Source organism: Delphinapterus leucas, unplaced genomic scaffold, assembly GCF_059928025.1.
Source record: "Delphinapterus leucas isolate spDelLeu-1000000601 "Yukka" unplaced genomic scaffold, BTC_Dleu_Yukka2 spDelLeu_asBTCV2_sq31, whole genome shotgun sequence".
Taxonomy (NCBI): Eukaryota; Metazoa; Chordata; class Mammalia; order Artiodactyla; family Monodontidae; genus Delphinapterus; species Delphinapterus leucas.
The window spans coordinates 6753096-6825184 of record NW_028322240.1 but is presented as its reverse complement, the minus strand read 5'-3'; positions in this window follow the sequence as shown (position 1 = coordinate 6825184).

Sequence of the window (72089 nt, the reverse complement as noted above, 5' to 3'; positions counted from 1 at the left end):
TATGCCACGACGGGCCAGATGACATAGATTTCATTGGTGAGTGATATTCCATTGTTCGTACGTACCACAACTTCTTTATCCATTTTTCGCTTTCTGGGATATTTAACTTGTACCGTAGACGAGGTTCTTGTAAACAGAGCCGTCTGAAACTTTGGGGTGGCTGTGTGTTTTTGATTTTAATTTCCCTAAGCTATAGGACCAGAAGTGGAAGTGCCGTAGGCTCCGTTGCTTTGTTTTTTAGGTGTTTCAGGAAGCACCATACACTTCTCCAGAGTGGCTCTTGGCAATTTACATCCCACCCATCAGCATAACAAGGCTCCCTGTTCTCCATGGCCTGTGCTGCCTTTCTGGATTTTACACTTTTTTCAGATGGCCCTTTTGACCGGGGGGCAGTGAGACTTCATTGTAGTGCAGATTTCTTTAACATGCTTGCTTGGTTGGCCAAAAAGGGCGTATGCGTTTTTTCCTGAATATATTCAGGAAATAACGCATACGCCCTTTTTGGCCAAGTACATCATTGTCGACGTTCTGCCTCTTTTCCTATGCTTTAAATGCAATTCCAGTCTACCCCCTGAAATCGTGTTCCTGCAATTCTGCCCCTCTTTCAAGTGCTCTTCGCAGCCTTCCTTCAATATATTTTTGGACGATAGCTGTCATTTATAACTCTGCAGGTTTGTGAATTAGAGTGCCCCTGAGCTCCTTTCTTCAAATCGCTTTCTTGTGAGCTGGCCGCAAACCCGCAGGATTGCTTCAGGCCCTAATCTGGTTCCGGCACGGCATGCTGAGCGTTTGGTTAATTCCTCTTCCTGGTTGGAAATGAGCGTTAAATTTGCCCGTGCAGACACCTACAGCTAGTCTCTCATTGGTTCTCGCTATTCCTGTTCATCTTGCACAGAAATTGCCAACTGTGCCAAACAGGAGGTTAAAGGCACTGACTCTCCAAGTGGGGAGAGTGATAGTAAAGGGTCTGGAATTGTGAACCCGAGTAAAAGGGAACAAAAACTGAGATGCATTTGAAAATGTTTCCCGGTCACACGGTGCACCATACTGTGGGTTTCCCATGCATGCTTTAGCTGAAGGAAGAATCGCTTAAACCTGGAGATTTGGGACCCATGGAATGGGTACCATGTAGTATGACTTCAAATGGTCTGCATTTGCTCATCGAACCTCACCAATGCTATCAGCCCGAAGTGTCCAACCTTATGTCTCACTCAGCTCTGGGTTTAGATGAGGTAAATCCAGGTTGCATCACAAGCCCTGAATGAATTATTGAAGAATTGCTCTCTATTTCACTGTCATTGTGTTTTGTTTTTGTAATTCATTTTGATAATAGGATTTATCGGATTTTCTCTGCTGCCTTCATGCAGCTGTACACACGCTTGATTCTCTTATGGAGACATATAAATCCATGGGTTTGAAGATTCTTACTAGTCAGGTGTATTCCTAGGCCTTGAATATAGGGTGTTTAGCCCATTTCGTTGAGCAAGTGGTAGGTCTTGACTATTACATATTTGACGTATGGAATGGTATCTGTGCTAATTTCTATCTCTGGTTTTATGCAGCACCCCAACTCACCTTTCCCCTTAAGCAAACATAAGTTGGTTTTCTAAATTTGAGACCCTGTTCTGTTTTGTAATTCAGTTCATGTGTAGCCAAGATTACATTCGGTGTATTAGTGATATCTTATGATGTTTCATTTTCTGTGTGACTTATTTCACTTAGAATCATCGTACCTGAATCCACTCATTATGCCACGACGGGCCAGATGACATAGATTTCATTGGTGAGTGATATTCCATTGTTCGTACGTACCACAACTTCTTTATCCATTTTTCGCTTTCTGGGATATTTAACTTGTACCGTAGACGAGGATCTTGTAAACAGAGCCGTCTGAAACTTTGGGGTGGCTGTGTGTTTTTGATTTTAATTTCCCTAAGCTATAGGACCATAAGTGGAAGTGCCGTAGGCTCCGTTGCTTTGTTTTTTAGGTGTTTCAGGAAACACCATACACTTCTCCAGAGTGGCTCTTGGCAATTTACATCCCACCCATCAGCATAACAAGGCTCCCTGTTCTCCATGGCCTGTGCTGCATTTCTGGATTTTACACTTTTTTCAGATGGCCCTTTTGACCCGGGGGCAGTGAGACTTCATTGTAGTGCAGATTTCTTTAACATGCTTGCTTGGTTGGCCAAAAAGGGCGTATGCGTTTTTTCCTGAATATATTCAGGTAAAAACGCATACGCCCTTTTTGGCCAAGTGCATCATTGTCGATGTTCTTCCTCTTTTATTATGCTTTAAATGCAATTCCAGTCTACCCCCTGAAATCGTTTTCCTGCCATACTGCCCCGCTTTCAAGTCCTCTTCGCAGCCTTCCTTCAATATATTTTTGGACGATAGCTGTCATTTATAACTCTGCAGGCTTGTGAATTACAGTGCCCCTGAGCTCCTCTCTTCAAATCGCTTTCTTGTGAGCTGGCCGCAAACCCGCAGGATTGTTTCAGGCCCTAATCTGGTTCCGGCCCGGCATGCTGAGCCTTTGGTTAATTCCTCTTTCTCGTGGGAAATGAGCATTAAATTTGCCCATGCAGACAGCTACAGCTAGTCTCTCATTGGTTCTCCCTATTCCTGTTCATCTTGCGCAGAAATTGCAAACTGTGCCAAACAGGAAGTTAAAGGCACTGACTCTCCAAATGGAGAGAATGTTAGTAAAGGGTCTGGAATTGTGAACCCGAGTAAAAGGGGACGAAAACTGAGATGCCTTTGAAAACGTTTCCCGGTCACACGGTGCACCATACTGTGGGTTTCCCATGCATGCTTTAGCTGAAGGAAGAATCGCTTAAACCTGGAGAGTTGGGACCCATGGAATGGGTACCATGCAGTATGACTTCAAATGGTCTGCATTTGCTCATCGAACCTCACCAATGCTATCAGCCCGAAGTGTCCAACCTTATGTCTCACTCAGCTCTGGGTGTAGATGAGGTAAATCCAGGTTGCATCACAAGCCCTGAATGAATTATTTAAGAATTGCTCTCTATTTCACTGTCATTGTGTTTTGTTTTTGTAATTCATTTTGGTAATAGGATTTATCGGATTTTCTCTGCTGCCTTCATGCAGCTGTACACACGCTTGATTCTCTTATGGAGACATATAAATCCATGGGTTTGAAGACTCTTACTAATCAGCTGTATTCCTAGGCGTTGAATATAGGGTGTTTAGCCCATTTCGTTGAGCAAGGGGTAGGTCTTGACTGTTACATATTTTACGTATGGAATGGTATCTGTGCTAATTTCTATCTCTGGTTTTATGCAGCACCCCAACTCACCTTTCCCCATAAGCAAACATAAGTTGGTTTTCTAAATTTGAGACCCTGTTCTGTTTTGTATTTCAGTTCATGTGTAGCCAAGATTACATTCCGTGTATTAGTGATATCTTATGATGTTTCATTTTCTGTGTGACTTATTTCACTTAGAATCATCGTACCTGAATCCACTCATTATGCCACGACGGGCCAGATGACATAGATTTCATTGGTGAGTGATATTCCATTGTACGTACATACCACAACTTCTTTATCCATTTTTCGCTTTCTGGGATATTTAACTTGTACCGTAGACGAGGTTCTCGTAAACAGAGCCGTCTGAAACTTTGGGGTGGCTGTGTGTTTTTGATTTTAATTTCCCTAAGCTATAGGACCATAAGTGGAAGTGCCGTAGGCTCCGTTGCTTTGTTTTTTAGGTGTTTCAGGAAACACCATACACTTCTCCAGAGTGGCTCTTGGCAATTTACATCCCGCCCATCAGCATGACAAGGCTCCCTGTTCTCCATGACCTGTCCTGCCTTCTGGATTTTACACTTTTTTCAGATGGCCCTTTTGACCGGGGGGGCAGTGAGACTTCATTGTAGTGCAGATTTCCTTTACACGCTTGCTTGGTTGGCCAAAAAGGGCGTATGCGTTTTTTCCTGAATATATTCAGGAAAAAACGCATACGCCCTTTTTGGCCAAGTGCATCGTTGTCGACATTCTGCCTCTTTTCCTATGCTTTTAGTACAATTCCAGTCTACCCCCTGAAATCGTTTTCCTGAAATTCTGCCCCGCTTACAAGTCCTCTTGGAAGTATTACTTCAATACATTTTTGGACGATAGCTGTCATTCATAACTCTGCAGGTTTGTGAATTACAGTGCCCTGAGCTCATGTCTTCAACTCGCTTTCTTGTGGGCTGGCCGCAAAACCGCAGGATTGCTTCAGGCCAAAGTCTCTTTCCGGTAGGGCATGCTGAGCCTTTGTTTAATTCCTCTTCCTGGTCGGAAATGAGCATTCCTTTTGCCCGTGCAGGCACCTACAGCCACTCTCTCATTGGTTCCCCCTATTCCTGTACATCTTGCGCAGAAATTGCAAACTGTGCCAAACAGGAGGTTAATGGCACTGACTCTCCAAGTGGGGAGAGTGTTATTAAAGCGTCGGGAATGGTGAACCCGAGTACCAGGGGACGAAAACTGAGATGCATTTGAAAACATTTACCGGTCACACAGTGCACTGTACTGTGGGTTTCCCATGCATGTTTTAGCTGAAGGAAGAATCCCTTAAACCTGGAGAGTTGGGACCCATGGAATGGGTACCATGCAGTATGACTTCAAAGGGTCTGCGTTTGCTCACCGAACCTCACCAATGCTATCAGCCCGAAGTGTCCAGCCTTATGTCTCACCCAGCTCTGGGTGTAGATGTGGGAAATCCAGGTTGCATCACAAGCCCTGAATGAATTATTTAAGAATTGCTCTCTATTTCACTGTCATTGTGTTTTGTTTTTGAAATTTATTTTGATAATGGGATTTATCGGATTTTCACTGCTGCGTTTAGGCCGCTGTACACACACTTGATTTCCTTATGGAGACATATAAATCCATGGGTTTTAAGATTCTTACTTGTCAGGTATCTTGCCAGGCGTTGAATATGGGGTGTTGAGTCCATTTCGTTGAGCAAGGAGTAGGTCTTGTCTATTATATATTTGGCTTATGGAACGGTATCTGTGCTAATTTCAATCTCTGGTTTTATGCAGCACCCCAACTCACCTTTCCCCATAAGCAAGCATAAGTTGGTTTTCTAAATTTGAGACCCTGTTCTGTTTTGTAATTCAGTTTATGTGTAGCCAAGTTTACATTCCGTGTATTACTGATATATTATGATGTTTCTTTTTCTGTGTGACTTATTTCTCGTAGAACCATCGTACCTGAATCCACTCATTATGCCGCTATGGGCCTGAAGACGTAGATTTCATTGCTGAGTGATATTCCATTGTACGTGCGTACCAGAACTTCTTTATCCATTTTTTCCTTTCTCGGATATTTAACTTGTACAGTAGACAAGGTTCTTGTAAACAGAGCCATCCCAAACTTTGGGGTGGCTGTGTGTTTTTGATTTTAATTTCCCTAAGCTATAGGACCATAAGTGGAAGTGCCATAGGCTGTGTTGCTTTGTTTCCTACGTGTTTCTGGAAACACCATACACTTCTCCAGAGTGGTTGTTGGCAATTTACATCCCGCCCATCAGCATGACAAGGCTCCCTGTTCTTCATGACCTGTCTTGACTTTCTGGATTTTACATTTTTTTCAGATGGCCCTTTTGACCGGGGGGCAGTGAGACTTCATTGTAGTGCAGATTTCCATTACACGCTTGCTTGGTTGGCCAAAAAGGGCGTATGGGTTTTTTCCTGAATATATTCAGGAAAAAACGCATACGCCCTTTTTGGCCAAGTGCATCATTGTCGACATTCTGCCTCTTTTCCTATGCTGTTAGTACAATTCCAGTCTACCCCCTGAAATCCTTTTCCTGAAATTCTGCCCCGCTTTCAAGTCCTCTTCGAAGACTTACTTCAATACATTTTTGGACGATAGCTGTCATTCATAACTCTGCAGGTTTGTGAATTACAGTGCCGCTGAGCTCATTTCTTCAACTCGCTTTTTTGTGAGCTGGCCGCCAAACCGCAGGATTGCTTCAGGCCCTAATCTGTTTCCGGCAGGGCACGCTGAGCCTTTGGTTAATTCCTCTCCCTGGTGGGAAATGAGCGTTCCATTTGCCCGTGCAGACACCTACAGCTAGTCTCTCATTGCTTCTCCCTATTCCTGTTCATCTTGCGCAGAAATTGCAAACTGTGCCAAACAGGAGGTTAATGGCACTGACTCTCCAAGTGGGGAGAGTGTTAGTAAAGCGTTCAAATTTTGAACCCGAGTACCAGGGGACGAAAACTGAGATGCATTTGAAAACGTTTCCGAATCACATGGTGGACCATACTCTGGGTTTCCCATGCATGTTTTAGCTGAAGGAAGAATCCCTTAAACCTAGAGAGTTGGGATCCATGGAATGGGTACCATGCAGTATGACTTCAAAGGGTCTGCGTTTGTTCACCGAACCTCACCAATGCTTTCAGCCCGAAGTGTCCAGCCTTATGTCTCATCCAGCTCTGGGTGTAGAGGTGGTAAATCCAGGTTGCATCACAAGCCCTGAATGAATTATTTAAGAATTGCTCTCTATTTCACTGTCATTGTGTTTTGTTTTTGAAATTCATTTTGATAATGGGATTTATCGGATTTTCACTGCTGCTTTTAGGCCTCTGTACACACGTTTGATTTCCTTATAGAGACATATAAATCCATGGGTTTTAAGATTCTTACTTGTCAGGTATCTTCCCAGGCGTTGAATATAGGGTGTTGAGTCCATTTCGTTGAGCAAGGAGTAGGTTTTTTCTATTATATATTTGGCTTATGGAACGGTATCTGTGCTAATTTCAATCTCTGGTTTTATGCAGCATCCCAACTGACCTTTCCCCATAAGCAAGCATAAGTTGGTTTGCTAAATTTGAGACCCTGTTCTGTTTTGTAATTCAGTTCATGGGTAGCCAAGTTTACATTCCGTGTATTAGTGATAACTTATGATGTTTCTTTTTCTGTCTGACTTATTTCTCATAGAATCATCGTACCTGAATCCACTCATTATGCCGCTACGGTCCTGATGACGTAGATTTCATTGCTGAGTGATATTCCATTGTACGTGCGTACCACAACTTCTTTATCCATTTTATGCTTTCTCGGATATTTAACTTCTACCGTAGATGAGGTTCTTGTAAACAGAGCCATCCCAAACTTTGGGGTGGCTGTGTGTTTTTGATTTTAATTTCCCTAAGCTATACGACCATAAGTGGAATTGCCATAGGCTGTGTTGCTTTGTTTCCTACGTGTTTCTGGAAACACCATACACATCTCCAGAGCGGTTGTTGGCCATTTACATCCCGCCCATCAGCATAACAAGGCTCCCTGTTCTCCATGACCTGTCCTGCCTTTCTGGATTTTACACTTTTTTCAGATGGCCCTTTTGACCGGGGGGCAGTGAGACTTCATTGTAGTGCAGATTTCCTTTACACGCTTGCTTGGTTGGCCAAAAAGGGCGTATGCGTTTTTTCCTGAATATATTCAGGAAAAAATGCATACGCCCTTTTTGGCCAACTGCATCATTGTCGACATTCTGCCTCTTTTCCTATGCTTTAAGTGCAATTCCAGTCTATCCCCTGAAATCGTATTCCTGAAATTCTGCCCCGCTTTCAAGTCCTCTTCGAAGAATTACTTCAATACATTTTTGGACGATAGCTGTCATTCATAACTCTGCAGGTTTCTGAATTACACTGCCCCTGAGCTATTTTCTTTAACTCGCTTTCTTGTGAGCTGGCCGCAAAACCGCAGGATTGCTTCACGCCATAATCTCTTTCTGGCAGGGCATGCTGAGCCTTTGGTTAATTCCTCTTAATGGTGGGAAATGAGCGTTCCATTTGCCTGTGCAGACACCTACAGCTAGTCTCTCATTGGTTCTCCCCATTCCTGTTCATCTTGCGCAGAAATTGCAAACTGTGCCAAACAGGAGGTTAAAGGCACTGACTCTCCAAGTGGGGATAGTGTTTGTAAAGCGCCTGGAATGGTGAACCCGAGCACCAGGGGCGAAAACTGAGATGCATTTGAAAACGTTTCCCAATCACACGGTGTACCATACTCTGGGTTTCCCATGCATGTTTTAGCTGAAGGAAGAATCCCTTAAACCTAGAGAGTTGGGACCCATGGAATGGGTACCATGCAGTATGACTTCAAAGGGTCTGCGTTTGCTCACCGAACCTCACCAATGCTATCACCCCGAAGAGTCCAGCCTTATGTCTCACCCAGATCTGGGTGTAGATGTGGGAAATCCAGGTTGCATCACAAGCCCTGAATGAATGATTTAAGAATTGCTCTCTATTTCACTGTCATTGTGTTTTGTTTTTGATATTTATTTTGATAATGGGATTTATCGGATTTTCACTGCTGCGTTTAGGCCGCTGTACACATGCTTGATTTCCTTATGGAGACATATAAATCCATGGGTTTTAAGATTCTTACTTGTCAGGTGTCGTCCCAGGCGTTGAATATGGGGTGTTGAGTCCATTTCGTTGAGCAAGGAGTAGGTCTTGTCTATTATATATTTGGCTTATGGAACGGTATCTGTGCTAATTTCAATCTCTGGTTTTATGCAGCACCCCAACTCACCTTTCCCCATAAGCAAGCATAAGTTGGTTTTCTAAATTTGAGACCCTGTTCTGTTTTGTAATTCAGTTCATGTGTGGCCAAGTTTACATTCCGTGTATTAGTGATATCTTATGATGTTTCTTTTTCTGTGTGACTTATTTCTCGTAGAATCATCGTACCTGAATCCACTCATTATGCCGCTACGGGCCTGATGACGTAGGTTTCATTGCTGAGTGATATTCCATTGTACGTGCGTACCACAACTTCTTTATCCATTTTTTGCTTTCTCGGATATTTAACTTGTACCATAGACGAGGTTCTTGTAAACAGAGCCATCCAAAATTTTGGGGTGGCTGTGTGTTTTTGATTTTAATTTCTCTATGCTATAGGACCATAAGTGGAAGTGCCATAGGCTGTGTTGCTTTGTTTCCTACGTGTTTCAGGAAACACCATACACTTCTCCAGAGTGGTTGTTGGCAATTTACATCCCGCCCATCAGCAAAACAAGGCTCCCTGTTCTCCATGACCTGTCGTGCCTTTCTGGAATTTACACATTTTTCAGATGGCCCTTTTGCCCGGGGGGCAATGAGACTTCATTGTAGTGCACATTTCCTTTAAACGGTTGCTTGGTTGGCCAAAAAGGGCCTATGCGTTTTTTCCTGAATATATTCAGGAAAAAACGCATACGCCCTTTTTGGCCAAGTGCATCATTGTCGACTTTCTGCCTCTAATCTTATTCTTTAAGTGCAATTCCAGTCTACCCCCTGAAATCGTTTTCCTGAAATTCTGCCCCGATTTCAAGTACTCTTCGAAGACTTACTTCAAAACATTTTTTGACGATAGCTGTCATTCATTACTCTGCAGGTTTGTGAATTACAGTGCCCCTGAGCTCCTTTCTTCAACTCGCTTTCTTGTGAGCTGGCCGCAAACCCGCAGGATTGCTTCAGGCCCTAATATGGTTCCGGCATGGCATGCTGAGCCTTTGGTTAATTCCTCTTCCTGGTGGGAAATGAGCGTTAAATTTGCACGTGCAGACACCTTCACATGAGTCGTCATGGTGCCCCTTTGCCCCGGTTATCTCTATGGAGGTTGGAGTTGGAGGGCCTCCTCGCTCAAGGTCAGTGTGCCCACGGAGCCAACCCTGCAACTTCAGGGCATGGTTGGGTGTTAGGATCACCACGTGGGGTCCTTTTCCCTTAGGAGGGAGGTGGCCTTTTGGGCTGCTGATTTCCAGGTTTTCAGATACTGCCAGTATCATGGCCAGATGTGGTGGTGGGCCAAGCCCCTTGGTGACCGTAGTTTATCCTACCTGGATCGCATTCTTGCATTGTTCCATTTCAAGTGGTCCCAGATTTTGCACTAATACTCCAATGGCGATTCACCGTTCACCAGGAATGTAAAGGTCAAAGGGTTTAGCTAAATTAGGGAGTTCCAGGGCAAGGGTCTGAATTGACTGCTCTTTCCATTCTTGAAAGGCCACTTCTGCATTCTATTCAAAAGGATCATCATCTTTTCCTTTCAGTGTTTCATATACAGGCCCAGCTAGTAGACTGTAGTTAGGGATCCAGAAGCAGCAAACCCTGGCCTCCCCAGGAACCCCTAAGCTGTCTTCTAGTTTCAGAAATGGGTAAGGCTGTAAATTGTTTCTTCCCTTTCCTGGGATGGGCTTCTCCGACCTTCTGTGAGAATGAAGCCCAGGCAGGTCACCGTAGTCTGTGATATTTGAGCTTTGTCTTGGACAACTTGTATCCTTTATTGGCTTGGTAGTTCAGAGGTCTCCTTAGTAGGGCTGGCGATCAGAATGTCGTCTGCATATTGAAGGAGTGTTTCCTTTTCCAGAGGTAGAACTTTTAGTTGTTTAGCTGAGCTTTCCCCAAAGATGGTGTGGGAATTTTTGAACCCTTGGGGCAACACGGCCCGGAAGTATTGTTTTAGTTGTATGTTGAGTCCTGCCACTCACAAGCCAAAATTTCTTGTGACTCTGGGACTAATAGAATACAAAAGAAGGCATCATTGAAGACTAATACAGAATACCATGTCCTGGTGGTTGGTAGAATGACCAGCAGGGTGTAGGATTTAGGAACTACTGGAGGTATATCCTCGGTGGCTTCACTGACTGTCCTGACATCCTTTACCAGGACTCCAGCAGCCCATGGGGCTCTCGAGGTCAGGCCAATCCCAGGATATGGAGCTCACCTGGGCAGGTACCCCACCCCAGCCCACGGGGCTCTCGTGGTCAGGCCCCTCCCAGGATACAGAGCTACCCTTGCAGGTACCATGGCAGGGCTGGGAACACAGGAACCGTGCATATCGCCCTCATTGCAGAGCACTCCCAGCTCACCTGTCACTCAGATCTGACACAGAGCACCTCAGAGCAGGACTTGAACTAACAAACAGCAGCTCCGACAGGTCTGTGACCCTGGGCATCACTCTGTGTGGCCTCCCTCCACCTGGTCTTCCAGAGACTTCCACTGCACCCGGGGCACCAGGCCTCTGTCTCTACCCACCAGCCACCCCTCCTCTCCCTGACTCCTGGGTTCCTCTCATTAGGAGAGGGTTTTCTTGAAGTTTTCTCCCACTCATGGGCCAGATAATATAATTAGAAAACAAGCCAGAGCTGCAGCCCCTTGTCTATCCTGACTCTCAGGAGCCCACACCTGTTCCTTGGACCTGGCCGATTCAGCAAGTTCCAGTTTCTGCAACTGTGAGCCCCTGAGGGGTGATCATTGGCTGGCCTGGGAAGCCTGACTGTGCCGGCCAGCCCTCCCCAGGTGTGCCTGGGTTCAGATCAATATAAACACCGCTCCAGGCAGCAAGAGCCCCTGCAGCTGTGCCTGACGCCATTTTCTCTGCCCTGTCAGCAGTCTTGGGGCTGGACTGGTGGGAGGGAGTGAGAGGCCACGGCTTTGTGGGTGGCCCAGTGTGAGTGGGGCTCTGCTGGACTTTCTGCAGCAGTTGCCAAGATGCCACCTGCTAAAGAAGAGGATGTGTCACCCATACCTGCCGCTGGAATTTCTCCCTGGGCAGAGGTGAGTGAGGAAGAAAGCAGTGGGGGCCGGGACAGCAGGGGTATCTCAGGCAGGGAAATGGAAAGCTTCCAGAAGAGCACCCAGGACCAGGATCATCCTGGCTGGCCTGCAGGCACCAAGTCGGCTGGCATGCTGTCGCTCATGTGGCTCCATTGCCCTTCCTCTAGGCTTTCAAGTCCTTGTACATATTCAGGTGTTTTACCTGGGAAGGGTGGGAACATTTCAGCAGCAGCTGGCCTGGGGCTCAGCCCACGTTTACTCACAGATGCCTCGGCACGGTCCCCCAGCTTTGCAATGAGGACGCTTGTTGCGTGGGGCCTGCTGGCTGAATGGGAGATGATTCCCCACCACCGACCAACTTCAGAATTGTTTACAATTGGAGCAAGTGCCCTGATACGGTTTTCCTCTGTGTAGCTGGTGGGTTCTGTTTTTTTTTCTTTTTTGGTTCAAGGTAGATTTTATTCCTCTTTTTTGTATTTACAGATATAAGCATGGAAATAATTTATTCATATAAATACATGTATGTGAAGGGAAGAATATTTTTTCTGTTTTACTTTTTGTAATTTGAATTTTATTTTATTTTTTTATACAGCAGGTTCTTTTTGGTTATCTATTTTATACATAAAAATGTATACATGCCAATCCCAATCTCTCAACTCCTCCCACCACCACCCCCCAACAGCTTTCCCCCCTTGCTGTCCATACGTTTGTTGTCTACATCTGTTGCTCTATTTCTGCCTTGCAAAACGGTTCATCTGTACAATTTGTCTAGGTTCCACATATAGCCATTAATAGACAAGATTTCTTTTTCTCTTTCTGACTTACTTCACTCTGTATGACAGTCTCTAGATCCATCAACGTCTCTACAAATGACCCAATTTCATTCCTTTTTATGGCTTAGTAATATTCCATTTTATATATGTACCACGTCTTTATGCATTCGTCTGTCTGTGGGCATTTAGGTTGCTTCCATTACCTGGATATTGTAAATAGTGATGCAATGAACATTGCGGTGAATGTCTCTTTTTGATTTATGGTTTTGTCTGGGTATATGCCCAGTAGTGGGACTGCTGTATCATATGGTAATTCTATTCTTAGTTTTATAAGAAACTCCATAACTTTCTCCACAGTGACTGTATCAATTTCATTCCCAACAATAGCGGAAGAGGGTTCCTTATCTCCACACCCTTTCCAGCATTTGTTGTTTGTAGATTTTCTGATGATGCCCATTCTAACAGGTGTGAGGTGATACACCATGGATGAGTCTATTTCGTTGAGCAAAGAGTAGGTCTTGTCTATTACATATTTGGCTTATGGAATGGTATGTGTGCTAATTTCAATCTCTGGTTTTATACAGCACCGCAACTCAACTTTCCCCTTAAGCAAGCATAAGTTTTTATCTAAATGTGAGACTCTGTTCGGTTTTGGAATTCAGTTTATGTGTAGCCAAGTTTACACTCTCTCTATTAGTGATATCTTATGATAATTACCTTTCTCTGTGTGACATATTTCTCTTAGAATCATCATACTTAAATCCACTCAATTTGCTGCTACAGGCCTGATGACATTGATTTCATTGCTGAGTGATATTCCATTGTACGTAAGTAGCACAACTCCTTTATCCATATTTTTCTTTCTGGGATATTTAATTTGTACTGGACTCAAGGTTCTTGTAAACACAGCAGCCCTAAATTTGGTGTTGGCTGTGTCTTGTTGATTTTAATTTTCCGAAGCTATAGGGCCAAAAGTGGAAGTGCCCTAGGGTCTGTAGCTTTGTTTTTCAGATGTTTCAGGATACACCATAAACATCTCCAGAGTGTCTGTTGGCAATTTACATCCCGCCCATCAGCATAACAAGGCTCCCTGTTCTCCATGGCCTGTCCTGTGTTTCTGGTTTTTACACTTTTTTCAGATGGCCCTTTTGACGAATGGGAAATGAGACTTCATTGTAGTGCGGATTTCCATTGCTCGAGTGCTTGGTTGGCCAAAAAGGGCATATGTGTTTTTTCCTGAATATATTCAGGAAAAAATGTTTACGCACTTTTGTCCAAGTGCATCACTGTCAAAGATCTGCCGCTTTTCACATGCTTTAAACGCAATTCCAATCTACCTCCTGAAATATGATTCCTGCAATTCTGCCTCGTTTTGAAGTCCTCTTTGCAGACTTACTTCAGTATATTTTTGCCAATAGCTGTCATTTATAACTCTGCAGGTTTGTGAATTACAGTGCCTGTGATTTCCTTTCTTAACTCGTTTCCTTGAAAGCTGGCCACAGAACCGCAGGTTTGCTTTAGGCCATAATCAGGGTCTGGCACGGCACTCTGAGCCTTTGGTTAATTCCTCTTCCTGGTGGGAAATTAGAGTTAAATGTGCCCCTCCGGACACCTGCCTCACTCCCAGCCCCTTGGTGATGTGTGTCCTGTGGTTTGAGGCCACATGTGCTGGGTTCCTCACCTTTGGCTGATGTGGCCCCACTGGTGTGAGGACACTCCTGCCTGGCTCCCATCCCCTTGGTGATGTGGGCCATCCGGTGAGAGTCTGATCCTGGTTGGGTTCCTCACACTTCTGTGAGGTGGGCCCTCTTCTCTGACGTCACTCCTGCCTGGCTGGCACACCCCGCCTTGGCGAAGTCGGCCCTCTGGTGGGATTTGGTGCCTGCTGGGTGTCTCCTGCCCTCGGTAATGAGGGCCCTCTGGCGTCAGGCCCTAATTCCTGGGCTCCCAATATTTTCTGATATGCGCCCTGTGGTTCGAGTACACTCGTGCCAGGTTCCCAACCCCATGGGAATGTGGGCCTTCTGCTCTGAGGTCCCAACCGTGGGTTGCTCAGTTTCATGATGAGGGCCCTCTGCTGTGAGTTCTCTCCGGCCTGGATCCCATAGCCTCGCTGCTCCTGGCCACCTGCTGGGAGGTTCCAACTGCGGGATTCCTCACCTTTTTTCTTCTATGGACCCTCTGTTTTGAGACTCCTCCTGCCTGCCTCACTCCCAGTCCCTTGGTGATGTGTGTCCTCTGGTGTGAGGCCACGTGTGCTGGGTCCCTCGCCTTTGGATGATGTGGCCACACTGGTGTGAGGACACTCCTGCCTGCTTCCTATCCCCTTGATGATGTGGACCCTCTGGTGAGAGTCTGATCCTGGCTGGGTTCCTCACCCTTCTGTGAGGTGGGCCCTCTGCTGTGAGGTCACTCCTGCCTGGCTGGCACACCCCACCTGGGCAACATCGGCCCTCTTGTGGCACTTGGAGCCTGCTGGGAGCCTCCTCCCCTCGGTGATGGGGGCCCTCTAGCGTCAGGCCCTAACTGCTGGGTACCCACATTTTCTGATACGTGCTAAGTGGTGCGAGGACACTCCTGCGAGGTTCCCATCCCCATGGGCATGTGGGCCTTCTGCTCTAAGGTCCCAACACCTGTGTTGTTCACCGTTTCATGATGTTGTCTCTCTGGTGTTAGTTCACTCAGGCCTAGATCCCATAGACTCTGTGCTCTGAGCCGACTGCTGGGAGGTTCCTACTGCTGGATTCCTTACCTTTTTTATTCTTTGGGTCCTGTGTTTTTATGCTCCTACTTCCTGACTCACTCCCAGCCCCTTTGTGATGTAGGTCCTCTGGTTTAAGGCCACATGTACCGGTTTCCTCACCTTTATTGATGTGGCCCCACTGGTGTGAGGACACTCCTGCCTGGTTCCCATCCCCTTGGTGATTGGGGCCCTCTTGTGAGAGTCTGATCCTGTCTGGATTCCTCACACTTATGGGAGGTGGGCCCTCTGCTGTGAGGTCACTCCTGCCTGGCTGGCACACGTCACGTTGGCGATGTGGGCCCTCAGTTGGGAGTTGGTGCCTGCTGGGAGTCTCCTCCCCTCGGTAATGAGGGCCCTCTGGCGTCAGGCCCTAACTCATGGGCTCCCAAAATTTTCTGATGTGCGCCCTGTCGTGTGAGTACACTCCAGCCAGGGTCCCTTCCCTAGGGGATGTGGGCTTTCTGCTCTGTGGTCCCAACGGCTGGGTTGCTCACAGTGTCAGAATGTGGGCCCTCTGTTTTGAGTTCAGTCAGGCCTGGATCCCATAGCCTCGCTGCTCCTGGCCGCCTGCTGGGAGGTTCCAACTGCGGGATTCCTCACCTTTTTTACGCAATGGGCCCTCTGTTTTGAGGCTCCTCCTGCCTGCCTCACTCCCAGCCCCTTGGTGATGTGTGTCCTGTAGTTTGAGGCCACGTGTGCTGGGTCCGTCACATTTCGGGGATGTGGCCCCACTGGTGTGAGGACACTCCTGCCTGGTTTCCATTCCCTTGGTGATGTGGGCCCTCTGGTGAGAGTCTGATCCTCTTTGCGTTCCTCACACTTTTGTGTGGTTGGCCCTCTGCTCTGAGGTCACTCCTGCCTGGCTGGCACACCCCGCATTGGCGACGTCGGCCCTCTGGTAGCATTTGGAGCTTGCTGGGAGCCTCCTCTCCTCAGTGATGAGGGCCCTCTGGCGTCCGGCCCTTACTGCTGGGCTCCCCACATTTTCTGTTGTGTGCCCACTGGTGCGATGACACTCCTGCTTGGTTCCCTTCCCCATGGGGATGTGGGCCTTGTGCTCTGAGGTCACAACGGCTGGGTTGCTTACAGTATCACGATGAGGGCCCTCTGTTGTGAGTTCATCACTGCCTGGATCCCATAGCCTCGGTGCTCTGGGCCGCCTGCTGGGATGTTCCAACTGCTGGATTCCTCACCTTTTTATACAATGGGCCATGTGTTTTGAGGTTAATCCTGCCTGCCTCGCTCTGAGACCCATGGTGATGTGGGTCTTCTGGTTTGAGGCCACATGTGCTGGGTACCTCAACTTTCGATGATGTGGCCCCACGGGTGTGAGGACACTCGTGCCTGATTCCCAGCCCCTTGCTTATGTGGGCACTCTGGTGAGAGTCTGATCATGACTGGGTTCCTTACCCTTCTGTGAGGTGGGCGCTCTGATGTGAGGTCACTCCTGCCTGGATGGCTCACGTCGCCTTGGCGAAGTAGGCCCTCTGTTGGCCACTGAAGCATGCTGGGAGCCTCCTACCCTCTTTAATGAGGGCCCTGGAAGAAACGCATATGCCCTTTTTGACCAAGTGCATCATTGTCGAAGTTCTGCCTCTTCTCCTATACTTTCAGAGGACTTCCCATCTACCTCCTGAAATCGTATTCCTGGAATTCTGCCCCGCGTTCAAGTCCTCTTTGCAGCCTTACTTCAATATATTTTTGGACGATAGCTGTCATTTATAACTCTGCAGTTTTGTGAATTACAGTGCCCCTGAGCTCCATTCTTCAACTCGCTTTCTTGTGAGCTGGCCGCAAAACCGCAGGATTGCTTCAGGCCCTAATCTGGTTCCGGCACGGCATGTTGAGCCTTTGGCTAATTCCTCTTCCTGATGGGAAATGAGCGTTAAATTTGCTCGTGCAGACACCTACAGCTAATCTCTCATTGGTTCTCCCTATTCCTGTTCATCTTGCTCAGAAATTCCAAACTGTGCCAAACAGGAGGTTAAAGGCACTGACTCTCCAATTGGGGAAAGAGTTAGTAAAGCGTCTGGAATGGTAAAACCGAGTATGAGTGGAAGAAAACTGAGATGCATTTAAAAAGGTTTCCCGGTCACACGGTGGACCATATTCTGGGTTTCCCATGCGTGTTTTACCTGAAGGAAGAATCCCTTAAACCTGGAGAGGTGGGACCCATGCAATGGGTACCATGCAGTATGACTTCAAATGGCCTGCATTTTCTCACCGAACCTCACCAATGCTATCAGCCCAAAGTGTCGAACCTTATGTCTCACTCAGCTCTAGGTGTAGATGTGGTAAATCCAGGTTGCATCACAAGCCCTGAATGAATTATTTAAGAATTGCTCTCTATTTCACTGTCATTGTGTTTGTTTCTGTAGTTTATTTTGATAATGGGATTTATCGGATTTTTTCTGCTGCCTTCATGCAGCTGTACACACACTTGATTCTCTTACGGAGACATATAAATCCATGGGTTTGAAGATTCTTACTAGTCATGTGTAATCCTAGGAGTTGAATATGGTGTGTTTAGTCCATTTCGTTGAGCAAGGTGTAAGTCTTGACTATTACATATTTGGCTTATGGAAAGGTATGTGTGCTAATTTCTATCTCTGGTTTTATGCAGCACCCCACCTCACCTTTCCCCATAAGCAAGCATAAGTTGGTGTTCTAAATTTGAGACCCTGTTCTGTTTTGTAATTCAGTTCATGTGTAGCCAAGTTTACATTCCGTGTATTAGTGATATCTTATGATGTTTCATTTTCTGTGTGACTTATTTCACTTAGAATCATCGTACCTGGATCCACTCAATATGCAGCGACGGGCCTGATGACATAGATTTCATTGGTGAGTGATATTCCATTGTACATGCGTACCACAACTTCTTTAGCCATTTTTCACATTCTGGGATATTTAACTTGTACCGTAGACGACGTTCTTGTAAACAGAGCTGTCCCAAACTTTGGGGTGGCTGTGTGTTTTTGATTTTAATTTCCCTAAGCTATAGGACCATAAGTGGAAGTGACATAGGCTCTGTTGCTTTGTTTCCTACGTGTTTCAGGAAACCCCATACACTTCTCCAGAGTGGCTGTTTGCAATTTACATCCCCCCATCAGCATAACAAGGCTCCCTGTTCTCCATGACTTGTCCTGCCTTTCTGGATTTTACACTTTTTCAGATGCCCCTTTTGACCGGGGGGCAGTGAGACTTCATTGTAGTGCAGATTTCATTTACCTGCTTGCTTGCTTGGCCAAAAATGGCGTATGCGTTTTTTCCTGAATATATTCAGGAAAAAACGCATACGCACTTTTTGGCCAGTGCATCATTGTCGACATTCTGCCTCTATTCCTATGCTTTAAGTGCAATTCCAGTCTACCCCCTGAAATCGTTTTCCTGAAATTCTACCCCGCTTTCAAGTCCTCTTCGAAGACTTACTTCAATTCATTTTTGGACGATAGCTGTCATTCATAACTCTGCAGGTTTGTGAAGTACAGTGCCCCTGAGCTCGTTTCCTCAACTCGCTTTCTTGTGAGCTGGCCGCAAAACCGCAGGATTGCTGCAGGCCCTAATCTGTTTCCGTCAGGGCACACTGAGCCTTTGGTGAATTCCTCTTCCTGGTGGGAAATGAGCGTTCCATTTGCCCGTGCAGACACCTACAGCTAGTCTCTCATTGTTTCTCCCTATTCCTGTTAATCTTGCGTAGAAATTGCAAACTGTGCCAAACAGGAGGTTAAAGGCACTGACTCTCCAAGAGGGGAGAATGTTAGTAAAGCGTCTGGAATGGTGAACCCGAGTACCAGGGTTCGAAAACTGAGATATATTTGAAAACGTTTCCCAATCACACGGTGGACAATACTCTGGGTTTCCCATGCATGTCTTAGCTGAAGGAAGAATCCCTTAAACCTGGAGAGCTGGGAACCATGGAATGGGTACCATGCAGTATGACTACAAAGGGTCTGCGTTTGCTCACCGAACCTCACAAATGCTATCAGCCCGAAGTGTCCAGCCGTATATCTCACCCAGCTCTGGGTGTAGATGTGGTAAATCCAGGTTGCATCACAAGCCCTGAATGAATTATTTAAGAATTGCTCTCTATTTCACTGTCAATGTGTTTTGGTTTTGAAATTTATTTTGATAATGGGATTTATCGGATTTTCACTGCTGCGTTTAGGCTGCTGTACACACGCTTGATTTCCTTATAGAGACATATAAATCCATGGGTTTTAAGATTCTTACTTGTCAGGTATAGTCCCAGGCTTTGAGTCCGTTTCGTTGAGCAAGGAGTAGGTCTTGTCTATTATATATTTGGCTTATGGAACGGTATCTGTGCTAATTTCAATCTCTGGTTTTATGCAGCACCCCAACTCACCTTTCCCCATAAGCAAGCATAAGTTGGTTTTCTCAATTTGAGACCCTGTTCTGTTTTGTAATTCAGTTCATGGGTAGCCAAGTTAACATTCCGTGTATTAGTCATATCTTATGATGTTTCTTTTTCTGTGTGACTTATTTCCTGTAGAATCATCATACCTGAATCCACTCATTATGCCGCTACGGGCCTGATGAAGTAGATTTCATTGCTGAGTGATATTCCATTGTACGTGCGTACCACAACTTCTTTATCCATTTTTTGCTTTCTGGGATATTTTACTTGTACCGTAGACGAGGTTCTTGTAAACAGAGCCGTCCCAAACTCTGGGGTGGCTGTGTGTTTTTTATTTTAATTTCCCTAAGCTATAGGACCATAAGTGGAAGTGCCATAGGCTGTGTTGCTTTGTTTCCTACGTGTTTCTGGAAACACCATACACTTCTCCAGAGTGGTTGTTGGCAATTTACATCCCGCCCATCAGCATGACAAGGCTCCCTGTTCTCCATGACCTGTCCTGCCTTTCTGGATTTTACACTTTTTTCAGATGGCCCTTTTGACCGGGGGGGCAGTGAGACTTCATTGTAGTGCAGATTTCCTTTACACGCTTGCTTGGTTGGCCAAAAAGGGCGTATGCGTTTTTTCCTGAATATATTCAGGAAAAAACGCATACGCCCTTTTTGGCCAAGTGCATCGTTGTCGACATTCTACCTCTTTTCCTATGCTTTTAGTACAATTCCAGTCTACCCCCTGAAATCGTTTTCCTGAAATTCTGCCCCGCATTCAAGTCCTCTTCGAAGACTTACTTCAATACATTTTTGGACGATAGCTGTCATTCATAACTCTGCAGGTTTGTGAATTACAGTGCCCCTGAGCTCATGTCTTCAACTCGTTTTCTTGTGAGCTGGCCGCAAAACCGCAGGATTGCTTCAGGCCGTAATCTCTTTCCGGCAGGGCTTGCTGAGCCTTTGTTTAATTCCTCTTCCTGGTCGGAAATGAGCGTTCCTTTTGCCCGTGCAGGCACCTACAGCTAGTCTCTCATTGGTTCTCCCTATTCCTGTACATCTTGCGCAGAAATTGCAAACTGTGCCAAACAGGAGGTTAATGGCACTGACTCTCCAAGTGGGGAGAGTGTTAGTAAAGCGTCTGGAATGGTGAAACCGAGTACCAGGGGACGAAAACTGAGATGCATTTGAAAACGTTTCCCGGTCACACAGTGCACTGTACTGTGGGTTTCCCATGCATGTTTTAGCTGAAGGAAGAATCCCTTAAACCTGGAGAGTTGGGACCCATGGAATGGGTACCATGCAGTATGACTTCAAAGGGTCTGCGTTTGCTCACCGAACCTCACCAATGCTATCAGCCCGAAGTGCCCAGCCTTATGTCTCACCCAGCTCTGGGTGTAGATGCGGTAAATCCAGGTTGCATCACAAGCCCTGAATGAATTATGTAAGAATTGCTCTCTATTGTACTGTCATTGTGTTTTGTTTTTGAAATTTATTTTGATAATGGGATTTATCGGATTTTCACTGCTGCATTTAGGCCGCTGTACACACGCTTGATTTCCTTATGGAGACATATAAATCCATGGGTTTTAAGATTCTTAATTGTCAGGTATATTCCCATGCGTTGAATATGGGGTGTTGAGTCCATTTCGTTGAGCAAGGAGTAGGTATTGTCTATTATATATTTGGCTTATGGAATTGTATCTGTGCTAATTTCAATCTCTGCTTATATTCAGCACCCCAACTCACCTTTCCCTATAAGCAAGCATAAGTTGGTTTTTTAAATTTGAGACCCTGTTCTGTTTTGTAATTCAGTTCATGTGTGGCCAAGTTTACATTCCGTGTATTAGTGATATCTTATGATGTTTCTTTTTCTGTGTGACTTATTTCTCGTAGAATCATCGTACCTGAATCCACTCATTATGCCGCTACGGGCCTGATGACGTAGGTTTCATTGCTGAGTGATATTCCATTGTACGTGCGTACCACAACTTCTTTATCCATTTTTTGCTTTCTCGGATATTTAACTTGTACCGTAGACGAGGTTCTTGTAAACAGAGCCATCCCAAATTTTGGGGTGGCTCTGTGTTTTTGATTTTAATTTCTCTATGCTATAGGACCATAAGTGGAAGTGCCATAGGCTGTGTTGCTTTGTTTCCTACGTGTTTCAGGAAACACCATACACTTCTCCAGAGTGGCTGTTGGCAATTTACATCCCACCCATCAGCATAACAAGGCTCCCTGTTCTCCATGACCTGTCGTGCCTTTCTGGAATTTACACATTTTTCAGATGGCCCTTTTGACCGGGGGGCAGTGAGACTTCATTGTAGTACACATTTCCTTTACATGGTTGCTTGGTTGACCAAAAAGGGCGTATGCGTTTTTTCCTGAATATATTCAGGAAAAAACGCATACGCCCTTTTTGGCCAAGTGCATCATTGTCGACATTCTGCCTCTAATCTTATTCTTTAAGTGCAATTCCAGTCTACCCCCTGAAATCGTTTTCCTGAAATTCTGCCCCGATTTCAAGTCCTCTTCGAAGACTTACTTCAAAACATTTTTGGACGATAGCTGTCATTCATTACTCTGCAGTTTTGTGAATTACAGTGCCCCTGAGCTCCTTTCTTCAACTCGCTTTCTTGTGAGCTGGCCGCAAACCCGCAGGATTGCTTCAGGCCCTAATATGGTTCCGGCATGGCATGCTGAGCCTTTGGTTAATTCCTCTTCCTGGTGGGAAATGAGCGTTAAATTTCCATGTTCAGACACCTTCACATGAGTCGTCATGGTGCCCCTTTGCCCCGGTTATCTCTATGGAGGTTGGAGTTGGAAGGCCTCCTCACTCAAGATCAGTGTGCCCACGGAGCCAACCCTGCAACTTCAGGGCATGGTTGGGGGTTAGGATCACCACGAGGGTTCCTTTTTCCTTAGGAGGGAGGTGGCCTTTTGGGCTGCTGATTTCCAGGTTATCAGATACTGCCAGTATCTTGGCCAGATGTGGTGGTGGGCCAAGCCCCTTGGTGACCGTAGTTTATCCTACCTGGATCGCATTCTTGCATTGTTCCATTTCAAGTGGTCCCAGGTTTTGCACTAATACTCCAATGGCGATTCACTGTTCACCAGGAATGTAAAGGTCAAAGGGTTTAGCTAAATTAGGGAGTTCCAGGGCAAGGGTCTGAATTGACTGCTCTTTCCATTCTTGAAAGGCCACTTCTGCATTCTATTCAAAAGGATCATCACCTTTTCCTTTCAGTGTTTCATATAGAGGCCGAGCTAGTAGACTGTAGTTAGGGATCCAGAAGCAGCAAACCCTGGCCTCCCCAGGAATCCCTAAGCTGTCTTCTAGTTTCAGAAATGGGTAAGGCTGTAAATTGTTTCTTCCCTTTCCTGGGATGGGCTTCTCCGACCTTCTGTGAGAATGAAGCCCAGGCAGGTCACCGTAGTCTGTGATATTTGAGCTTTTTCTTGGACAACTTGTATCCTTTATTGGCTTCGTAGTTCAGAGGTCTCCTTAGTAGGGCTGGCGATCAGAATGTCGTCTGCATATTGAAGGAGTGTTTCCTTTTCCAGAGGTAGAACTTTTAGGTCTTTAGCTGAGCTTTCCCCAAAGATGGTGTGGGAATTTTTGAACCCTTGGGGCAACACGGCCCGGAAGTATTGTTTTAGCTGTATGTTGAGTCCTGCCACTCACAAGCCAAAATTTCTTGTGACTCTGGGACTAATAGAATACAAAAGAAGGCATCATTGAAGACTAATACAGAATACCATGTCCTGGTGGTTGGTAGAATGACCAGCAGGGTGTAGGATTTAGGAACTACTGGAGGTATATCCTCGGTGGCTTCACTGACTGTCCTGACATCCTTTACCAGGACTCCAGCAGCCCATGGGGCTCTCGAGGTCAGGCCAATCCCAGGATATGGAGCTCACCTGGGCAGGTACCCCACCCCAGCCCACGGGGCTCTCGTGTTCAGGACCCTCCCAGGATATGGGGTTCCCTGGGCAGGTCCCCCTGCAGCCCATGGGGCTCTCGTGGTCAGGCCCCTCCCAGGATACAGAGCTACCCTTGCAGGTACCATGGCAGGGCTGGGAACACAGGAACCGTGCATATCGCCCTCATTGCAGAGCACTCCCAGCTCACCTGTCACTCAGATCTGACACAGAGCACCTCAGAGCAGGACTTGAACTAACAAACAGCAGCTCCGACAGGTCTGTGACCCTGGGCATCACTCTGTGTGGCCTCCCTCCACCTGGTCTTCCAGAGACTTCCACTGCACCCGGGGCACCAGGCCTCTGTCTCCACCCACCAGCCACCCCTCCTCTCCCTGACTCCTGGGTTCCTCTCATTAGGAGAGGGTTTTCTTGAAGTTGTCTCCCACTCATGGGCCAGATAATATAATTAGAAAACAAGCCAGAGCTGCAGCCCCTTGTCTATCCTGACTCTCAGGAGCCCACACCTGTTCCTTGGACCTGGCCGATTCAGCAAGTTCCAGTTTCTGCAACTGTGAGCCCCTGAGGGGTGATTATTGGCTGGCCTGGGAAGCCTGACTGTGCCGGCCAGCCCTCCCCAGGTGTGCCTGGGTTCAGATCAATATAAACACCGCTCCAGGCAGCAAGAGCCCCTGCAGCTGTGCCTGACGCCATTTTCTCTGCCCTGTCAGCAGTCTTGGGGCTGGACTGGTGGGAGGGAGTGAGAGGCCACGGCTTTGTGGGTGGCCCAGTGTGAGTGGGGCTCTGCTGGACTTTCTGCAGCAGTTGCCAAGATGCCACCTGCTAAAGAAGAGGATGTGTCACCCATACCTGCCGCTGGAATTTCTCCCTGGGCAGAGGTGAGTGAGGAAGAAAGCAGTGGGGGCCGGGACAGCAGGGGTATCTCAGGCAGGGAAATGGAAAGCTTCCAGAAGAGCACCCAGGACCAGGATCATCCTGGCTGGCCTGCAGGCACCAAGTCGGCTGGCATGCTGTCGCTCATGTGGCTCCATTGCCCTTCCTCTAGGCTTTCAAGTCCTTGTACATATTCAGGTGTTTTACCTGGGAAGGGTGGGAACATTTCAGCAGCAGCTGGCCTGGGGCTCAGCCCACGTTTACTCACAGATGCCTCGGCACGGTCCCCCAGCTTTGCAATGAGGACGCTTGTTGCGTGGGGCCTGCTGGCTGAATGGGAGATGATTCCCCACCACCGACCAACTTCAGAATTGTTTACAATTGGAGCAAGTGCCCTGATACGGTTTTCCTCTGTGTAGCTGGTGGGTTCTGTTTTTTTTTCTTTTTTGGTTCAAGGTAGATTTTATTCCTCTTTTTTGTATTTACAGATATAAGCATGGAAATAATTTATTCATATAAATACATGTATGTGAAGGGAAGAATATTTTTTCTGTTTTACTTTTTGTAATTTGAATTTTATTTTATTTTTTTATACAGCAGGTTCTTTTTGGTTATCTATTTTATACATATAAATGTATACATGCCAATCCCAATCTCTCAACTCCTCCCACCACCACCCCCCAACAGCTTTCCCCCCTTGCTGTCCATACGTTTGTTGTCTACATCTGTTGCTCTATTTCTGCCTTGCAAAACGGTTCATCTGTACAATTTGTCTAGGTTCCACATATAGCCATTAATAGACAAGATTTCTTTTTCTCTTTCTGACTTACTTCACTCTGTATGACAGTCTCTAGATCCATCAACGTCTCTACAAATGACCCAATTTCATTCCTTTTTATGGCTTAGTAATATTCCATTTTATATATGTACCACGTCTTTATGCATTCGTCTGTCTGTGGGCATTTAGGTTGCTTCCATTACCTGGATATTGTAAATAGTGATGCAATGAACATTGCGGTGAATGTCTCTTTTTGATTTATGGTTTTGTCTGGGTATATGCCCAGTAGTGGGACTGCTGTATCATATGGTAATTCTATTCTTAGTTTTATAAGAAACTCCATAACTTTCTCCACAGTGACTGTATCAATTTCATTCCCAACAATAGCGGAAGAGGGTTCCTTATCTCCACACCCTTTCCAGCATTTGTTGTTTGTAGATTTTCTGATGATGCCCATTCTAACAGGTGTGAGGTGATACACCATGGATGAGTCTATTTCGTTGAGCAAAGAGTAGGTCTTGTCTATTACATATTTGGCTTATGGAACGGTATGTGTGCTAATTTCAATCTCTGGTTTTATACAGCACCGCAACTCAACTTTCCCCTTAAGCAAGCATAAGTTTTTATCTAAATGTGAGACTCTGTTCGGTTTTGGAATTCAGTTGATGTGTAGCCAAGTTTACACTCTCTCTATTAGTGATATCTTATGATAATTACCTTTCTCTGTGTGACATATTTCTCTTAGAATCATCATACTTAAATCCACTCAATTTGCTGCTACAGGCCTGATGACATTGATTTCATTGCTGAGTGATATTCCATTGTACGTAAGTAGCACAACTCCTTTATCCATATTTTTCTTTCTGGGATATTTAATTTGTACTGGACTCAAGGTTCTTGTAAACACAGCAGCCCTAAATTTGGTGTTGGCTGTGTCTTGTTGATTTTAATTTTCCTAAACTATAGGGCCAAAAGTGGAAGTGCCCTAGGGCCTGTAGCTTTGTTTTTCAGATGTTTCAGGATACACCATAAACATCTCCAGAGTGTCTGTTGGCAATTTACATCCCGCCCATCAGCATAACAAGGCTCCCTGTTCTCCATGGCCTGTCCTGTGTTTCTGGTTTTTACACTTTTTTCAGATGGCCCTTTTGACGAATGGGAAATGAGACTTCATTGTAGTGCGGATTTCCATTGCTCGAGTGCTTGGTTGGCCAAAAAGGGCATATGTGTTTTTTCCTGAATATATTCAGGAAAAAATGTTTACACACTTTTGTCCAAGTGCATCACTGTCAAAGATCTGCCGCTTTTCACATGCTTTAAACGCAATTCCAATCTACCTCCTGAAATATGTTTCCTGCAATTCTGCCTCGTTTTGAAGTCCTCTTTGCAGACTTACTTCAGTATATTTTTGCCAATAGCTGTCATTTATAACTCTGCAGGTTTGTGAATTACAGTGCCTGTGATTTCCTTTCTTAACTCGTTTCCTTGAAAGCTGGCCACAGAACCGCAGGTTTGCTTTAGGCCATAATCAGGGTCTGGCACGGCACTCTGAGCCTTTGGTTAATTCCTCTTCCTGGTGGGAAATTAGAGTTAAATGTGCCCCTCCGGACACCTGCCTCACTCCCAGCCCCTTGGTGATGTGTGTCCTGTGGTTTGAGGCCACATGTGCTGGGTTCCTCACCTTTGGCTGATGTGGCCCCACTGGTGTGAGGACACTCCTGCCTGGTTCCCATCCCCTTGGTGATGTGGGCCATCCGGTGAGAGTCTGATCCTGGTTGGGTTCCTCACACTTCTGTGAGGTGGGCCCTCTTCTCTGAGGTCACTCCTGCCTGGCTGGCACACCCCGCCTTGGCGAAGTCGGCCCTCTGGTGGGATTTGGTGCCTGCTGGGTGTCTCCTGCCCTCGGTAATGAGGGCCCTCTGGCGTCAGGCCCTAATTCCTGGGCTCCCAATATTTTCTGATATGCGCCCTGTGGTTCGAGTACACTCCTGCCAGGTTCCCAACCCCATGGGAATGTGGGCCTTCTGCTCTGAGGTCCCAACCGTGGGTTGCTCAGTTTCATGATGAGGGCCCTCTGCTGTGAGTTCTCTCCGGCCTGGATCCCATAGCCTCGCTGCTCCTGGCCACCTGCTGGGAGGTTCCAACTGCGGGATTCCTCACCTTTTTTCTTCTATGGACCCTCTGTTTTGAGACTCCTCCTGCCTGCCTCACTCCCAGTCCCTTGGTGATGTGTGTCCTCTGGTGTGAGGCCACGTGTGCTGGGTCCCTCGCCTTTGGATGATGTGGCCACACTGGTGTGAGGACACTCCTGCCTGCTTACTATCCCCTTGATGATGTGGGCCCTCTGGTGAGAGTCTGATCCTGGCTGGGTTCCTCACCCTTCTGTGAGGTGGGCCCTCTGCTGTGAGGTCACTCCTGCCTGGCTGGCACACCCCACCTGGGCAACATCGGCCCTCTTGTGGCACTTGGAGCCTGCTGGGAGCCTCCTCCCCTCGGTGATGGGGGCCCTCTAGCGTCAGGCCCTAACTGCTGGGTACCCACATTTTCTGATACGTGCTAAGTGGTGCGAGGACACTCCTGCGAGGTTCCCATCCCCATGGGCATGTGGGCCTTCTGCTCTAAGGTCCCAACACCTGTGTTGTTCACCGTTTCATGATGTTGTCTCTCTGGTGTTAGTTCACTCAGGCCTAGATCCCATAGACTCTGTGCTCTGAGCCGACTGCTGGGAGGTTCCTACTGCTGGATTCCTTACCTTTTTTATTCTTTGGGTCCTGTGTTTTTATGCTCCTACTTCCTGACTCACTCCCAGCCCCTTTGTGATGTAGGTCCTCTGGTTTAAGGCCACATGTACCGGTTTCCTCACCTTTATTGATGTGGCCCCACTGGTGTGAGGACACTCCTGCCTGGTTCCCATCCCCTTGGTGATTGGGGCCCTCTTGTGAGAGTCTGATCCTGTCTGGATTCCTCACACTTATGGGAGGTGGGCCCTCTGCTGTGAGGTCACTCCTGCCTGGCTGGCACACGTCACGTTGGCGATGTGGGCCCTCAGTTGGGAGTTGGTGCCTGCTGGGAGTCTCCTCCCCTCGGTAATGAGGGCCCTCTGGCGTCAGGCCCTAACTCATGGGCTCCCAAAATTTTCTGATGTGCGCCCTGTCGTGTGAGTACACTCCAGCCAGGGTCCCTTCCCTAGGGGATGTGGGCTTTCTGCTCTGTGGTCCCAACGGCTGGGTTGCTCACAGTGTCAGAATGTGGGCCCTCTGTTTTGAGTTCAGTCAGGCCTGGATCCCATAGCCTCGCTGCTCCTGGCCGCCTGCTGGGAGGTTCCAACTGCGGGATTCCTCACCTTTTTTACGCAATGGGCCCTCTGTTTTGAGGCTCCTCCTGCCTGCCTCACTCCCAGCCCCTTGGTGATGTGTGTCCTGTAGTTTGAGGCCACGTGTGCTGGGTCCGTCACATTTCGGGGATGTGGCCCCACTGGTGTGAGGACACTCCTGCCTGGTTTCCATTCCCTTGGTGATGTGGGCCCTCTGGTGAGAGTCTGATCCTCTTTGCGTTCCTCACACTTTTGTGTGGTTGGCCCTCTGCTCTGAGGTCACTCCTGCCTGGCTGGCACACCCCGCATTGGCGACGTCGGCCCTCTGGTAGCATTTGGAGCTTGCTGGGAGCCTCCTCTCCTCAGTGATGAGGGCCCTCTGGCGTCCGGCCCTTACTGCTGGGCTCCCCACATTTTCTGTTGTGTGCCCACTGGTGCGATGACACTCCTGCTTGGTTCCCTTCCCCATGGGGATGTGGGCCTTGTGCTCTGAGGTCACAACGGCTGGGTTGCTTACAGTATCACGATGAGGGCCCTCTGTTGTGAGTTCATCACTGCCTGGATCCCATAGCCTCGGTGCTCTGGGCCGCCTGCTGGGATGTTCCAACTGCTGGATTCCTCACCTTTTTATACAATGGGCCATGTGTTTGGAGGTTAATCCTGCCTGCCTCGCTCCGAGACCCATGGTGATGTGGGTCTTCTGGTTTGAGGCCACATGTGCTGGGTACCTCAACTTTCGATGATGTGGCCCCACGGGTGTGAGGACACTCGTGCCTGATTCCCAGCCCCTTGCTTATGTGGGCACTCTGGTGAGAGTCTGATCATGACTGGGTTCCTTACCCTTCTGTGAGGTGGGCGCTCTGATGTGAGGTCACTCCTGCCTGGATGGCTCACGTCGCCTTGGCGACGTAGGCCCTCTGTTGGCCACTGAAGCATGCTGGGAGCCTCCTACCCTCTTTAATGAGGGCCCTGGAAGAAACGCATATGCCCTTTTTGACCAAGTGCATCATTGTCGAAGTTCTGCCTCTTCTCCTATACTTTCAGAGGACTTCCCATCTACCTCCTGAAATCGTATTCCTGGAATTCTGCCCCGCGTTCAAGTCCTCTTTGCAGCCTTACTTCAATATATTTTTGGACGATAGCTGTCATTTATAACTCTGCAGTTTTGTGAATTACAGTGCCCCTGAGCTCCATTCTTCAACTCGCTTTCTTGTGAGCTGGCCGCAAAACCGCAGGATTGCTTCAGGCCCTAATCTGGTTCCGGCACGGCATGTTGAGCCTTTGGCTAATTCCTCTTCCTGATGGGAAATGAGCGTTAAATTTGCTCGTGCAGACACCTACAGCTAATCTCTCATTGGTTCTCCCTATTCCTGTTCATCTTGCTCAGAAATTCCAAACTGTGCCAAACAGGAGGTTAAAGGCACTGACTCTCCAATTGGGGAAAGAGTTAGTAAAGCGTCTGGAATGGTAAAACCGAGTATGAGTGGAAGAAAACTGAGATGCATTTAAAAAGGTTTCCCGGTCACACGGTGGACCATATTCTGGGTTTCCCATGCGTGTTTTACCTGAAGGAAGAATCCCTTAAACCTGGAGAGGTGGGACCCATGCAATGGGTACCATGCAGTATGACTTCAAATGGCCTGCATTTTCTCACCGAACCTCACCAATGCTATCAGCCCAAAGTGTCGAACCTTATGTCTCACTCAGCTCTAGGTGTAGATGTGGTAAATCCAGGTTGCATCACAAGCCCTGAATGAATTATTTAAGAATTGCTCTCTATTTCACTGTCATTGTGTTTGTTTTTGTAGTTTATTTTGATAATGGGATTTATCGGATTTTTTCTGCTGCCTTCATGCAGCTGTACACACACTTGATTCTCTTACGGAGACATATAAATCCATGGGTTTGAAGATTCTTACTAGTCATGTGTAATCCTAGGAGTTGAATATGGTGTGTTTAGTCCATTTCGTTGAGCAAGGTGTAAGTCTTGACTATTACATATTTGGCTTATGGAAAGGTATGTGTGCTAATTTCTATCTCTGGTTTTATGCAGCACCCCACCTCACCTTTCCCCATAAGCAAGCATAAGTTGGTGTTCTAAATTTGAGACCCTGTTCTGTTTTGTAATTCAGTTCATGTGTAGCCAAGTTTACATTCCGTGTATTAGTGATATCTTATGATGTTTCATTTTCTGTGTGACTTATTTCACTTAGAATCATCGTACCTGGATCCACTCAATATGCAGCGACGGGCCTGATGACATAGATTTCATTGGTGAGTGATATTCCATTGTACATGCGTACCACAACTTCTTTAGCCATTTTTCACATTCTGGGATATTTAACTTGTACCGTAGACGACGTTCTTGTAAACAGAGCTGTCCCAAACTTTGGGGTGGCTGTGTGTTTTTGATTTTAATTTCCCTAAGCTATAGGACCATAAGTGGAAGTGACATAGGCTCTGTTGCTTTGTTTCCTACGTGTTTCAGGAAACCCCATACACTTCTCCAGAGTGGCTGTTTGCAATTTACATCCCCCCCATCAGCATAACAAGTCTCCCTGTTCTCCATGACCTGTCCTGCCTTTCTGGATTTTACACTTTTTCAGATGCCCCTTTTGACCGGGGGGCAGTGAGACTTCATTGTAGTGCAGATTTCATTTACCTGCTTGCTTGCTTGGCCAAAAATGGCGTATGCGTTTTTTCCTGAATATATTCAGGAAAAAACGCATACGCACTTTTTGGCCAGTGCATCATTGTCGACATTCTGCCTCTATTCCTATGCTTTAAGTGCAATTCCAGTCTACCCCCTGAAATCGTTTTCCTGAAATTCTACCCCGCTTTCAAGTCCTCTTCGAAGACTTACTTCAATTCATTTTTGGACGATAGCTGTCATTCATAACTCTGCAGGTTTGTGAAGTACAGTGCCCCTGAGCTCGTTTCCTCAACTCGCTTTCTTGTGAGCTGGCCGCAAAACCGCAGGATTGCTGCAGGCCCTAATCTGTTTCCGTCAGGGCACACTGAGCCTTTGGTGAATTCCTCTTCCTGGTGGGAAATGAGCGTTCCATTTGCCCGTGCAGACACCTACAGCTAGTCTCTCATTGTTTCTCCCTATTCCTGTTAATCTTGCGTAGAAATTGCAAACTGTGCCAAACAGGAGGTTAAAGGCACTGACTCTCCAAGAGGGGAGAATGTTAGTAAAGTGTCTGGAATGTTGAACCCGAGTACCAGGGTTCGAAAACTGAGATATATTTGAAAACGTTTCCCAATCACACGGTGGACAATACTCTGGGTTTCCCATGCATGTCTTAGCTGAAGGAAGAATCCCATAAACCTGGAGAGCTGGGAACCATGGAATGGGTACCATGCAGTATGACTACAAAGGGTCTGCGTTTGCTCACCGAACCTCACAAATGCTATCAGCCCGAAGTGTCCAGCCGTATATCTCACCCAGCTCTGGGTGTAGATGTGGTAAATCCAGGTTGCATCACAAGCCCTGAATGAATTATTTAAGAATTGCTCTCTATTTCACTGTCAATGTGTTTTGGTTTTGAAATTTATTTTGATAATGGGATTTATCGGATTTTCACTGCTGCGTTTAGGCTGCTGTACACACGCTTGATTTCCTTATAGAGACATATAAATCCATGGGTTTTAAGATTCTTACTTGTCAGGTATATTCCCAGGCTTTGAGTCCGTTTCGTTGAGCAAGGAGTAGGTCTTGTCTATTATATATTTGGCTTATGGAACGGTATCTGTGCTAATTTCAATCTCTGGTTTTATGCAGCACCCCAACTCACCTTTCCCCATAAGCAAGCATAAGTTGGTTTTCTCAATTTGAGACCCTGTTCTGTTTTGTAATTCAGTTCATGGGTAGCCAAGTTAACATTCCGTGTATTAGTCATATCTTATGATGTTTCTTTTTCTGTGTGACTTATTTCCTGTAGAATCATCATACCTGAATCCACTCATTATGCCGCTACGGGCCTGATGAAGTAGATTTCATTGCTGAGTGATATTCCATTGTACGTGCGTACCACAACTTCTTTATCCATTTTTTGCTTTCTGGGATATTTTACTTGTACCGTAGACGAGGTTCTTGTAAACAGAGCCGTCCCAAACTCTGGGGTGGCTGTGTGTTTTTTATTTTAATTTCCCTAAGCTATAGGACCATAAGTGGAAGTGCCATAGGCTGTGTTGCTTTGTTTCCTACGTGTTTCTGGAAACACCATACACTTCTCCAGAGTGGTTGTTGGCAATTTACATCCCGCCCATCAGCATGACAAGGCTCCCTGTTCTCCATGACCTGTCCTGCCTTTCTGGATTTTACACTTTTTTCAGATGGCCCTTTTGACCGGGGGGGCAGTGAGACTTCATTGTAGTGCAGATTTCCTTTACACGCTTGCTTGGTTGGCCAAAAAGGGCGTATGCGTTTTTTCCTGAATATATTCAGGAAAAAACGCATACGCCCTTTTTGGCCAAGTGCATCGTTGTCGACATTCTACCTCTTTTCCTATGCTTTTAGTACAATTCCAGTCTACCCCCTGAAATCGTTTTCCTGAAATTCTGCCCCGCATTCAAGTCCTCTTCGAAGACTTACTTCAATACATTTTTGGACGATAGCTGTCATTCATAACTCTGCAGGTTTGTGAATTACAGTGCCCCTGAGCTCATGTCTTCAACTCGTTTTCTTGTGAGCTGGCCGCAAAACCGCAGGATTGCTTCAGGCCGTAATCTCTTTCCGGCAGGGCTTGCTGAGCCTTTGTTTAATTCCTCTTCCTGGTCGGAAATGAGCGTTCCTTTTGCCCGTGCAGGCACCTACAGCTAGTCTCTCATTGGTTCTCCCTATTCCTGTACATCTTGCGCAGAAATTGCAAACTGTGCCAAACAGGAGGTTAATGGCACTGACTCTCCAAGTGGGGAGAGTGTTAGTAAAGCGTCTGGAATGGTGAAACCGAGTACCAGGGGACGAAAACTGAGATGCATTTGAAAACGTTTCCCGGTCACACAGTGCACTGTACTGTGGGTTTCCCATGCATGTTTTAGCTGAAGGAAGAATCCCTTAAACCTGGAGAGTTGGGACCCATGGAATGGGTACCATGCAGTATGACTTCAAAGGGTCTGCGTTTGCTCACCGAACCTCACCAATGCTATCAGCCCGAAGTGCCCAGCCTTATGTCTCACCCAGCTCTGGGTGTAGATGCGGTAAATCCAGGTTGCATCACAAGCCCTGAATGAATTATGTAAGAATTGCTCTCTATTGTACTGTCATTGTGTTTTGTTTTTGAAATTTATTTTGATAATGGGATTTATCGGATTTTCACTGCTGCATTTAGGCCGCTGTACACACGCTTGATTTCCTTATGGAGACATATAAATCCATGGGTTTTAAGATTCTTAATTGTCAGGTATATTCCCATGCGTTGAATATGGGGTGTTGAGTCCATTTCGTTGAGCAAGGAGTAGGTATTGTCTATTATATATTTGGCTTATGGAATTGTATCTGTGCTAATTTCAATCTCTGCTTATATTCAGCACCCCAACTCACCTTTCCCTATAAGCAAGCATAAGTTGGTTTTTTAAATTTGAGACCCTGTTCTGTTTTGTAATTCAGTTCATGTGTGGCCAAGTTTACATTCCGTGTATTAGTGATATCTTATGATGTTTCTTTTTCTGTGTGACTTATTTCTCGTAGAATCATCGTACCTGAATCCACTCATTATGCCGCTACGGGCCTGATGACGTAGGTTTCATTGCTGAGTGATATTCCATTGTACGTGCGTACCACAACTTCTTTATCCATTTTTTGCTTTCTCGGATATTTAACTTGTACCGTAGACGAGGTTCTTGTAAACAGAGCCATCCCAAATTTTGGGGTGGCTCTGTGTTTTTGATTTTAATTTCTCTATGCTATAGGACCATAAGTGGAAGTGCCATAGGCTGTGTTGCTTTGTTTCCTACGTGTTTCAGGAAACACCATACACTTCTCCAGAGTGGCTGTTGGCAATTTACATCCCACCCATCAGCATAACAAGGCTCCCTGTTCTCCATGACCTGTCGTGCCTTTCTGGAATTTACACATTTTTCAGATGGCCCTTTTGACCGGGGGGCAGTGAGACTTCATTGTAGTACACATTTCCTTTACATGGTTGCTTGGTTGACCAAAAAGGGCGTATGCGTTTTTTCCTGAATATATTCAGGAAAAAACGCATACGCCCTTTTTGGCCAAGTGCATCATTGTCGACATTCTGCCTCTAATCTTATTCTTTAAGTGCAATTCCAGTCTACCCCCTGAAATCGTTTTCCTGAAATTCTGCCCCGATTTCAAGTCCTCTTCGAAGACTTACTTCAAAACATTTTTGGACGATAGCTGTCATTCATTACTCTGCAGTTTTGTGAATTACAGTGCCCCTGAGCTCCTTTCTTCAACTCGCTTTCTTGTGAGCTGGCCGCAAACCCGCAGGATTGCTTCAGGCCCTAATATGGTTCCGGCATGGCATGCTGAGCCTTTGGTTAATTCCTCTTCCTGGTGGGAAATGAGCGTTAAATTTCCATGTTCAGACACCTTCACATGAGTCGTCATGGTGCCCCTTTGCCCCGGTTATCTCTATGGAGGTTGGAGTTGGAAGGCCTCCTCACTCAAGATCAGTGTGCCCACGGAGCCAACCCTGCAACTTCAGGGCATGGTTGGGGGTTAGGATCACCACGAGGGTTCCTTTTTCCTTAGGAGGGAGGTGGCCTTTTGGGCTGCTGATTTCCAGGTTATCAGATACTGCCAGTATCTTGGCCAGATGTGGTGGTGGGCCAAGCCCCTTGGTGACCGTAGTTTATCCTACCTGGATCGCATTCTTGCATTGTTCCATTTCAAGTGGTCCCAGGTTTTGCACTAATACTCCAATGGCGATTCACTGTTCACCAGGAATGTAAAGGTCAAAGGGTTTAGCTAAATTAGGGAGTTCCAGGGCAAGGGTCTGAATTGACTGCTCTTTCCATTCTTGAAAGGCCACTTCTGCATTCTATTCAAAAGGATCATCACCTTTTCCTTTCAGTGTTTCATATAGAGGCCGAGCTAGTAGACTGTAGTTAGGGATCCAGAAGCAGCAAACCCTGGCCTCCCCAGGAATCCCTAAGCTGTCTTCTAGTTTCAGAAATGGGTAAGGCTGTAAATTGTTTCTTCCCTTTCCTGGGATGGGCTTCTCCGACCTTCTGTGAGAATGAAGCCCAGGCAGGTCACCGTAGTCTGTGATATTTGAGCTTTTTCTTGGACAACTTGTATCCTTTATTGGCTTCGTAGTTCAGAGGTCTCCTTAGTAGGGCTGGCGATCAGAATGTCGTCTGCATATTGAAGGAGTGTTTCCTTTTCCAGAGGTAGAACTTTTAGGTCTTTAGCTGAGCTTTCCCCAAAGATGGTGTGGGAATTTTTGAACCCTTGGGGCAACACGGCCCGGAAGTATTGTTTTAGCTGTATGTTGAGTCCTGCCACTCACAAGCCAAAATTTCTTGTGACTCTGGGACTAATAGAATACAAAAGAAGGCATCATTGAAGACTAATACAGAATACCATGTCCTGGTGGTTGGTAGAATGACCAGCAGGGTGTAGGATTTAGGAACTACTGGAGGTATATCCTCGGTGGCTTCACTGACTGTCCTGACATCCTTTACCAGGACTCCAGCAGCCCATGGGGCTCTCGAGGTCAGGCCAATCCCAGGATATGGAGCTCACCTGGGCAGGTACCACACCCCAGCCCACGGGGCTCTCGTGTTCAGGACCCTCCCAGGATATGGGGTTCCCTGGGCAGGTCCCCCTGCAGCCCATGGGGCTCTCGTGGTCAGGCCCCTCCCAGGATACAGAGCTACCCTTGCAGGTACCATGGCAGGGCTGGGAACACAGGAACCGTGCATATCGCCCTCATTGCAGAGCACTCCCAGCTCACCTGTCACTCAGATCTGACACAGAGCACCTCAGAGCAGGACTTGAACTAACAAACAGCAGCTCCGACAGGTCTGTGACCCTGGGCATCACTCTGTGTGGCCTCCCTCCATCTGGTTTTCCAGAGACTTCCACTGCACCCGGGGCACCAGGCCTCTGTCTCCACCCACCAGCCACCCCTCCTCTCCCTGACTCCTGGGTTCCTCTCATTAGGAGAGGGTTTTCTTGAAGTTGTCTCCCACTCATGGGCCAGATAATATAATTAGAAAACAAGCCAGAGCTGCAGCCCCTTGTCTATCCTGACTCTCAGGAGCCCACACCTGTTCCTTGGACCTGGCCGATTCAGCAAGTTCCAGTTTCTGCAACTGTGAGCCCCTGAGGGGTGATTATTGGCTGGCCTGGGAAGCCTGACTGTGCCGGCCAGCCCTCCCCAGGTGTGCCTGGGTTCAGATCAATATAAACACCGCTCCAGGCAGCAAGAGCCCCTGCAGCTGTGCCTGACGCCATTTTCTCTGCCCTGTCAGCAGTCTTGGGGCTGGACTGGTGGGAGGGAGTGAGAGGCCACGGCTTTGTGGGTGGCCCAGTGTGAGTGGGGCTCTGCTGGACTTTCTGCAGCAGTTGCCAAATGCCACCTGCTAAAGAAGAGGATGTGTCACTCATACCTGCCGCTGGAATTTCTCCCTGGGCAGAGGTGAGTGAGGAAGAAAGCAGTGGGGGCCGGGACAGCAGGGGTATCTCAGGCAGGGAAATGGAAAGCTTCCAGAAGAGCACCCAGGACCAGGACCATCCTGGCTGGCCTGCAGGCACCAAGTCGGCTGGCATGCTGTCGCTCATGTGGCTCCATGGCCCTTCCTCTAGGCTTTCAAGTCCTTGTACATATTCAGGTGTTTTACCTGGGAAGGGTGGGAACATTTCAGCAGCAGCTGGCCTGGGGCTCAGCCCACGTTTACTCACAGATGCCTCGGCACGGTCCCCCAGCTTTGCAATGAGGACGCTTGTTGCGTGGGGCCTGCTGGCTGAATGGGAGATGATTCCCCACCACATACCAACTTCAGAATTGTTTACAACTGGAGCAAGTGCCCTGATACGGTTTTCCTCTGTGTAGCTGGTGGGTTCTGTTTTTTTTTCTTTTTTGGTTCAAGGTAGAATTTATTCCTCTTTTTTGTATTTACAGATATAAGCATGGAAATAATTTATTCATATAAATACATGTATGTGAAGGGAAGAATATTTTTTCTGTTTTACTTTTTGTAATTTGAATTTTATTTTAATTTTTTATACAGCAGGTTCTTTTTGGTTATCTATTTTATACATATAAATGTATACATGCCAATCCCAATCTCTCAACTCCTCCCACCACCACCCACCAACAGCTTTCCCCCCTTGGTGTCCATACGTTTGTTGTCTACATCTGTTGCTCTATTTCTGCCTTGCAAAACGGTTCATCTGTACAATTTGTCTAGGTTCCACATATAGCCATTAATAGACAAGATTTCTTTTTCTCTTTCTGACTTACTTCACTCTGTATGACAGTCTCTAGATCCATCAACGTCTCTACAAATGACCCAATTTCATTCCTTTTTATGGCTTAGTAATATTCCATTTTATATATGTACCACGTCTTTATGCATTCGTCTGTCTGTGGGCATTTAAGTTGCTTCCATTACCTGGATATTGTAAATAGTGATGCAATGAACATTGCGGTGAATGTCTCTTTTTGATTTATGGTTTTGTCTGGGTATATGCCCAGTAGTGGGACTGCTGTATCATATGGTAATTCTATTCTTAGTTTTATAAGAAACTCCATAACTTTCTCCACAGTGACTGTATCAATTTCATTCCCAACAATAGCGGAAGAGGGTTCCTTATCTCCACACCCTTTCCAGCATTTGTTGTTTGTAGATTTTCTGATGATGCCCATTCTAACAGGTGTGAGGTGATACACCATGGATGAGTCTATTTCGTTGAGCAAAGAGTAGGTCTTGTCTATTACATATTTGGCTTATGGAACGGTATGTGTGCTAATTTCAATCTCTGGTTTTATACAGCACTGCAACTCAACTTTCCCCTTAAGCAAGCATAAGTTTTTATCTAAATGTGAGACTCTGTTCGGTTTTGGAATTCAGTTTATGTGTAGCCAAGTTTACACTCTCTCTATTAGTGATATCTTATGATAATTACCTTTCTCTGTGTGACATATTTCTCTTAGAATCATCATACTTAAATCCACTCAATTTGCTGCTACAGGCCTGATGACATTGATTTCATTGCTGAGTGATATTCCATTGTACGTAAGTAGCACAACTCCTTTATCCATATTTTTCTTTCTGGGATATTTAATTTGTACTGGACTCAAGGTTCTTGTAAACACAGCAGCCCTAAATTTGGTGTTGGCTGTGTCTTGTTGATTTTAATTTTCCGAAGCTATAGGGCCAAAAGTGGAAGTGCCCTAGGGTCTGTAGCTTTGTTTTTCAGATGTTTCAGGATACACCATAAACATCTCCAGAGTGTCTGTTGGCAATTTACATCCCGCCCATCAGCATAACAAGGCTCCCTGTTCTCCATGGCCTGTCCTGTGTTTCTGGTTTTTACACTTTTTTCAGATGGCCCTTTTGACGAATGGGAAATGAGACTTCATTGTAGTGCGGATTTCCATTGCTCGATTGCTTGGTTGGCCAAAAAGGGCATATGTGTTTTTTCCTGAATATATTCAGGAAAAAATGTTTACGCACTTTTGTCCAAGTGCATCACTGTCAAAGATCTGCCGCTTTTCACATGCTTTAAATGCAACTCCAATCTACCTCCTGAAATATGATTCCTGCAATTCTGCCTCGTTTTGAAGTCCTCTTTGCAGACTTACTTCAGTATATTTTTGCCAATAGCTGTCATTTATAACTCTGCAGGTTTGTGAATTACAGTGCCTGTGATTTCCTTTCTTAACTCGTTTCCTTGAAAGCTGGCCACAGAACCGCAGGTTTGCTTTAGGCCATAATCAGGGTCTGGCACGGCACTCTGAGCCTTTGGTTAATTCCTCTTCCTGGTGGGAAATTAGAGTTAAATGTGCCCCTCCGGACACCTGCCTCACTCCCAGCCCCTTGGTGATGTGTGTCCTGTGGTTTGAGGCCACATGTGCTGGGTTCCTCACCTTTGGCTGATGTGGCCCCACTGGTGTGAGGACACTCCTGCCTGGTTCCCATCCCCTTGGTGATGTGGGCCATCCGGTGAGAGTCTGATCCTGGTTGGGTTCCTCACACTTCTGTGAGGTGGGCCCTCTTCTCTGACGTCACTCCTGCCTGGCTGGCACACCCCGCCTTGGCGAAGTCGGCCCTCTGGTGGGATTTGGTGCCTGCTGTGTGTCTCCTGCCCTCGGTAATGAGGGCCCTCTGGCGTCAGGCCCTAATTCCTGGGCTCCCAATATTTTCTGATATGCGCCCTGTGGTTCGAGTACACTCCTGCCAGGTTCCCAACCCCATGGGAATGTGGGCCTTCTGCTCTGAGGTCCCAACCGTGGGTTGCTCAGTTTCATGATGAGGGCCCTCTGCTGTGAGTTCTCTCCGGCCTGGATCCCATAGCCTCGCTGCTCCTGGCCACCTGCTGGGAGGTTCCAACTGCGGGATTCCTCACCTTTTTTCTTCTATGGACCCTCTGTTTTGAGACTCCTCCTGCCTGCCTCACTCCCAGTCCCTTGGTGATGTGTGTCCTCTGGTGTGAGGCCACGTGTGCTGGGTCCCTCGCCTTTGGATGATGTGGCCACACTGGTGTGAGGACACTCCTGCCTGCTTCCTATCCCCTTGATGATGTGGGCCCTCTGGTGAGAGTCTGATCCTGGCTGGGTTCCTCACCCTTCTGTGAGGTGGGCCCTCTGCTGTGAGGTCACTCCTGCCTGGCTGGCACACCCCACCTGGGCAACATCGGCCCTCTTGTGGCACTTGGAGCCTGCTGGGAGCCTCCTCCCCTCGGTGATGGGGGCCCTCTGGCGTCAGGCCCTAACTGCTGGGTACCCACATTTTCTGATACGTGCTAAGTGGTGCGAGGACACTCCTGCGAGGTTCCCATCCCCATGGGCATGTGGGCCTTCTGCTCTAAGGTCCCAACACCTGTGTTGTTCACCGTTTCATGATGTTGTCTCTCTGGTGTTAGTTCACTCAGGCCTAGATCCCATAGACTCTGTGCTCTGAGCCGACTGCTGGGAGGTTCCTACTGCTGGATTCCTTACCTGTTTTATTCTTTGGGTCCTGTGTTTTTATGCTCCTACTTCCTGACTCACTCCCAGCCCCTTTGTGATGTAGGTCCTCTGGTTTAAGGCCACATGTACCGGTTTCCTCACCTTTATTGATGTGGCCCCACTGGTGTGAGGACACTCCTGCCTGGTTCCCATCCCCTTGGTGATTGGGGCCCTCTTGTGAGAGTCTGATCCTGTCTGGATTCCTCACACTTCTGGGAGGTGGGCCCTCTGCTGTGAGGTCACTCCTGCCTGGCTGGCACACGTCACGTTGGCGATGTGGGCCCTCAGTTGGGAGTTGGTGCCTGCTGGGAGTCTCCTCCCCTCGGTAATGAGGGCCCTCTGGCGTCAGGCCCTAACTCATGGGCTCCCAAAATTTTCTGATGTGCGCCCTGTCGTGTGAGTACACTCCAGCCAGGGTCCCTTCCCTAGGGGATGTGGGCTTTCTGCTCTGTGGTCCCAACGGCTGGGTTGCTCACAGTGTCAGAATGTGGGCCCTCTGTTTTGAGTTCAGTCAGGCCTGGATCCCATAGCCTCGCTGCTCCTGGCCGCCTGCTGGGAGGTTCCAACTGCGGGATTCCTCACCTTTTTTACGCAATGGGCCCTCTGTTTTGAGGCTCCTCCTGCCTGCCTCACTCCCAGCCCCTTGGTGATGTGTGTCCTGTAGTTTGAGGCCACGTGTGCTGGGTCCATCACATTTCGGTGATGTGGCCCCACTGGTGTGAGGACACTCCTGCCTGGTTTCCATTCCCTTGGTGATGTGGGCCCTCTGGTGAGAGTCTGATCCTCTTTGCGTTCCTCACACTTTTGTGTGGTTGGCCCTCTGCTCTGAGGTCACTCCTGCCTGGCTGGCACACCCCGCATTGGCGACGTCGGCCCTCTGTTAGCAGTTGGAGCTTGCTGGGAGCCTCCTCTCCTCAGTGATGAGGGCCCTCTGGCATCCGGCCCTAACTGCTGGGCTCCCCACATTTTCTGTTGTGTGCCCACTGGTGCGATGACACTCCTGCTTGGTTCCCTTCCACATGGGGATGTGGGCCTTGTGCTCTGAGGTCACAACGGCTGGGTTGCTTACAGTATCACGATGAGGGCCCTCTGTTGTGAGTTCATCACTGCCTGGATCCCATAGCCTCGGTGCTCTGGGCCGCCTGCTGGGATGTTCCAACTGCTGGATTCCTCACCTTTTTATACAATGGGCCATGTGTTTGGAGGTTAATCCTGCCTGCCTCGCTCCGAGCCCCATGGTGATGTGGGTCTTCTGGTTTGAGGCCAAATGTGCTGGGTACCTCAACTTTCGATGATGTGGCCCTACGGGTGTGAGGACACTCGTGCCTGATTCCCAGCCCCTTGCTTATGTGGGCACTCTGGTGAGAGTCTGATCATGACTGGGTTCCTTACCCTTCTGTGAGGTGGGCGCTCTGATGTGAGGTCACTCCTGCCTGGATGGCTCACGTCGCCTTGGCGACGTAGGCCCTCTGTTGGCCACTGAAGCATGCTGGGAGCCTCCTACCCTCTTTAATGAGGGCCCTGGAAGAAACGCATATGCCCTTTTTGACCAAGTGCATCATTGTCGAAGTTCTGCCTCTTCTCCTATACTTTCAGAGGACTTCCCATCTACCTCCTGAAATCGTATTCCTGGAATTCTGCCCCGCGTTCAAGTCCTCTTTGCAGCCTTACTTCAATATATTTTTGGACGATAGCTGTCATTTATAACTCTGCAGGTTTGTGAATTACAGTGCCCCTGAGCTCCATTCTTCAACTCGCTTTCTTGTGAGCTGGCCGCAAAACCGCAGGATTGCTTCAGGCCCTAATCTGGTTCCGGCACGGCATGTTGAGCCTTTGGCTAATTCCTCTTCCTGATGGGAAATGAGCGTTAAATTTGCTCGTGCAGACACCTACAGCTAATCTCTCATTGGTTCTCCCTATTCCTGTTCATCTTGCTCAGAAATTCCAAACTGTGCCAAACAGGAGGTTAAAGGCACTGACTCTCCAATTGGGGAAAGAGTTAGTAAAGCGTCTGGAATGGTAAAACCGAGTATGAGTGGAAGAAAACTGAGATGCATTTAAAAAGGTTTCCCGGTCACACGGTGGACCATATTCTGGGTTTCCCATGCGTGTTTTACCTGAAGGAAGAATCCCTTAAACCTGGAGAGGTGGGACCCATGCAATGGGTACCATGCAGTATGACTTCAAATGGCCTGCATTTTCTCACCGAACCTCACCAATGCTATCAGCCCAAAGTGTCGAACCTTATGTCTCACTCAGCTCTAGGTGTAGATGTGGTAAATCCAGGTTGCATCACAAGCCCTGAATGAATTATTTAAGAATTGCTCTCTATTTCACTGTCATTGTGTTTGTTTTTGTAGTTTATTTTGATAATGGGATTTATCGGATTTTCTCTGCTGCCTTCATGCAGCTGTACACACACTTGATTCTCTTACGGAGACATATAAATCCATGGGTTTGAAGATTCTTACTAGTCATGTGTAATCCTAGGAGTTGAATATGGTGTGTTTAGTCCATTTCGTTGAGCAAGGTGTAAGTCTTGACTATTACATATTTGGCTTATGGAAAGGTATGTGTGCTAATTTCTATCTCTGGTTTTATGCAGCACCCCACCTCACCTTTCCCCATAAGCAAGCATAAGTTGGTGTTCTAAATTTGAGACCCTGTTCTGTTTTGTAATTCAGTTCATGTGTAGCCAAGTTTACATTCCGTGTATTAGTGATATCTTATGATGTTTCATTTTCTGTGTGACTTATTTCACTTAGAATCATCGTACCTGGATCCACTCAATATGCCGCGACGGGCCTGATGACATAGATTTCATTGGTGAGTGATATTCCATTGTACATGCGTACCACAACTTCTTTAACCATTTTTCACATTCTGGGATATTTAACTTGTACCGTAGACGACGTTCTTGTAAACAGAGCTGTCCCAAACTTTGGGGTGGCTGTGTGTTTTTGATTTTAATTTCCGTAAGCTATAGGACCATAAGTGGAAGTGACATAGGCTCTGTTGCTTTGTTTCCTACGTGTTTCAGGAAACCCCATACACTTCTCCAGAGTGGCTGTTTGCAATTTACATCCCACCCATCAGCATAACAAGTCTCCCTGTTCTCCATGACCTGTCCTGCCTTTCTGGATTTTACACTTTTTCAGATGCCCCTTTTGACCGGGGGGCAGTGAGACTTCATTGTAGTGCAGATTTCATTTACCTGCTTGCTTGCTTGGCCAAAAATGGCGTATGCGTTTTTTCCTGAATATATTCAGGAAAAAACGCATACGCACTTTTTGGCCAGTGCATCATTCTCGACATTCTGCCTCTATTCCTATGCTTTAAGTGCAATTCCAGTCTACCCCCTGAAATCGTTTTCCTGAAATTCTGCCCCGCTTTCAAGTCCTCTTCGAAGACTTACTTCAATACATTTTTGGACGATAGCTGTCATTCATAACTCTGCAGCTTTGTGAATTACAGTGCCCCTGAGCTCGTTTCCTCAACTCGCTTTCTTTTGAGCTGGCCGCAAAACCGCAGGATTGCTGCAGGCCCTAATCTGTTTCCGTCAGGGCACACTGAGCCTTTGGTGAATTCCTCTTCCTGGTGGGAAATGAGCGTTCCATTTGCCCGTGCAGACACCTACAGCTAGTCTCTCATTGGTTCTCCCTATTCCTGTTAATCTTGCGTAGAAATTGCAAACTGTACCAAACAGGAGGTTAAAGGCACGGACTCTCCAAGTGGGGAGAATGTTAGTAAAGTGTCTGGAATGGTGAACCCGAGTACCAGGGTTCGAAAACTGAGATATATTTGAAAACGTTTCCCAATGACACGGTGGACAATACTCTGGGTTTCCCATGCATGTCTTAGTTGAAGAAAGAATCCCTTAAACCTGGAGAGCTGGGAACCATGGAATGGGTACCATGCTGTATGACTACAAAGGGTCTGCGTTTGCTCAACGAACCTCACAAATGCTATCAGCCCGAAGTGTCCAGCCGTATATCTCACCCAGCTCTGGGTGTAGATGTGGTAAATCCAGGTTGCATCACAATCCCTGAATGAATTATTTAAGAATTGCTCTCTATTTCACTGTCATTTTGTTTTGTTTTTGAAATTTATTTTGATAATGGGATTTATCGGATTTTCACTGCTGCGTTTAGGCCGCTGTACACACGCTTGATTTCCTTATGGAGACATATAAATCCATGGGTTTTAAGATTCTTACTTGTCAGGTATCTTGCCAGGCGTTGAATATGGGGTGTTGAGTCCATTTCGTTGAGCAAGGAGTAGGGCTTGTCTATTATATATTTGGCTTATGGAACGGTATCTGTGCTAATTTCAATCTCTGGTTTTATGCAGCACCCCAACTCACCTTTCCCCATAAGCAAGCATAAGTTGGTTTTCTAAATTTGAGACCCTGTTCTGTTTTGTAATTCAGTTCATGTGTAGCCAACTTTACATTCCGTGTATTAGTGATATCTTATGATGTTTCTTTTTCTGTGTGACTTATTTCTCGTAGAATCATCGTACCTGAATCCACTCATTATGCCGCTACGGGCCTGATGACGTAGATTTCATTGCTGAGTGATATTCCATTGTACGTGCGTACCACAACTTCTTTATCCATTTTTTGCTTTCTGGGATATTTTACTTGTACCGTAGACGAGGTTCTTGTAAACAGAGCCGTCCCAAACTCTGGGGTGGCTGTGTGTTTTTGATTTTAATTTCCCTAAGCTATAGGACCATAAGTGGAAGTGCCATAGGCTGTGTTGCTTTGTTTCCTACGTGTTTCTGGAAACACCATACACTTCTCCAGAGTGGTTGTTGGCAATTTACATCCCGCCCATCAGCATGACAAGGCTCCCTGTTCTCCATGACCTGTCCTGTCTTTCTGGATTTTACACTTTTTTCAGATGGCCCTTTTGACCGGGGGGCAGTGAGACTTCATTGTAGTGCAGATTTCCTTTACACGCTTGCTTGGTTGGCCAAAAAGGGCGTATGCGTTTTTTCCTGAATATATTCAGGAAAAAACGCATACGCCCTTTTTGGCCAAGTGCATCATTGTTGACATTCTGCCTCTTTTCCTACGCTTTAAGTGCAATTCCAGTCTACCCCCTGAAATCGTTTTCCTGAAATTCTGCCCCGCTTTCAAGTCCTCTTTGAAGACTTACTTCAGTACATTTTTGGACGATAGCTGTCATTCATAACTCTGCAGGTTTGTGAATTACAGTGTCCCTGAGCTCCTTTCTTCAACTCCTTTTCTTGTGAGCTGGCCGCAAAACCGCAGGATTGCTTCAGGCCCTAATATGTTTCCGGCCGGGCACGCTGAGCCTTTGGTTAATTCCACTTCCTGGTGGGAAATGATCGTTCAATTTGCCCGTGCAGACACCAACAGCTAGTCTCTCATTGGTTCTCCCTATGCCTGTTCATCTTGCGCAGAAATTGCAAACTGTGCCAAACAGGAGGTTAAAGGCACTGACTCTCCAAGTGGGGAGGGTGTTAGTAAAGCGTCTGGAATGGTGAACCTGAGTACCAGGGGACGAAAACTGAGATGCATTTGAAAACGTTTCCCAATCACACGGCGGACGATAGTCTGGGTTTCCAATGCATGTTTTAGCTGAAGGAAGAATCCCTTAAACCTGGAGAGTTGGGACCCATGGAATGGGTACCATGCAGTATGACTTCAAAGGGTCTGCGTTTGCTCACCGAACCTCACCAATGCTATCAGCCCGAAGTGCTCAGCCTTTTGTCTCATCCAGCTCTGGGTGTAGATGTGGTAAATCCAGGTTGCATCACAAGCCCTGAATGAATTATTTAAGAATTGCTCTCTATTTCACTGTCATTGTGTTTTGTTTTTGTAATTCATTTTGATAATGGGATTTATCGGATTTTCACTGCTGCGTTTAGGACGCTGTACACACGCTTGATTTCCTTATGGAGACATATAAATCCATGGGTTTTAAGATTCTTAATTGTCAGGTATCTTGCCAGGCGTTGAATATGGGGTATTGAGTCCATTTCGTTGAGCAAGGAGTAGGTCTTGTCTATTATATATTTGGCTTATGGAACGGTATCTGTGCTAATTTCAATCTCTGGTTTTATGCAGCACCCCAACTCACCTTTCCCCATAAGCAAGCATAAGTTGGTTTTCTAAATTTGAGACCCTGTTCTGTTTTGTAATTCAGTTCATGTGTAGTCAAGTTTACATTCCGTGTATTAGTGATATCTTATGATGTTTCTTTTTCTGTGTGACTTATTTCTCGTAGAATCATCGTACCTGAATCCACTCATTATGCCGCTACGGGACTGATGACATAGATTTCATTGCTGAGTGATATTCCATTGTACGTGCGTACCACAACTTCTTTATCCATTTTTTACTTTCTGGGATATTTTACTTGTACCGTAGACGAGGTTCTTGTAAACAGAGCCGTCCCAAACTCTGGGGTGGCTGTGTGTTTTTGATTTTAATTTCCCTAAGCTATAGGACCATAAGTGGAAGTGCCATAGGCTGTGTTGCTTTGTTTCCTACGTGTTTCTGGAAACACCATACACTTCTCCAGAGTGGTTGTTGGCAATTTACATCCCGCCCATCAGGATGACAAGGCTCCGTGTTCTCCATGACCTGTCCTGCCTTTCTGGATTTTACACTTTTTTCAGATGGCCCTTTTGACCGGGGGGGCAGTGAGACTTCCTTGTAGTGCAGAGTTCCTTTACACGCTTGCTTGGTTGGCCAAAAAGGGCGTATGCGTTTTTTCCTGAATATATTCAGGAAAAAACGCATACGCCCATTTTGGCCAAGTGCATCGTTGTCGACATTCTGCCTCTTTTCCTATGCTTTTAGTACAATTCCAGTCTACCCCCTGAAATCATTTTCCTGAAATTCTGGCCCGCTTACATGTCCTCTTCGAAGACTTATTTCAATACATTTTTGGACGATAGCTGTCATTCATAACTCTGCAGGTTTGTGAATTACAGTGCCCCTGAGCTCATGTCTTCAACTCGCTTTCTTGTGAGCTGGCCGCAAAATCGCAGGATTGCTTCAGGCCATAATCTCTTTCCGTCAGGGCATGCTGAGCCTTTGGTTAATTCCTCTTCCTGGTGGGAAATGAGCGTTCCATTTGCCCGTGCAGACACCTAGAGCTAGTCTCTCATTGCTTCTCCCTATTCCTGTTCATCTTGCGCAGAAATTGCAAAGTGTGCCAAACAGGAGGTTAAATGTACTGACTCTCCAAGTGGGGAGAGTGTTAGTAAAGCGTCTGGAATGGTGAACCCGAGTACCAGGGTACGAAAACTGAGATGCATTTGAAAACGTTTCCCAATCACACGGTGGACCATACTATGGGTTTCCCATGCATGTTTTAGCTGAAGGAAGAATCCCTTAAACCTGGAAATTTGGAAACCACGGAATGGGTACCATGCAGTATGACTTCAAAGGGTCTGCGTTTGCTCACAGAACCTCACCAATGCTATCAGCCCGAAGTGTCCAGCCTTATGTCTCACCCAGCTCTGGGTGTAGATGTGGTAAATCCAGGTTGCATCACAAGCCCTGAATGAATTATTTAAGAATTGCTCTCTATTTCACTGTCATTGTGTTTTGTTTTTGAAATTTATTTTGATAATGGGATTTATCGGATTTTCACTGCTGCGTTTTGGCCGCTGTACACACGCTTGATTTCCTTATGGAGACATATAAATCCATGGGTTTTAAGATTCTTACTTGTCAGGTATCTTGCCAGGCGTTGAATATGGGGTGTTGAGTACATTTCGTTGAGCAAGGAGTAGGTCTTGTCTATTATATATTTGGCTTATGGAACGGTATCTGTGCTAATTTCAATCTCTGGTTTTATGCAGCACCCCAACTCAGCTTTCCGCATAAGCAAGCATAAGATGGTTTTCTAAATTTGAGACCCTGTTCTGTTTTGTAATTCAGTTTATGTGTAGCCAAGTTTACATTCCGTGTATTACTGATATATTATGATGTTTCTTTTTCTGTGTGACTTATTTCTCGTAGAATCATCGTACCTGAATCCACTCATTATGCCGCTACGGGCCTGATGACGTAGATTTCATTGCTGAGTGATATTCCATTGTACGTGCGTACCAGATATTCTTTATCTATTTTTTCCTTTCTCGGATATTTAACTTGTACCGTAGAAAAGGTTCTTGTAAACAGAGCCATCCCAAACTTTGGGGTGGCTGTGTGTTTGTGATTTTAATTACCCTAATCTATAGGACCATAGTGGAAGTGACATAGGCTGTGTTGCTTTGTTTCCTACGTGTTTCAGGATACACCATACATTTCTCCAGAGTGGCTGTTGGCAATTTACATCCCGCCCATCAGCATAACAAGGCTACCTGTTCTCCAAGACCTGTCCTGCCTTTCTGGATGTTACACTTTTTTCAGATGGCCCTTTTGACCGGGGTGCAGTGAGACTTCATTGTAGTGCAGATTTCCTTTACACGCTTGCTTGGTTGTCCAAAAAGGGCGTATGCGTTTTTTCCTGAATATATTCAGGAAAAAACGCATACGCCCTTTTTGGCCAAGTGCATCATTGTCGACATTCTGCCTCTTTTCCTATGCTTTAAGTGCAATTCCAGTCTACCCCCTGAAATCGTTTTCCTGAAATTCTGCCCCGCTTTCAAGTCCTCTTTGAAGACTTACTTCAGTACATTTTTGGACGATAGCTGTCATTCATAACTCTGCAGGTTTGGGAATTACAGTGCCCCTGAGCTCCTTTCTTCAACTCGTTTTCTTGTGAGCTGGCCGCAAAACCGCAGGATTGCTTCAGGCCCTAATATGTTTCCGGCCGGGCACGCTGAGCCTTTGGTTAATTCCTCTTCCTGGTGGGAAATGATCGTTCAATTTGCCCGTGCAGACACCAACAGCTAGTCTCTCATTGGTTCTCCCTATTCCTGTTCATCTTGCGCAGAAATTGCAAACTGTGCCAAACAGGAGGTTAATGGCACTGACTCTCCAACTGGGGAGTGTGTTAGTAAAGCGTCTGGAATGGTGAACCCGAGTACCAGGGGACGAAAACTGAGATGCATTTGAAAACGTTTCCCAATCACACGGCGGACCATACTCTGGGTTTCCCATGCATGTTTTAGCTGAAGGAAGAATCCCTTAAACCGGGAAATTTGGAACCCATGGAATGGGTACCATGCAGTATGACTTCAAAGGGTCTGCGTTTGCTCACCGAACCTCAACAATGCTATCAGCCCTAAGTGTCCAGCCTTATGTCTCACCCAGCTCTGGGTGTAGATGTGGGAAATCCAGGTTGCATCACAAGCCCTGAATGAATTATTTAAGAATTGCTCTCTATTTCACTGTCATTTTGTTTTGTTTTTGAAATTTATTTTGATAATGGGATTTATCGGATTTTCACTGCTGCGTTTAGGCCGCTGTACACACGCTTGATTTCCTTATGGAGACATATAAATCCATGTGTTTTAAGATTCTTACTTGTCAGGTATCTTGCCAGGCGTTGAATATGGTGAGTTGAGTCCATTTCGTTGAGCAAGGAGTAGGCCTTGTCTATTATATATTTGGCTTATGGAACGGTATCTGTGCTAATTTCAATCTCTGGTTTTATGCAGCACCCCAACTCACCTTTCCCCATAAGCAAGCATAAGTTGGTTTTCTAAATTTGAGACCCTGTTCTGTTTTGTAATTCAGTTCATGGGTAGCCAAGTTTATATTCCGTGTATTAGTGATACCTTATGATGTTTCTATTTCTGTGTGACTTATTTCTCGTAGAATCATCATACGTGAATCCACTCATTATGCCGCTACGGGCCTGATGACGTAGATTTCATTGCTGAGTGATATTCCATTGTACGTGCGTACCACAACTTCTTTATCCATTTTTTACTTTCTGGGATATTTTACTTGTACCGTAGACGAGGTTCTTGTAAACAGAGCCATCCCAAACTTTGGGGTGGCTGTGTGTTTTTGATTTTAATTTCCCTAAGCTATAGGACCATAAGTGGAAGTGCCATAGGCTGTGTTGCTTTGTTTCCTACGTGTTTCAGGATACACCGTACATTTCTCCAGAGTGGCTGTTGGCAATTTACATCCCGCCCATCAGCATAACAAGGCTCCCTGTTCTCCATGACCTGTCCTGTCTTTCTGGATTTTACTCTTTATTCAGATGGCCCTTTTGACCGGGGGGCAGTGAGACTTCATTGTAGTGCAGATTTCCTTTACACGCTTGTTTGGTTGGCCAAAAAGGGCGTATGCGTTTTTTCCTGAATATATTCAGGAAAAAACGCATACGCCCTTTTTGGCCAAGTGCATCATTGTCGACATTCTGCCTCTTTTTCTATGCTTTAAGTGCAATTCCAGTCTACCCCCTGAAATCGTTTTCCTGAAATTCTGCCCCGCTTTCAAGTCCTCTTCGAAGACTTACTTCAGTACATTTTTGGACGATAGCTGTCATTCATAACTCTGCAGGTTTGTGAATTACAGTGCCCCTGAGCCCCTTTCTTCAACTCATTTTCTTGTGAGCTGGCCGCAAAACCGCAGGATTGCTTCAGGCCCTAATCTGTTTCCGGCATGGCACGCTGAGCCTTTGGTTAATTCCTCTTCCTGGTGGGAAATGAGCGTTCAATTTGCCCGTGCAGACACCAACAGCTAGTCTCTCATTGGTTCTCCCTATGCCTGTTCATCTTGCGCAGAAATTGCAAACTGTGCCAAACAGGAATTTACAGTCCCTGACTCTCCAAGTGGGGAGAGTGTTAGTAAAGTGTCTGCAATGCTGAACCCGAGTACCAGGGTTCGAAAACTGAGATGCATTTGAAAACGTTTCCCAATCACACGGTGGACCATACTCTGGGTTTCCCATGCATGTTTTAGCTGAAGGAAGAATCCCTTAAACGTGGAGAGTTGGGACCCATGGAATGGGTACCGTGCAGTATGACTTCAAAGGGTCTGCGTTTGCTCACCGAACCTCACCAATGCTATCAGCCCGATGTGTCCAGCCTTATGTCTCACCCAGCTCTGGGTGTAGATGTTGTAAATCCAGGTTGCATCACAAGCCCGGAATGAATTATTTAAGAATTGCTCTCTATTTCACTGTCATTGTGTTTTGTTTTTGAAATTTATTTTGATAATGGGACTTATCGGATTTTCACTGCTGCGTTTAGGCCGCTGTACACACGCTTGATTTCCTTATGGAGACATATAAATCCATGGGTTTTAAGATTCTTACTTGTCAGGTATCTTCCGAGGCGTTGAATATGGGGTGTTGAGTCCATTTCGTTGAGCAAGGTGTAGGTCTTGTCTATTATATATTTAGCTTATGGAAAGGTATCTGTGCTAATTTCACTCTCTGGTTTTATGCAGCACCCCAACTCACCTTTCCCCATATGCAAGCATAAGTTGGTTTTCTAAATTTGAGACCCTGTTCTGTTTTGTAATTCAGTTCATGTGTAGGCAAGTTTACATTCCGTGTATTAGTGATATCCTATGATATTTCTTTTTCTGTGTGACTTATTTCTCGTAAAATCATCGTACCTGAATCCACTCATTATGCCGCGACGGGCCTGATGAAATAGATTTCATTGGTGAGTGATATTCATTTGTACGTACGTACCACACTTCTTTATCCATTTTTCGCTTTCTGGGATATTTAACTTGTTCCGTAGACGAGGTTCTTGTAAACAGAGCCGTCCCAAACTTTGGGGTGGCTGTCTGTTTTTGATTTTAATTTCCGTGATCTATAAGACCATAAGTGGAAGTGCCGTAGTCTCCGTTGCTTTGTTTCTTAGGTGTTTCAGGAAACACCATACACTTCTCCAGAGTGGCTGTTGGCATTTACATCCCGCCCATCAGCATAACAAGGCTCCCTGTTCTCCATGGCCTGTCCTGTGTTTCTGGTTTTTACACTTTTTTCAGATGGCCCTTTTGACGAATGGGAAATGAGACTTCATTGTAGTGCGGATTTCCATTTCTCGAGTGCTTGGTTGGCCAAAAAGGGCATATGTGTTTTTTCCTGAATATATTCAGGAAAAAATGTTTACGCACTTTTGTCCAAGTGCATCACTGTCAAAGATCTGCCGCTTTTCACATGCTTTAAATGCAATTCCAATCTACCTCCTGAAATATGATTCCTGCAATTCTGCCTCGTTTTCAAGTCCTCTTTGCAGACTTACTTCCATATATTTTTGCCAATAGCTGTCATTTATAACTCTGCAGGTTTGTGAATTACAGTGCCCATGATTTCCTTTCTTAACTCGTTTCCTTGAAAACTGGCCACAGAACCGTAGGTTTGCTTCAGGCCGTAATCAGGGTCCGGCACGGCACTCTGAGACTTTGGTTCATTCCACTTCCTGGTGGGAAATTAGAGTTAAATGTGCCCCTCCAGACACCTGCCTCACTCCTAGCCCCTTGGTGATGTGTGTCCTCTGGTTTGAGGCCACATGTGCTGGGTTCCTCACCTTTGGCTGATGTGGCCCCACTGATGTGAGGACACTCCTGCCTGGTTCCTATCCCCTTGATGATGTGGGCCCTCTGGTGAGAGTCTGATCCTGGTTGGGTTCCTCACACTTCTGTGAGGTGGGCCCTCTTCTCTGAGGTCACTCCTGCCTGGCTGGCACACCCCACCTTGGCGACGTCGGCCCTCTGGTGGGATTTGGTGCCTGCTGGGTGTCTCCTCCCCTCGGTAATGAGGGCCCTCTGGCGTCAGGCCCTAACTCCTGGGCTCCCAATATTTTCTGATATGCGCCCTGTGGTTCGAGTACACTCCTGCCAGGTTCCCAACCCCATGGGAATGTGGGCCTTCTGCTCTGAGGTCCCAACCGTGGGTTACTCAGTTTCATGATGAGGGCCCTCTGCTGCGAGTTCTCTCCGGCCTGGATCCCATAGCCTCGCTGCTCTTGGCCACCTGCTGGGAGGTTACAACTGCGGGATTCCTCACCTTTTTTCTTCTATGGGCCCTCTGTTTTGAGACTCCTCCTGCCTGCCTCACTCCCAGCCCCTTGGTGATGTGTGTCCTCTGGTTTGAGGCCACGTATGCTGGGTCCCTCGCCTTTCGATGATGTGGCCCCACTGATGTGAGGACACTCCTGCCTGGTTCCTATCCCCTTGATGATGTGGGCCCTCTGGTGAGAGTCTGATCCTGGCTGGGTTCCTCACCCTTCTGTGAGGGGGGCCCTCTGCTGTGAGGTCACTCCTGCCTGGCTGGCACACCCCACCTGGGCAACATCGGCCCTCTTGTGGCAGTTGGAGCCTGCTGGGAACCTCCCCTCGGTGATGGGGGCCCTCTTGCCTCAGGCCCTAACTGCTGGGTACCCACATTTTCTGATACGTGCTAAGTGGTGCGAGGACACTCCTGCGAGGTTCCCATCCCCATGGGCATGTGGGCCTTCTGCTCTAAGGTCCCAACACCTGTGTTGTTCACCGTTTCATGATGTTGGCTCTCTGGTGTTAGTTCACCCAGGCCTAGATCCCATAGACTCTGTGCTCTGAGCGGCCTGCTGGGAGGTTCCTACTGCTGGATTCCTTACCTCTTTTATTCTTTGGGTCCTGTGTTTTCATGCTCCTACTTCCTGACTCACTTCCAGCCCATTTGTGATGTAGGTCCTCTGGTTTAAAGCCACATGTACCGGTTTCCTCACCTTTATTGATGTGGCCCCACTGGTGTGAGGACACTCCTGCCTGGTTCCCATCCCCTTGGTGATGGGGGCCCTCTGGTGAGAGTCTGATCCTGTCTGGATTCCTCACACTTCTGGGAGGTGGGCCCTCTGCTGTGAGGTCACTCGTGCCTGGCTGGCACACGTCACCTTGGCGATGTGGGCCCTCAGTTGGGAGTTGGTGCCTGCTGGGAGTCTCCTCCCCTCGGTAATGAGGGCCCTCTGGCGTCAGGCCCTAACTCATGGGCTCCCAAAATTTTCTGATGTGCGCCCTGTCGTGCGAGTACACTCCAGCCAGGGTCCCATCCCCATGGGGATGTGGGCTTTCTGCTCTGAGGTCCCAAAGGCTGGGTTGCTCACAGTGTCAGAATGTGGGCCCTCTGCTGTGAGTTCACTCCGGCATGGATCCCATAGCCTCGGTGCTCTGGGCCACCTGCTTGGAGCTTCCAACTGCGGGGTTCCTCACCTTTTTTATTCTATGGGCGCTCTGTTGTGAGTTTCCTCCTGCATGCCTCACTCCCAGCCCTTTCGTGATGTGTGTCCCCTTGTTTGAGGCCACATGTGCTGTGTTCCTCACCTTTCGCTGATGTGGCCCCACTGGTGTGAGGACACTCCTGCCTGGTTTCCATCCCATTGGTGATGTGGGCGCTCTGGTTAGAGTCTGATCCTGTTTGGGCTCCTCACACTTCTGTGAGGTGGGCCCTCTGCTGTGAGGTAACTCCTGCCTGGCTTGCTCCCATTGCCTTGGTGACGTCGGCCCTCTGGTGGCATTTGGAGCCTGCTGGTAGCCTCCTCTCCTCAGTGATGAGGGCCCTCTGGCGTCAGGCCATAACTGCTGGGTTCCCACATTTTCTGATACGTGCTAAGTTGTGCGAGGACACTCCTGCGAGGTTCCCATCCCCATGGGGATGTGGGCCTTCTGCTCTGAGGTCCCACTGGCTGGGTTGCTCACAGTTTCATGATGTGGGCCCTCTGCTGTGAGTTCACTGTGGCCTGGATCCCATAGACTCCATGCTCTGGGCCACCTGCTGGGAGGTTCAAACTGCTGGATTCCTCACATTTTTTATTCTGTGGGCCCTGTGTTGTTAGGCTACTCCTGCCTGCCTCACTCGGAGCACCTTGGAAATGTGGGTCCTCTGGTTTAGGCCACATGTGCTGGGTTCCTCACCTTTCTATAATGTGGCCACACTGGTGTGAGGACACTCCTGCCTTGTTCCGATCCCCTTGGTGATGTGGGCCCTCTGGTGAGAGTCTTATCCTGGCTGGGTTCCTCACCCTTCTGTGAGGTAGGCCCTCTGCTGTGAGGTCACTCCTGCCTGGCTGGCACACGTCAACTTGGCGACGTGGGCCCTCAGTTGGGAGTTGGTGCCTGCTGGGAGTCTCCTCCCCTCGGTAATGAGGGCCCTCTGGCGTCAGACCCTAACTCCTGGGCTCCCAAAATTTTCTGATGTGCGCCCTGTGGTGCGAGTACACTCCTGCCAGGATCCCAACCCCATGGGAATGTGGGTCTTCTGCTCTGAGGTCCCAATGGTACGTTGCTCAGTTTCATGATGAGGGCCCTCTGGTGTGAGTTCACTCCGGCATGGACCCCATAGCCTCGCTGCTCCTGGCCTCCTGCGGGGAGGTTCCAACTGCGGGATTCCTCACCTTTTTCCTTCTATGGGCCCTCTGTTTTGAGACTCCTCCTGCCTGCCTCACTCCCAGCCCCTTGGTGATGTGTGTCCTCTGGTTTGAGGCCACGTGTGCTGGGTCCCTCACCTTTCGATGATGTGGCCCCACTGGTGTGAGGACACTCCTGCCTGGTTCCTATCCCCTTGGTGATGTGGGCCCTCTGGTGAGAGTCTGATCCTGGCTGGGTTCCTCCCACTTCTGTGAGGTGGGCCCTCTGCTGTGAGGTCACTCCTGCCTGGCTGGCACACCCCGCCTTGGCAATGTCGGCCCTCTTGTGGCAGTTGGAGCCTGCTCGGAGCCTCCTCCCCTCGGTGATGAGGGCCCTCTGGCGTCAGGCCCTAACTGCTGGATACCCACATTTTCTGATACGTGCTAAGTGGTGCGAGGACACTCGTGCCATGTTCCCAACCCCATGGGGATGTGGGCCTTCTGCTCTGAGGTCCCAACGGCTGGGTTGCTCACAGTTTCATGATGTGGGCCCTCTGCTGTGAGTTAACTGCGGCCTGGATCGCATAGACTCGGTGCTCTGGGCCGCCTGCTGGGAGGTTCCCACTGCACGATTCCTCAGCTTTTTTATTCCATTGGCCCTGTGTTGTGAGTCTACTCCTGCCTGCCTCACTCCGAGACCCTTGGAGATCTGGATCCTCTGGTTTAGGCCACATGTGCTGGGTTCCTCACCTTTCTATGATGTGGCCACCCTGGTGTGAAGACAGTCCTGCCTGGTTCTGATGCCCTTGGTGATGTGGGCTCTCTGGTGAGAGTCTTACCCTGGCTGGGTTCCTCACCATTCTGTGAGGTAGGCCCTCAGCTGTGAGGTCACTCCTGCCTGGCTGTTGCACGTCACCTTGGCGACATGGGCCCTCAGTTGGGAGTTGGTGCCTGCTTGGGGTCTCCTCCCCTTGGTAATGAGGGCCCTCTGGCGTCAGGCCCTAACTTCTGGGCTCCCAAAATTCTCTGATGTGCGCCCTGTGGTGCGAGTACACTTCTGCCAGGTTCCCAACCACATGGGAATGTGGGCCTTCTGCTCTAAGGTCCCAACGGCTGGGTTGCTCACAGTTTCATGATGAGGCCCCTCTGTTTTGAGTTCAGTCAGGCCTGGATCCCATAGCCTCGCTGCTCCTGGCCACCTGCTGGGAGGTTCCAACTGCGGGATTCCTCACCTTTTTTATGCTATGGGCCCACTGTTTGGAGGCTCCTCCTGCCTGCCTCACTCCCAGCCCCTTGGTGATGTGTGTCCTGTAGTTTGAGGCCACGTGTGCTGGGTCCGTCACATTTCGGTGATGTGGCCACACTGGTGTGAGGACACTCCTGCCTGGTTTCCATTCCCTTGGTGATGTGGGCCCTCTGGTGAGAGTCTGATCTTCTTTGGGTTCCTCACACTTTTGTGTGATTGGCCCTCTGCTCTGAGGTCACTCCTGCCTGGCTGGCACACCCCGCATTGGCTACGTCGGCCTTCTGGCAGCAGTTGGAGCTTGCTGGGAGCCTCCTCTCCTCAGTGATGCGGGCCCTCTGGTGTCCGGCCCTAACTGCTGGGCTCCCCACCTTTTCTGATGTGTGCCCACTGGTGCGATGACACTCCTGCTTGGTTCCCTTCCCCATGGGGATGTGGGCCTTGTGCTCTGAGGTTACAACGGCTGGGTTGCTTACAGTATCACGATGAGGGCCCTCTGTTGTGAGTTCATCACTGCCTGGATCCCATAGCCTCGGTGCTCTGGGCCGCCTGCTGGGATGTTCCAACTGCTGGATTCCTCACCTTTTTTATACAATGGGCCATGTGTTTTGAGGTTAATCCTGCCTGCCTCGCTCCGAGACCCATGGTGATGTGGGTCCTCTGGTTTGAGGCCACATGTGCTGGGTACCTCATCTTTCGATGATGTGGCCCCACGGGTGTGAGGACACTCCTGCCTGGTTCCCAGCCCCTTGCTTATGTGGGCACTCTGGTGAGAGTCTGATCCTGACTGGGTTCCTTACCCTTCTGTGAGGTGGGCCCTCTGATGTGAGGTCACTCCTGCCTGGATGTCTCAGGTCGCCTTGGCGACGTAGGCCCTCTGTTGGCCACTGAAGCATGCTGGGAGCCTCCTACCCTCTTTAATAAGGGCCCTGGAAGAAACGCATATGCCCTTTTTGACCAAGTGCATCATTGTCGAGGTTCTGCCTCTTCTCCTATACTTTCAGAGGACTTCCCGTCTACCTCCTGAAATCGTATTCCTGGAATTCTGCCCCGCGTTCAAGTCCTCTTTGCAGCCTTACTTCAATATATTTTTGGACGATAGCTGTCATTTATAACTCTGCAGGTTTGTGAATTACAGTGCCCCTGAGCTCCTTTCTTCAACTCGCTTTCTTGTGAGCTGGCCGCAAAACCGCAGGATTGCTTCAGGCCCTAATCTGGTTCCGGCACGGCATGCTGAGTCTTTGGCTAATTCCTCTTCCTGGTGGGAAATGAGTGTTAAATTTGTTCGTGCAGACACCTACAGCTAATCTCTCATTGGTTCTCCCTATTCCTGTTCATCTTGCGCAGAAATTCCAAACTGTGCCAAACAGGAGGTTAAAGGCACTGACTCTCCAAGTGGGGAGAGTGTTAGTAAAGCGTCTGGAATGGTAAAACCGAGTACGAGGGGACGAAAACTGAGATGCATTTAAAAAGTTTTCCCGGTCACACGGTGGACCATATTCTGGGTTGCCCATGCATGTTTTACCTGAAGGAAGAATCCCTTCAACCTGGAGAGTTGGGACACATGGAATAGGTACCATGCAGTATGACTTCAAAGGGTTGCCTTTGCTCACCGAACGTCACCAATATTATCAGCCCGACGTGTCCAGCCTTATGTCTCACTCAGCTCGGGGTGTAGATGTGGTAAATCCAGGTTGCATCACAAGCCCTGAGTGAATTATTTAAGAATTGCTCTCTATTTCATTGTCATTGTGTTTGGTTTTCAAAATTTATTTTCATAATGGGATTTATCGGATTTTCGCTGCTGCGTTTAGGCCGCTGTACACACGCATGATTTCCTTATGGAGACATATAAATCCATGGGTTTTAAGATTCTTACTTGTCAGATATGTTCCCAGGCGTTGAATATGGGGTGTTGAGTACATTTCATTGAGCAAGGAGTAGGTCTTGTCTATTATATATTTGGCTTATGGAACGGTATCGGTGCTAATTTCAATCTCTGGTTTTATGCAGCACCCCAACTCACCTTTCCCCATAAGCAAGCATAAGTTGGTTTTCTAAATTTGAGACCCTGTTCTGTTTTGTAATTCAGTTCATGTGTAGCCAAGTTTACATTCCGTGTATTAGTGATATCTTATGATGTTTCTTTTTCTGTGTGACTTATTTCTCGTAGAATCATCGTTCCTGAATCCACTCATTATGCCGCTACGGACCTGATGACGTAGATTTCATTGCTGAGTGATATTCCATTGTATGTGCGTACCACAACATCTTTATCCATTTTTTGCTTTCTCAGATAGTTAACTTATACCGTAGACAAGGTTCTTGTAAACAGAGTCGTCCCAAACTTTGGGGTGGCTGTGTGTTTTTGATTTTAATTTCCCAAAGTTATAGGACCATAAGTGGAAGTGCCATAGGCTGTGTTGCTTTGTTTCCTACGTGTTTCAGGAAACACCATACACTTCTCCAGAGTGGCTGTTGGCAATTTACATCCCGCCCATCAGCATAACAAGGCTCCCTGTTCTCCATGACCTGTCCTGCCTTTCTGGATTTTACACTTTGTTCAGATGGCCCTTTTGACCGGTGGGCAGTGAGACTTCATTGTAGTGCAGATTTCCTTTACACGCTTGCTTGGTTGGCCAAAAAGGGCGTATGCGTTTTTTCCTGAATATATTCAGGAAAAAACGCATACGCCCTTTTTGGCCAAGTGCATCATTGTCAACATTCTGCCTCTTTTCCTAGGCTTTAAGTGCAATTCCTGTCTACCCCCTGAAATCGTTTTCCTGAAATTCTTCCCCACTTTCAAGTCCTCTTCGAAGACTTACTTCAATAAATTTTTGGACGATAGCTGTCATTCATAACTCTGCAGGTTTCTGAATTACAGTGCCCCTGAGCTCCTTTCCTCAACACGCTTTCTTGTGAGCTGGCCGCAAAACCACAGGATTGCTTCAGGCCCTAATCTCTTTCTGGCAGGGCACGCTGAGCCTTTGGTTAATTCCACTTCCTGGTGGGAAATGAGCGTTCCATTTGCCAGTGCAGACACCTACACCTAGTCTCTCATTGATTCTCCCTATTCCTGTTCATCTTGCGCAGAAATTGCAAACTGTGCCAAACAGGAGTTTAAAGTCCCTGACTCTCCAAGTGGGGAGAGTGTTAGTAAAGCATCTAGAATGGTGAACCCGAGCACCAGGGTTCGAAAACTGAGATGCATTTGAAAACGTTTCCCAATCACACGGTGGACCATATTCTGGGTTTCCCATGCATGTTTTAGCTGAAGGAAGAATCCCTTAAACGTGGAGAGTTGGAACCCATGGAATGGGTAGCATGCTGTATGACTTCAAAGGGTCTGCGTTTGCTCAGCGAACCTCACCAATGCTATCAGCCCGAAGTGTCCAGCCTTATGTCTCACCCAGCTCTGGGTGTAGATGTGGTAAATCCAGGTTGCATCACAAGCCCTGAATGAATTATTTAAGAATTGATCTCTATTTCACTGTCATTGTGTTTCGTTTTTGAAATTTATTTTGATAATGGGATTTATCGGATTTTCACTGCTGCGTTTAGGCCGCTGTACCCACGCTTGATTTCCTTATGGAGACATATAAATCCATGGGTTTTAAGATTCTTACATGTCAGGAATCTTGCCAGGCGTTGAATATGGGGTGTTGAGTCCATTTCGTTAAGCAAGGAGTAGGGCTTGTCTATTATATATTTGGCTTATGGAACGGTATCTGTGCTAATTTCAATCTCTGGGTTTATGCAGCACCCCAACTCACCTTTCCCCATAAGCAAGCATAAGTTGGTTTTCTAAATTTGAGACCCTGTTCTGTTTTGTAATTCAGTTCATGGGTAGCCAAGTTTACATTCCGTGTATTAGTGATATCTTATGATGTTTCTTTTTCTGTGTGATTTATTTCTCGTAGAATCATCATACCTGAATCCACTCATTATGCCGCTACGGGCCTGATGACGTAGATTTCATTGCTGAGTGATATTCCATTGTACGTGCGTACCACAACTTCTTTATCCATTTTTTGCTTTCTGGGATATTTTACTTGTACCGTAGACGAGGTTCTTGTAAACAGAGCCGTCCCAAACTCTGGGGTGACTGTGTGTTTTTGATTTTAATTTCCCTAAGCTATAAGACCATAAGTGGAAGTGCCATAGGCTGTGTTTCTTTGTTTCCTACGTGTTTCTGGAAACACCATACACTTCTCCAGAGTGGTTGTTGGCAATTTACATCCCGCCCATCAGCATGACAAGGCTCCCTGTTCTCCATGACCTGTCCTGCCTTTCTGGATTTTATACTTTTTTCAGATGGCCCTTTTGACCGGGGGGGCAGTGAGACTTCATTTTAGTGCACATTTCCTTTACACGCTTGCTTGGTTGGCCAAAAACGGCGTATGCGTTTTTTCCTGAATATATTCAGGAAAAAACGCATACGCCCTTTTTGGCCAAGTGCATCGTTGTCGACATTCTGCCTCTTTTCCTATGCTTTTAGTACAATTCCAGTCTACCCCCTGAAATGGTTTTCCTGAAATTCTGCCCCGCTTTCAAGTCCTCTTCGAAGTCTTACTTCAGTACATTTTTGGACGATACCTGTCATTCATAACTCTGCAGGTTTGTGAATTACAGTGCCCCTGAGCTCCTTTCTTCAACTCGTTTCCTTGTGAGCTAGCCGCAAAACCGCAGGATTGCTTCAGGCCCTAATCTGTTTCCGGCCTGGCACGCTGAGCCTTTGGTTAATTCCTCTTCCTGGTGGGAAATGAGTGTTCTATTTGCCCGTGCAGACACCAACAGCTAGTCTCTCATTGGTTCTCCCTATTCCTGTTCATCTTGCGCAGAAATTGCAAACTGTGCCAAACAGGAGGTTAAAGGCAATGACTCTCCAAGTGGGGAGAGTGATAGTAAAGCGTCTGGAATGGTGAACCCGAGTACCAGGGGACGAAATCTGAGATGCATTTGAAAACGTTTCCCAATCACACAGTGGACGATAGTCTGGGTTTCCCATGCATGTTTTAGCTGAAGGAAGAATCCCTTAAACCTGGAGAGTTGGGACCCATGGAATGGGTACCATGCAGTATGACTTCAAAGGGTCTGCGTCTGCTCACCGAACCTCAACAATGCTATCAGCCCGAAGTGTCCAGCCTTATGTCTCACCCAGCTCTGGGTGTAGATGTGGTAAATCCAGGTTGCATCACAAGCCCTGAATGAATTATTTAAGAATTGCTCTCTATTTCACTGTCATTGTGTTTTGTTTTTGAAATTTATTTTGATAATGGGATTTATCGGATTTTCACTGCTGCGTTTAGGCCGCTGTACACACGCTTGATTTCCTTATGGAGACATATAAATCCATGGGTTTTAAGATTCTTATTTGTCAGGTATCTTGCCAGGCGTTGAATATGGGGTGTTGAGTCCATTTCGTTGAGCAAGTAGTAGGTCTTGTCTATAATATATTTGGCTTATGGAACGGTACCTGTGCTAATTTCAATCTCTGGTTTTATGCAGCACCCCAACTCACCTTTCCCCATAAGCAAGCATAAGTTGGTTTTCTAAATTTGAGACCCTGTTCTGTTTTGTAATTCAGTTTATATGTAGCCCAGTTTACATTCCGTGTATTACTGATATATTATAATGTTTCTTTTTCTGTGTGACTTATTTCTCGTAGAATCATCGTACCTGAATCCACTCATTATACCGCTACGGGCCTGAAGACGTAGATTTAATTGCTGAATGATATTCCATTGTACGTGCGTACCAGAATTTCTTTATCCATTTTTTCCTTTCTTGGATATTTAACTTGTACCGTAGACAAGGTTCTTGTAAACAGAGCCATCCCAAACTTTGGGGTGGCTGTGTGTTTTTGATTTTAATTTCCCTAAGCTATAGGACCATAAGTGGAAGTGACATAGGCTGTGTTGCTTTGTTTCCTACGTGTTTCAGGATACACCATACATTTCTCCAGAGTGGCTGTTGGCAATTTACATCCCGCCCATCAGCATAACAAGTCTCCCTGTTCTCCAAGACCTGTCCTGCCTTTCTGGATTTTACACAGTTTTCAGATGGCCCTTTTGACCGGGGGGCAGTGAGACTTCATTGTAGTGCAGATTTCCTTTACACGCTTGCTTGGTTGTCCAAAAAGGGCGTATGCGTTTTTTCCTGAATATATTCAGGAAAAAACGCATACGCCCTTTTTGGCCAAGTGCATCATTGTCGACATTCTGCCTCTTTTCCTATGCTTTAAGTGCAATTCCAGTCTACCCCCTGAAATCGTTTTCCTGAAATTCTGCCCCGCTTTCAAGTCCTCTTCGAAGACTTACTTCAATACATTTTTGGACGATAGCTGTCATTCATAACTCTGCAGGTTTGTGAATTGCAGTGCCCCTGAGCTCCTTTCTTCAACTCTCTTTCTTGTGAGCTGGCGCAAAACCGCAGGATTGCTTCAGGCCATAATCTCTTTCCGGGGGGGAACGCTGAGCCTTTCTTTAATTCCTCGTCCTGTTCGGAAATGAGCGTTCCATTTGCCCGTGCAGGCACCTACAGCTAGTCTCTCATTGGTTCTCCCTATTCCTGTACATCTTGCGCAGAAATTGCAAACTGTGCCCAACAGGAGGTTAATGGCACTGACTCTCCAAGTGGGGAGAGTGTTAGTAAAGCGTCTGGAATGATGAACCCGAGTACCAGGGGACGAAAACTGAGATGCATTTGAAAACGTTTCCCGGTCACACAGTGCACAGTACTGTGGGTTTCCCATGCATGTTTTAGCTGAAGGAAGAATCCCTTAAACCTGGAGAGTTGGGACCCATGGAATGGGTACCATGCAGTATGACTTCAAAGGGTCTGCGTTTGCTCACCGAACCTCACCAATGCTATCAGCCCAAAGTGTCCAGCCTTATGTCTCACCCAGCTCTGGATGTAGATGTGGTAAATCCAGGTTGCATCACATGCCCTGAATGAATTATTTAAGAATTGCTCTCTATTTCACTGTCATTGTGTTTTGTTTTTGTAATTCATTTTGATAATGGGATTTATTGGATTTTCTCTGCTGCGTTCATGCAGCTGTACACACGCTTGATTGTCTTAAGGAAACATATAAATCCATGGGTTTGAAGATTCTTACTAGTCAGGTGTATTCCTAGGCGTTGAATATGAGGTGTTTAGTCCATTTCGTTGAGCAAGGGGTAGGTCTTGCCTATTGCATATTTGGCTTATGGAAAGGTATCTGTGCTAATTTCTATCTCTGCTTTTATGCAGCACCCCAACTCACTTTTCCCCTTAAGCAAGCATAAGTTGGTTTTCTAAATTTGAGACCCTGTTCTGTTTTGTAATTCAGTTCATGTGTAGCCAAGTTTACATTCCGTGTATTAGTGATAACTTATGATGTTTCATTTTCTGTGTGACTTATTTCACTTAGAATCATCGTACCTGAATCCACTCATTATGCCGCGACGGGCCTGATGAAATAGATTTCATTGGTGAGTGATATTCATTTGTACGTACGTACCACACTTCTTTATCCATTTTTCGCTTTCTGGGATATTTAACTTGTTCCGTAGACGAGGTTCTTGTAAACAGAGCCGTCCGACACTTTGGGGTGGCTGTCTGTTTTTGATTTTAATTTCCGTGATCTATAAGACCATAAGTGGAAGTGCCGTAGTCTCCGTTGCTTTGTTTCTTAGGTGTTTCAGGAAACACCATACACTTCTCCAGAGTGGCTGTTGGCATTTACATCCCGCCCATCAGCATAACAAGGCTCCCTGTTCTCCATGGCCTGTCCTGTGTTTCTGGTTTTTACACTTTTTTCAGATGGCCCTTTTGACGAATGGGAAATGAGACTTCATTGTAGTGCGGATTTCCATTTCTCGAGTGCTTGGTTGGCCAAAAAGGGCATATGTGTTTTTTCCTGAATATATTCAGGAAAAAATGTTTACGCACTTTTGTCCAAGTGCATCACTGTCAAAGATCTGCCGCTTTTCACATGCTTTAAATGCAATTCCAATCTACCTCCTGAAATATGATTCCTGCAATTCTGCCTCGTTTTCAAGTCCTCTTTGCAGACTTACTTCCATATATTTTTGCCAATAGCTGTCATTTATAACTCTGCAGGTTTGTGAATTACAGTGCCCATGATTTCCTTTCTTAACTCGTTTCCTTGAAAACTGGCCACAGAACCGTAGGTTTGCTTCAGGCCGTAATCAGGGTCCGGCACGGCACTCTGAGACTTTGGTTCATTCCACTTCCTGGTGGGAAATTAGAGTTAAATGTGCCCCTCCAGACACCTGCCTCACTCCTAGCCCCTTGGTGATGTGTGTCCTCTGGTTTGAGGCCACATGTGCTGGGTTCCTCACCTTTGGCTGATGTGGCCCCACTGATGTGAGGACACTCCTGCCTGGTTCCTATCCCCTTGATGATGTGGGCCCTCTGGTGAGAGTCTGATCCTGGTTGGGTTCCTCACACTTCTGTGAGGTGAGCCCTCTTCTCTGAGGTCACTCCTGCCTGGCTGGCACACCCCACCTTGGCGACGTCGGCCCTCTGGTGGGATTTGGTGCCTGCTGGGTGTCTCCTCCCCTCGGTAATGAGGGCCCTCTGGCGTCAGGCCCTAACTCCTGGGCTCCCAATATTTTCTGATATGCGCCCTGTGGTTCGAGTACACTCCTGCCAGGTTCCCAACCCCATGGGAATGTGGGCCTTCTGCTCTGAGGTCCCAACCGTGGGTTACTCAGTTTCATGATGAGGGCCCTCTGCTGCGAGTTCTCTCCGGCCTGGATCCCATAGCCTCGCTGCTCTTGGCCACCTGCTGGGAGGTTACAACTGCGGGATTCCTCACCTTTTTTCTTCTATGGGCCCTCTGTTTTGAGACTCCTCCTGCCTGCCTCACTCCCAGCCCCTTGGTGATGTGTGTCCTCTGGTTTGAGGCCACGTATGCTGGGTCCCTCGCCTTTCGATGATGTGGCCCCACTGATGTGAGGACACTCCTGCCTGGTTCCTATCCCCTTGATGATGTGGGCCCTCTGGTGAGAGTCTGATCCTGGCTGGGTTCCTCACCCTTCTGTGAGGGGGGCCCTCTGCTGTGAGGTCACTCCTGCCTGGCTGGCACACCCCACCTGGGCAACATCGGCCCTCTTGTGGCAGTTGGAGCCTGCTGGGAACCTCCCCTCGGTGATGGGGGCCCTCTTGCCTCAGGCCCTAACTGCTGGGTACCCACATTTTCTGATACGTGCTAAGTGGTGCGAGGACACTCCTGCGAGGTTCCCATCCCCATGGGCATGTGGGCCTTCTGCTCTAAGGTCCCAACACCTGTGTTGTTCACCGTTTCATGATGTTGGCTCTCTGGTGTTAGTTCACCCAGGCCTAGATCCCATAGACTCTGTGCTCTGAGCGGCCTGCTGGGAGGTTCCTACTGCTGGATTCCTTACCTCTTTTATTCTTTGGGTCCTGTGTTTTCATGCTCCTACTTCCTGACTCACTTCCAGCCCATTTGTGATGTAGGTCCTCTGGTTTAAAGCCACATGTACCGGTTTCCTCACCTTTATTGATGTGGCCCCACTGGTGTGAGGACACTCCTGCCTGGTTCCCATCCCCTTGGTGATGGGGGCCCTCTGGTGAGAGTCTGATCCTGTCTGGATTCCTCACACTTCTGGGAGGTGGGCCCTCTGCTGTGAGGTCACTCGTGCCTGGCTGGCACACGTCACCTTGGCGATGTGGGCCCTCAGTTGGGAGTTGGTGCCTGCTGGGAGTCTCCTCCCCTCGGTAATGAGGGCCCTCTGGCGTCAGGCCCTAACTCATGGGCTCCCAAAATTTTCTGATGTGCGCCCTGTCGTGCGAGTACACTCCAGCCAGGGTCCCATCCCCATGGGGATGTGGGCTTTCTGCTCTGAGGTCCCAAAGGCTGGGTTGCTCACAGTGTCAGAATGTGGGCCCTCTGCTGTGAGTTCACTCCGGCATGGATCCCATAGCCTCGGTGCTCTGGGCCACCTGCTTGGAGCTTCCAACTGCGGGGTTCCTCACCTTTTTTATTCTATGGGCGCTCTGTTGTGAGTTTCCTCCTGCATGCCTCACTCCCAGCCCTTTCGTGATGTGTGTCCCCTTGTTTGAGGCCACATGTGCTGTGTTCCTCACCTTTCGCTGATGTGGCCCCACTGGTGTGAGGACACTCCTGCCTGGTTTCCATCCCATTGGTGATGTGGGCGCTCTGGTTAGAGTCTGATCCTGTTTGGGCTCCTCACACTTCTGTGAGGTGGGCCCTCTGCTGTGAGGTAACTCCTGCCTGGCTTGCTCCCATTGCCTTGGTGACGTCGGCCCTCTGGTGGCATTTGGAGCCTGCTGGTAGCCTCCTCTCCTCAGTGATGAGGGCCCTCTGGCGTCAGGCCATAACTGCTGGGTTCCCACATTTTCTGATACGTGCTAAGTTGTGCGAGGACACTCCTGCGAGGTTCCCATCCCCATGGGGATGTGGGCCTTCTGCTCTGAGGTCCCACTGGCTGGGTTGCTCACAGTTTCATGATGTGGGCCCTCTGCTGTGAGTTCACTGTGGCCTGGATCCCATAGACTCCATGCTCTGGGCCACCTGCTGGGAGGTTCAAACTGCTGGATTCCTCACATTTTTTATTCTGTGGGCCCTGTGTTGTTAGGCTACTCCTGCCTGCCTCACTCGGAGCACCTTGGAAATGTGGGTCCTCTGGTTTAGGCCACATGTGCTGGGTTCCTCACCTTTCTATAATGTGGCCACACTGGTGTGAGGACACTCCTGCCTTGTTCCGATCCCCTTGGTGATGTGGGCCCTCTGGTGAGAGTCTTATCCTGGCTGGGTTCCTCACCCTTCTGTGAGGTAGGCCCTCTGCTGTGAGGTCACTCCTGCCTGGCTGGCACACGTCAACTTGGCGACGTGGGCCCTCAGTTGGGAGTTGGTGCCTGCTGGGAGTCTCCTCCCCTCGGTAATGAGGGCCCTCTGGCGTCAGACCCTAACTCCTGGGCTCCCAAAATTTTCTGATGTGCGCCCTGTGGTGCGAGTACACTCCTGCCAGGATCCCAACCCCATGGGAATGTGGGTCTTCTGCTCTGAGGTCCCAATGGTACGTTGCTCAGTTTCATGATGAGGGCCCTCTGGTGTGAGTTCACTCCGGCATGGACCCCATAGCCTCGCTGCTCCTGGCCTCCTGCGGGGAGGTTCCAACTGCGGGATTCCTCACCTTTTTCCTTCTATGGGCCCTCTGTTTTGAGACTCCTCCTGCCTGCCTCACTCCCAGCCCCTTGGTGATGTGTGTCCTCTGGTTTGAGGCCACGTGTGCTGGGTCCCTCACCTTTCGATGATGTGGCCCCACTGGTGTGAGGACACTCCTGCCTGGTTCCTATCCCCTTGGTGATGTGGGCCCTCTGGTGAGAGTCTGATCCTGGCTGGGTTCCTCCCACTTCTGTGAGGTGGGCCCTCTGCTGTGAGGTCACTCCTGCCTGGCTGGCACACCCCGCCTTGGCAATGTCGGCCCTCTTGTGGCAGTTGGAGCCTGCTCGGAGCCTCCTCCCCTCGGTGATGAGGGCCCTCTGGCGTCAGGCCCTAACTGCTGGGTACCCACATTTTCTGATACGTGCTAAGTGGTGCGAGGACACTCGTGCCATGTTCCCAACCCCATGGGGATGTGGGCCTTCTGCTCTGAGGTCCCAACGGCTGGGTTGCTCACAGTTTCATGATGTGGGCCCTCTGCTGTGAGTTAACTGCGGCCTGGATCGCATAGACTCGGTGCTCTGGGCCGCCTGCTGGGAGGTTCCCACTGCACGATTCCTCAGCTTTTTTATTCCATTGGCCCTGTGTTGTGAGTCTACTCCTGCCTGCCTCACTCCGAGACCCTTGGAGATCTGGATCCTCTGGTTTAGGCCACATGTGCTGGGTTCCTCACCTTTCTATGATGTGGCCACCCTGGTGTGAAGACAGTCTTGCCTGGTTCTGATGCCCTTGGTGATGTGGGCTCTCTGGTGAGAGTCTTACCCTGGCTGGGTTCCTCACCATTCTGTGAGGTAGGCCCTCAGCTGTGAGGTCACTCCTGCCTGGCTGTTGCACGTCACCTTGGCGACATGGGCCCTCAGTTGGGAGTTGGTGCCTGCTTGGGGTCTCCTCCCCTTGGTAATGAGGGCCCTCTGGCGTCAGGCCCTAACTTCTGGGCTCCCAAAATTCTCTGATGTGCGCCCTGTGGTGCGAGTACACTTCTGCCAGGTTCCCAACCACATGGGAATGTGGGCCTTCTGCTCTAAGGTCCCAACGGCTGGGTTGCTCACAGTTTCATGATGAGGCCCCTCTGTTTTGAGTTCAGTCAGGCCTGGATCCCATAGCCTCGCTGCTCCTGGCCAACTGCTGGGAGGTTCCAACTGGGGGATTCCTCACCTTTTTTATGCTATGGGCCCACTGTTTGGAGGCTCCTCCTGCCTGCCTCACTCCCAGCCCCTTGGTGATGTGTGTCCTGTAGTTTGAGGCCACGTGTGCTGGGTCCGTCACATTTCGGTGATGTGGCCACACTGGTGTGAGGACACTCCTGCCTGGTTTCCATTCCCTTGGTGATGTGGGCCCTCTGGTGAGAGTCTGATCCTCTTTGGTTTCCTCACACTTTTGTGTGATTGGCCCTCTGCTCTGAGGTCACTCCTGCCTGGCTGGCACACCCCGCATTGGCGACGTCGGCCTTCTGGTAGCAGTTGGAGCTTGCTAGGAGCCTCCTCTCCTCAGTGATGAGGGCCCTCTGGCGTCCGGCCCTAACTGCTGGGCTCCCCACCTTTTCTGATGTGTGCCCACTGGTGCGATGACACTCCTGCTTGGTTCCCTTCCCCATGGGGATGTGGGCCTTGTGCTCTGAGGTCACAACGGCTGGGTTGCTTACAGTATCACGATGAGGGCCCTCTGTTGTGAGTTCATCACTGCCTGGATCCCATAGCCTCGGTGCTCTGGGCCGCCTGCTGGGATGTTCCAACTGCTGGATTCCTCACCTTTTTTATACAATGGGCCATGTGTTTTGAGGTTAATCCTGCCTGCCTCGCTCCGAGACCCATGGTGATGTGGGTCCTCTGGTTTGAGGCCACATGTGCTGGGTACCTCAACTTTCGATGATGTGGCCCCACGGGTGTGAGGACACTCCTGCCTGGTTCCCAGCCCCTTGCTTATGTGGGCACTCTGGTGAGAGTCTGATCCTGACTGGGTTCCTTACCCTTCTGTGAGGTGGGCCCTCTGATGTGAGGTCACTCCTGCCTGGATGTCTCAGTTCGCCTTGGCAACGTAGGCCCTCTGTTGGCCACTGAAGCATGCTGGGAGCCTCCTACCCTCTTTAATAAGGGCCCTGGAAGAAACGCATATGCCCTTTTTGACCAAGTGCATCATTGTCGAGGTTCTGCCTCTTCTCCTATACTTTCAGAGGACTCCCCGTCTACCTCCTGAAATCGTATTCCTGGAATTCTGCCCCGCGTTCAAGTCTTCTTTGCAGCCTTACTTCAATATATTTTTGGACGATAGCTGTCATTTATAACTCTGCAGGTTTGTGAATTACAGTGCCCCTGAGCTCCTTTCTTCAACTCGCTTTCTTGTGAGCTGGCCGCAAAACCGCAGGATTGCTTCAGGCCCTAATCTGGTTCCGGCACGGCATGCTGAGCCTTTGGCTAATTCCTCTTCCTGGTGGGAAATGAGCGTTAAATTTGTTCGTGCAGACACCTACAGCTAATCTCTCATTGGTTCTCCCTATTCCTGTTCATCTTGCTCAGAAATTCCAAACTGTGCCAAACAGGAGGTTAAAGGCACTGACTCTCCAAGTGGGGAGAGTGTTAGTAAAGCGTCTGGAATGGTAAAAACGAGTACAAGGGGACGAAAACTGAGATGCATTTAAAAAGGTTTCCCGGTCACACGGTGGACCATATTCTGGGTTGCCCAAGCATGTTTTACCTGAAGGAAGAATCCCTTCAACCTGGAGAGTTGGGACACATGGAATAGGTACCATGCAGTATGACTTCAAAGGGTTGCCTTTGCTCACCGAACGTCACCAATATTATCAGCACGAAGTGTCCAGCCTTATGTCTCACTCAGCTCGGGGTGTAGATGTGGTAAATCCAGGTTGCATCACAAGCCCTGAGTGAATTATTTAAGAATTGCTCTCTATTTCACTGTCATTGTGTTTGGTTTTCAAAATTTATTTTGATAATGGGATTTATCGGATTTTCGCTGCTGCGTTTAGGCCGCTGTACACACGCTTGATTTCCTTATGGAGACATATAAATCCATGGGTTTTAAGATTCTTACTTGTCAGGTATGTTCCCAGGCATTGAATATGGGGTGTTGAGTACATTTCATTGAGCAAGGAGTAGGTCTTGTCTATTATATATTTGGCTTATGGAATGGTATCGGTGCTAATTTCAATCTCTGGTTTTATGCAGCACCCCAACTCACCTTTCCCCATAAGCAAGCATAATTTGGTTTTCTAAATTTGAGACCCTGTTCGGTTTTGTAATTCAGTTCATGTGTAGCCAAGTTTACATTCCGTGTATTAGTGATATCTTATGATGTTTCTTTTTCTGTGTGACTTATTTCTCGTAGAATCATCGTTCCTGAATCCACTCATTATGCCGCTACGGACCTGATGACGTAGATTTCATTGCTGAGTGATATTCCATTGTACGTGCATACCACAACATCTTTATCCATTTTTTGCTTTCTCAGATAGTTAACTTATACCGTAGACAAGTTTCTTGTAAACAGAGCCGTCCCAAACTATGGGGTGGCTGTGTGTTTTTGATTTTAATTTCCCTAAGTTTTAGGACCATAAGTGGAAGTGCCATAGGCTGTGTTGCTTTGTTTCCTACGTGTTTCTGGAAACACCATACACTTCTCCAGAGTGGTTGTTGGCAATTTACATCCCGCCCATCAGCATGACAAGGCTCCCTGTTCTCCATGACCTGTCCTGTCTTTCTGGATTTTACACTTTTTTCAGATGGCCCTTTTGACCGGGGGGCAGTGAGACTTCATTGTAGTGCAGATTTCCTTTACACGCTTGCTTGGTTGGCCAAAAAGGGCGTATGCGTTTTTTCCTGAATATATTCAGGAAAAAACGCATACGCCCTTTTTGGCCAAGTGCATCATTGTCAACATTC